The sequence below is a fragment of the Nicotiana sylvestris genome, chromosome 1, assembly GCF_000393655.2.
Source record: "Nicotiana sylvestris chromosome 1, ASM39365v2, whole genome shotgun sequence".
In the NCBI taxonomy this organism is placed as follows: domain Eukaryota; kingdom Viridiplantae; phylum Streptophyta; class Magnoliopsida; order Solanales; family Solanaceae; genus Nicotiana; species Nicotiana sylvestris.
Window position 1 is genome coordinate 136,462,649 of NC_091057.1, and position 72,089 is coordinate 136,534,737.

Below are 72,089 nucleotides of genomic sequence, written 5' to 3' on the forward strand. Positions count from 1 at the left end.
GCAGTAGGGGTCTGTGCTCCCCCTTCTGCCTGTGATGTAGCTGGATCTGCTAGAAATAAACCAGCCTGAGTCATGGAATCTATGAACCGCAACATTCGGCCCATGATCTCCTGGAAACCCGATGTTGTCATAAAGTCCGTCGGCGTAGGCTCAGCTGCGGGCACCTCGCCCTGCTCCTCGATGATAGGATCCTCCGCAGGGTCTGCTGGTGTTACTAATGGGATAACTCTAGGACACCCTCGTCCCTTACCTCGGGCCGGTGCCCTCCCCCGGCCTTTGTCTCGGCCTCTTGCAATGGGGGAGTAGCCCCTCCCAGGTATGGAACATCAGCAGTACATGTCCTCACCATCTGTGAGAGAATAGAAGAGGGAAATCTAGTATACCAACCATTGTACGATAGAAATGAATAAAGAGTAGTTTTCTAACACCCTATAGCTTCTTGAAGATAGATACAGACATATCCGTACCCATCCACAAGACTCTATTAGGTTTGCCCATGACTTGTGAGACTTACGTGAACCTAGAGCTCTGATACCATGTTGTCACGACCCATTTTTCATAATAGGTCATGATGGCGCCTAACACCGATGTCAGGCAAGACAACACAAAAGTATTAGTGAATTCTTATTTTACTTAACCAAAATAGTTACAACATTTTTTTCTTAATATGAAATTAAAAGCTGGTGATAATATGCAATATTTAATAATAAGCATACAATCCAAAAGAAACGTCTACTAATGTGTGTGCCAAGACCTGGTGTCATAAGTTGTGGGCAACTAGTAGAATATACAAAATAATACATCTATCCTACTGTCTGAAATAGAATAGACAGTCAAAAGTAAGGAAGACTCCATCCAGCTGCTGATCGGCACAGGAAGGAAAGCAGCTCACCGTGGAAGTCTCGAACTATAATCAGGGACGCACACCGATCTGATAACCATATGAACCTGCCTCAGATCCTGTACAATTAAGTACAAAAGTGTAGTATGAGTACATAAACAATATAAACCCAGTAATTATCTTGTCTAATCTCGAAGAAGTAGAGACGAGAAGTCGACTTGACACTTACTAGTGTCAAATAATATGAGAGATGAATTATACTGAGCATGGATAAAACAAATAATTAGCAGTGTATAGCAAGAACTAACAAGTCCTCTCCTAGATAATGTCACAGCTGGCAACTCCCATTCCAAGACAAATAATAAACTCAAGTCATAGAATAATACTAAGTAAAGCATGCGCAAGTAGTGTCGAGGTCGTACGGCCCGATCCAACATAAAAGTAAATTTGTGCACTACCGAGTGTCGAACGGCACGAACCATAGATACATCTATTACCCCGCTCGCGAATCAACCATGTGACGCTTTCAATGTAATTAAACACAACAAAAAGTAGACAAGAACACATAACTGGGGAGAAATTTCTCACTGAGTTATCAACTTCTCTTTAAAAAGGCCAAGAAAGATCATGTTCCTATTAACTAGTATCATTTATCATAATCATCATGATTTAAGCAATCCAAATTAAACATAGCATTGCAATAATACTATATAAAGCATGCTTCTGGGCCCTAAACTACCCGGACTTAGCATAATAGTAGCTACGCGCGGACACTCGTCACCTAGTGCGTACGTAGCCCCTATATTTAATGGAAAATTATTAAATTACAACACCTATGGGGACAATTCTCTCTTACAAGATTACATAGGAGACTCACCTCGCTCCAAAGTGCACTTCCAATGCCAAGAACAAGCCCGAACTCTCAATTTGGAGCCGAACGATCCCAAACTAGATAAACGAGGTAGGAACTACTCAATACAAGCTCACAATATCACATCCTAACTATTAAAGCAATTTCCCAACCTTAAACATAAGTTTCCTAAAATCCGACCCTGGGCCCACATGCCCAGATTCTGAAATTTTTCAAAGAAAGTTGTTCTTTGTAACCTAGGAATCAATAATATGTAATTTCTACTTCGCTTCATACCCTATTTTGTGGAAAAATCTAAGTTTTATCAAAACCCTAGGTTTTCCTCTAACCCCATGATTTTTCCTAAATCCTAGTGTTTAATCTACCTAAGACAGAAGTATTAAACTAAGAATAGGTGGGACAAACTTACCTCAAGATGCTAGGTGGAAGTCATCTCTCAAAAGCTGCCAAATCGCCAATGGAGGAGTGAAAAGTGGCAAAAATGACTTAGAGCTCGTATTAAATGAAGTTCACTGCTTCAGCGATTTCCGCATCTGTGGTCAGGGGACCGCATCTGCGGTCCTGCCTCTACGAGAAATTGGGCGCATCTACGGAACCGGCCAAGCGGGCTGCAATCGCTTCTACGGTCTTGAAGCCACTTTTGTGGAGCCGCTTCTGCGGCTTGGGAGCCACTTCTGCGGTTCTAGGCCTGGCCTACCTTGTCCGCATGTGTGATAGGCGGACCGCTTCTACGGTCTCGCTCCTACGGTCGACCAACCGCAGGTGCGGTTATGACAGAAGCAGATGCTTCAGTACTTCTCAACATTTCCAACTTCACTCGAGCCTCGTCCGATTGATGCTCGGGGCTCCCGGGCCCCGCCGGAACATACCGACAAGTCTGAAATCATGAAACGGACCTACTCGAACCTTCGGAATGCCCGAAACAACGCTAAATCTAAGAATCACCTCCTAAAACCAATTGTATCAAACTTATGAACTTCAAGTTCTTAATTTTCCTCTAACGAGCCGAAATGCCCTTAAACTACTCGGATTGACACCAAATTTTGCGGGCAAGTCTTAAATATTATGTTGGACCTGTACTAGGCTCCAGAACCAACATACGAGCATGATACCCATGTTATCAGTCATTATTTAGTTTCTTTAAATCTTTAGAATTTCAGTGTAAAATTTCTGATAAAAATTCATTACTCGGCCTAAGGACTTCGGAATTCAATTACGGGCATACGCCCAGGTCCCATATTTTTCTACGGACCCTCCGAGACCTTTAAAATACGAATCCGGGTCCGTTTTCTCAAAATATTGACCCAAGTCAAAATTAGCCTTTTAAGAAAATCTTAGGGAATCAAATGAGCATATTTCAACCCAAATTCTTCCAATTCCCGAACCAACTATCCCCGCGGGTCATAAATTAGTTAAAGAAAGCACGGAAAGTTTTATTTAGAGGAACGTTATTCTAAAAAGCAAAACGACCAGTCGGGTTATTACAGAGGGAGTAGTCAAGATGGCCGAATTTTTCAGCCTTATTCCTAGAAAATTCCGCCCGCACGAAATTACTATTTTTGGGTATTATTTGGGTAACACAGTAGAAGACCATAGAACGTTCGGAGATCGTAATCGTGCGGGTGATGGAGATTTCAACGAATTGCTATAGAATTGGAGGCTCACAAGATAGAGGAATTTTGTTCACGCTTCAAGAGGTAACCCGTAAAATCCCGTTTATGCTAGTTGTCTAGATTACATGTGATTTGGATACTAGGATTACTTCCGCTGCATATAATAATCCTTCAATTGGTATCAGAGCCCACTCAAATCTAGTTAGATAACTAAGTTTTTCATGAAATAAGATTATCGTGTTTATGTGCATTTTTGAATTACATGTATATGTAGTTTTCTGAAAAACTGCACTACTGTTTTGTGAATTTACTATGCAAAAAATTTGGATTATTCTTATAATCATGAGATATCTATCTTTATTGATATTTGATTGGGATGATCTGGATAATTTTTAGTAAATTCTAGAAAAACGTAAAACCTGATTTTGACTGAATTGCCGGTAATTTCGGAGGTTAGCAAACTTGACAGATTCCGATTGAACTGAAATTTGGTGGGTCTATTAGAAACGACGTGGTGAGAAAGACTCACTGAGCAGTGAATCATGGTGTTTTTGGCGTTTTGAGGCCGTTTGGACTGTGTTTTTGATTTTTTCTATTTTTTGGAAATTATTTTTTAATAATTTTAATTCGTTTTTAATTCAATTGTGGTGGGTATGACTCCCCATGGTCTCCATGATTAAATACTAGTGATATAATAGGTTTACACATTGGTTATTAGTAAATAGACGTGTTGTTGTATTAAATTCAATAATAGAGGTGTATGATTTTATTAACTAGGTCTTACAAAGTATAATTGATATTGTGTGATGATATAATTATTTTGTAAGAAAGTGAAATCTCTGTTTAATATCCTGGATGATTAATGATTGGAGCGTTTGGCATATTTGTGCATAAAAAATTTCTCAAATTTTAGTTTATGTTTTCATGCCCTACTTGATTACTAGTCTTGGATTTTCGATGAAAAATTTTGTTCTCTAGTTGGAAGTTGTAATTAAGTGAAATATGACGGTATTTTGTATGAGTTTTATATTATTGGCATGGCTTTTAAGTTGTGGTCCATAATCTACCATAAAATAATTTCATGAGCTACATGTATCTTTACTCGTAAATTGAGAATTTTGTGAGTAATAAATAGTCACCATTAAAGTGGTTTGTTTATTTGAACTCATGAAAAATTCTTAATAAATTTGTACATGTGAATTGATGTCTATTCATGGATTGAACATTATGATTAATAAGTAGGATCCACAAAATGGTCTATTTGTTTGAGTCATTGAAATATGCTTAATGTACCATATGAAAATTATTCTTGATAAATCTACATTAGTGGTGGAGGTTCTTAACTAGAAAAGAATTTTATCTTTGGATACTAGTGAAACTAAATCCATCCATGAAAAGAGATATTGGGGTTTTCACCGAACAAGAGAAAATATAATATCTTAGGTTCTTGTGTATTTAATAAAAGGATAATTTATTGCAAAAGGTGATATTATGCATCCTAGAAATAGGAAGAACATAATATATGTCTTGAGCTCATAGTATAATTATAAGGAGAATGGAAATCAATGTCATATTTATTTTAATTCATGAAACTGCTTAAAACGGTTATTCTTCGAGTTTGGTTACAGGCTGGTGGTCATGATTTTGACGAACTCCGATTGACCTGAAACTTGGTAGGTTCATTAAAAACGATCTAGTGAGGAAAACTCACTGCCATGCAGTGAATCATGCTCTTTCTTTTGAGTATTTTGAGGTCGTTTAGATGGGTTTTCAAGCAGTTTATTAAATTGAATTTGGTATAAATATAAAAACTTATTCTTTATATATCGGCTATATTTGTGTTGAATATGAAACATGATGATTTAACTTGATATGATATATAGCAAAGAATGCAAATCACATGGATTTAATCCTAAATACGCCAAAAATAACTTATTTGAATTTGGTCAAATTTTTGGCGATCGTAAATTTTACGATCTCCGAATGACCTGAAATTCGGTAGGATCTTTGGAAACGATCAGCTAAGAAAAACTCACTGTTATACAGTGAATCACATCGTATTTTGATGATTCGGGATCGTTTAGATAAGTTTTTTGGAGGTTTGACGGATTAAAATATGATTTACATACGAAAAATATTTATTTCTATCATTTTATTTATGTCTAATCTGGAACATGATAACATATGTTAATTTGACATGAATTGATATATGATAAGAATGTAGGTCATATTTTAAATTCTTAAAAAATGCTTAAAATGGTAATTTTCCAAATTTGGTCGCAATTTTGGAGATTGTGATTTTAACGATCTCCGATTGATCTGAAATTTGGTAGGTTTATTAGAAATAGCCCAGTGAACAATACTCACTGATATGCAGTAAAAATGTTAATTTTAGCATTTTAAGACTGTTTAAATGGGGTATTGAGCATTTTTTTTAATTATGGAACTTAATCCTCAGATAAAAGTTCGTGGTTGTGATAGAGTGGTGATAGGAATTAACTCTTATGGTCTTCATTTTTTATTTATAGTGAAATAATAAATTTACGCATTGACATTAGGTCTTCCTCCATATCGGATAAATTTATTATGAATTCACTGGATATAGTTACTAGTTATTGATAACTTGTATTAACTCTCTATCTGAGTTCAAAGGGTTGAATCAGTTTTGTAACTAAAACACAATCATGATTAAGTGGTGATAGAAATATATTTTTATGGTCTTCCACTATTAATTTCAAGTGAGTAATGAATATACGCGTTGACTTTAGGTCTTTCTCCATATCGGATAAATTTATTGTAAGCTCACCAGGTGAAATGCTAGTAATTGATATCATGTACTTACTCTCCATCTGAGTATACATGTTGGATCAATGGAACTAGAACTATTAATTATGGTGTTCACTTGATTTAAATTAACAGTATACTCTCCATCTGAGTTGGGTTTGTTTTAATTATTGGAGTGAATAATCTTGCATTACATATGTATGTTGCATGAGTAGTACTTTTCCCATCGAAATTGCTATTCAAGATGCATGATATATATGTGTAGTGTGTTTAAAATTTTTGTACTAAAAGGTTATATATAATTGACTGAAAATAATAGTACACTCTCCATTTGAGTTGGTTCTATTTATTTTTGGATTGTATAATTCTTGCATTATATAATATACTTTGCATGAATGATTCTTTCCCATCGAAATTTATTATTCGAGATGCATGTATGTATATAAATATTGAATGCAGTCTGAATTTTAATATTCAGTGTTTTGACTTATTATGATCTATTTAATGTTTTTATCTCAACTTTACGATGACTTTATGCAATTTGTCATATTATTTGTTTAAAAAAAAATTTAGTGATAAGACATTAATTTAAAGGATGTAATATATGTACTTTTTGTTAGAAGGAATTTAATTCCGATTTCTGGGCAAAATAAGAGATGGATATTTGTTTTATTTTTCGAAAAACTCTTGAGTTATTGAGCTTGATAAACATTTTATCTCTTGTGGTACATGAATGCATGACCTTGTTATTGTATATTAATGTCTCTCCTGAACAGAACAATATTAGTCTACCTCATAAGAGAATATGTTCTTCAAAATTGAGTAAAACTTATCTATGCACTTTTATCTAAGTCATATTAATCTGGATAGGATTTCAAGTTGGTCAAGAATGGACCTTAAGGTTCATTGAAAGTAGATGCACTATCAACTTGTAGATCATGTTTGGAAGGACATTTGACTAAAAGTTGTTTCCTTTCAAAAGGAAATAAAGCTAGTGATAAGTTAGAATGAGTCCCTTCTGATTTGTATAGTTAAATGAACATAAATGATTACTCAAAATATTAATATATTTATTTGATGCACCGTAAGTCTTAATGAATTAAGTAATTCAAGATTTTAAGACTTGAAACGGAGAAGCATCAAGGAAATATATTAAGTTACTGCAATTTGATTGTAGTGGCGAGCACCTCTCTAAAGAGTTTTTTTGTTACTTATTAGAATAAGGGATTACATCTCAATTGACTACACCGTAAACTCCATAATAGAGTGGTGTAGTAGAAAGAAGAAATACGTCTCTTTTGGACATGGATAGATTAATGACATATTATTCAAATTTGCCTTATTTGTTTTTGGAATATTTCCTGGAAATTGCAAATTACATTCTGAATTTAGTTCCTTCTAAGTTAGTACCTAGGAAATCTACAGAACTGTGGACTAAATGTAAGCTCTATCTGTGGCATGTTCAGATATAGGATTGTCCCGCATATGTATTGAAAGGGAAAGCAGATATGTAAGTTGGAACTAAGAATGGATAGATGCATGTTTATTGAATATCCAAGAAAACGAATGGAGTTTTATTTTATTGTCCTAAAGAAAATAAGGCAATTGTTAAAACAAATGCATTTTCTAGATAAGGACTATTTAATAAAACATATTCCAAAAAGTAAACTATTTTTACAGGAACTGGGCAAAGAAATAACTAGATGTTCAAGAACATCAAAACCCACACGTCAGAATTGACGTTCCATTGCATTTAAGTAGTGGAAGAACGTTAATAGACATGATATGATTTTATCGAGTGGGAGTGATGTTTGAACAGTGAACACTATAGTAAGAAGTCACTAATATTTCAATGTCGTAAGGTAATGAAGGTAATATTAGTAGTACTCCGTCGTATTAGGAGAATATTAAAGAAAATCATAGTTCGGTGTAAACTCTTGGGATAGTTTCGGTAACAGGATCCCTGAAGAGTAATACCAAACTAGACAGTTACGACAAAGCACTACTGGACAAATATTGCATCAGATATAACTTGGCAAGATTCTTTAACAAAATCTTATTTGGTGAAGACTTTTAATAGTCATGTAAAAGAATGCCTGAGAAAGTTATAGATGCATGGTTTTGAGTCTAAGTGGGAGATTGTTGGGGCATATACTATTAACCATACATTTGGATATAGTATATTCTAATAATAGTCATGGTTAAAAGTCTAAGTGGGAGATTGTTGGGATATATACTATTAACCATGGTGTTTGGTTTAGATATAGTATTTATTATGGAATAATTATTTATTCAATTTTAATAAAGTTTTAAATAGATCATATATTAGTATGTATCCTTTACTTATATAGTAGATGATTTAGTGTACAGAGTTTAGCTTATATAGGGAAGATTAAATGTGATGACCCAAAAGGTCATCACTTGTTTTAAAATGCATTTTGCATTCTGAGGCCTTAAAAACCTCTTTCGACATCACCTCGATTTGCATGCGTAGTCCGGGCACGTAGCCGGAAAACCATTATGTGAAAATCTGTGAAAAATGATGAATTTTGACTTTAAAATAAATTTCAGTTGACTTCAGTCAATACTTTGGGTAAACAGACCCGGATCCATGATTTGACGGTCCCGGAGGGTCCGTGGAAAAATATGGGACTTGGGCGTATTCCCGGAATCGAATTCCGAGGTCCCAAGCCCGAGAAATGAATTTTTAAAGAAAATTATTTTCTAGAATTATTTATGAGTTTTGGAAATGCAATGCATTTAAAATTTGATGGTATCGGGCCTCTATTATGGTTCTGGAGCCCGGTACAGGTCTTATATGTGGTTTAAGTCGAGTCTGTGAAATTTGGTAAGAAACGGACTTGAAATGACGTGAATCGGACCGTATTTGAGAAAAGTTAGAAAATTTGAAGTTCTTAAGTGATTTCATGATTTTGATGCTAAATTCATAGTTGTTGATGTTATTTTGGCAATTTGATCATACGAGTAAGTCCGTAGGGTGTTTTTGAGGTAGTGTACCTATTTGGTTTGGAGCCTCGAGGACTCGGGTGAGTTTCGGATAGGCGTCAGAGTATTTTTGGACCTAGAAATCTGGTATTTCTGTTGTTGCTAGTGTTTGAGTTTTTAATTCTATGCGATCGCATGGTAACCCTCGCGAATGCAATGCACAAACAGGAAGGGTGCAGGTTTGCATTATGCGATCGCATAGAACCAGGTGCGAATGCGGAGCCTTAGGAGTTCACTATACGCGAACGCACCCGGGCTGACGTGAACGCATAGAATAGGAGATAGGTCGGGGCCTAGGTAGTTTTAACCCCATGTGAACGAGGACCCTAGCTCGCGAACGCGTAGGTCAGGAGAGTCAAACATATGTGATTGCATAGGCTTGTTCGCGATCGCATAGCATCCTTTTGCCCAGTCATTTAAACAGTAACAGAACATACGGGATTAAACCCAAAATTCATAACTTCTTCTTCCAAACTCCAAATTGGGCGATTTTTGAAAGAGAACTTCACCACAAATTCATTGGTATGTAATCTTAGACTCATTTTCTTAAATTTTCATTAACACCCATTAGATTTCTAGGCCCAAATCATGTTTTTAAGGGTAGAAAATTAGGAATTTGGGTAGAGTTAGGGATTTTTGCATAATTGGGATTTAGACCTCGTTTTGGGGTCGGATTTGGGATCTAATTACATATTCCGGCTCGTGGGGGAACGGGTGATCGGGTTTTGGTCCAAAACTCGTGTTTTGACCAAACGGGCTTGGGGTCAATTTTTGACTTTTTGGGGAAAATGATAGAAAACCTATAATTGAGCATTGGATATGAATTCTTTAGCATTTATTGATGTTGTTAAATCAATTTGGACTAGATACAAGTTGTTTGGAGGAGAATTCTAAAGGAAAGGCAGTGTTTGAGGCTTGAGTTGGCCGTGGAAGTTCGAGGTAAGTGTTTGGTCTAACCTTAGCTTGATGGATTAGGAGTTGTGTCCTATTGCTACATGTTATTTGTTGAGTACGACGTATAGGCATGGTGATGAGTATCTATACGTTGGTGTCAAGCATGACCGTGAGTCGTAAATTGAAATTATTATGTTCTTGATAAATCCTACGAATGCCTAAGTTGTTAATTCTCTTTGTTGATCAAGGGTTATGATTATTCTCGTGGGAATTACTTATAACTGAGTATTGGTGCTAATTGAGGTAGTTAGATGTTGGAACAAGTTTGGTTATAGCTGATTTTCCCTTGCCGAGACGTAATTACTTATATTGTCGATTCCCTTGCCGAGATAGTGTTGTTTCTTTATTGAACCCTTACCGGGACTTTCGTTGCGATTGGTGTAGAACTATATATGTGGATCGGGTTACGCACCACAACAATATTATATTTGGATCGGGTTGCGCGCCGCAACAATATTATATTTGGATTGGGTTGCGCGCCGCAACAATATTATATTTGGATCGGATTGTATGCCACAACAGTGATAAATGATATGGATCGGGTTGCATGCCGCAACAGTGTTATTATATTTTTGGATTGGGTTACGCACCGCAACAATAGATAATACAAAGTGCTTATAGATTGGTGACAAGTTCCTTATTGCTTTGTTGTGAAATCTAAATTGTCCTTATGCCTTTCTCTTAATTTACTGTTGGTATTGATATTTCCCCCAGCGTGTACCTCCTCCCATCTTTACTTGTCTATTCCTGTTTTATTTTCTGCAACATATTATATAACTGGACAGGTTTACTTGGTAGTCTGGTCTGAGCCTCGTCACTACTTTGCTGGAGTTAGGCCAGGCACTTACCAGCACATGGAGTCGGTTGTGCTGATACTACACTCTGCACTATGTGCAGATCTCGGAACGGTAACTTTTGGATCGTAGAATTTGGTGGCTGCCTTCAGTCCAGTTAGAGATCCCGAGGTAGACCTACAGGCGTCCGCAGGCCCGGCGTTCTCTTCTATCTTTATATGTATTCTGTTTTTATTTACTTCAGAGACATATTGTACCTTTCTTTCCAGACATTTGTATGTAGTATTCGTAGGTGGTCCGTGATATTGTAACATCGGATTTCGGGTAGAGATGTATGTTGGTATCGTCGTACTGGTTTTGGCTAAGTTATCAGATTAAGTCTTCCGCATGTATTTATTTATCGTTAATATTTCATTGTTAATCGCATGTTAATTTAAATTGTTAAAAAGACTAAATAAAAGAGTTAGTGATTCTATATTACGCGGCTTGCCTAGCTTTCATGAGTAGGTGCCATCACGACTCCCGAGGGTGGAAAATTCGGATCGTGACATTAAATCATCGGTTCTTATAAGTATAAAGTTTGAGTTCAAAATCTAATGATGGAATTGGACAAACCATCATGGATGATTGTAGCATAAGATTAAATATAATTCATCTTGATTATGGGAATGGTTTATGTGACGACCCAGCTGGTCGTCTTAAGAATTAAAACCCCGATCCCCTATTAACTACTTTCTCCGTGTTTATTTTTTCTATTTTGATTTGTCGGGATATTCGGTTTTGAGTTTCCTAGAGTTTTGGGACACTTAGTCCCTAAATGAGAGCTTAAGTTTGGGAAATTTGATAATAGTCGGAACAGTGTGAAGACAGCCTTAGAATGGAATTTTGATGGTTCTGTTATCTCAGTTTGGTGATTTCTGGTTTAGGAGCATAATCGGATTGTGTTTTGGAGGTCCGTAGCTAATTTAGGCTTGAAATGCTGAAAGTCGAATTTTTTGAAGTTTCCGGTTTGATAGTAAGATTTTGATCCGAGGGTCGGAATAGAATTTCGGAAGTTGGAATAGCTCTGTAGTATTGAATGTGACGTGTTTGCAAAATTTCAGGTCATTCAGACGAGGTTTGATAGACTTTTTGATCGAAAGCGTAATTTTAAGTTTTTGAAGTTCTTAGGCTTGAATCCGATGTTAAATTGGTGTTTTGATATCGTTTTGAGCGTTCCGAAGGTTGGAACAAGTTTGAATGATGTTTTAGGATTGGTTGGCATGTTTGGTTTGGGTCTCGGGGGCCTTGGGTAATTTTCGGGTGCTTGGCGGAAGTTGAATTTGGACTTAGGAAGATTTTTGCATTGCTGAACCTGTCATAACCGCACTTGCGTGTGTGGGACCGCTGGTGCGGCGCCGCAGAATGTCATGACCCAGATTTCCCACCCTCGGGAGTCGTGATGGTGCCTACGCGTAGAAGCTAGGCAAGCCACTAAACATAGAAAATTTCTAACTCTTTCATTTTTAACCCTTTTTAACAATCTAAATTAACAGGTATCCAACATTTAGATATTAACGATAAATGAAATCAAGCGGAAGACTTAATCTAATATAATAACCAAGACCAGTACGATAATCACAACACACATCTCAACCCGGAATCTGGTGTCACAATATCATGGACGGACTAAGATTAGTACAACAAATGTCTGAAAGAAATACAATCTGTCTCGAAATCTAATGAAAACAGAGTACATAATAAATCAGAAGAGAATGTCGGGCCTGCGGACGCCTGCAGGACTACCTCGGGATCTCTGGCTGGACTGAAGGCAGGCTCCCCAAGTGCTACTATGCAAAAGCTGCTCCAGAATCTGCACATAGTGCAGAGTGTAACATCAGCACAACCGACCCCATGTGCTGGTAAATGTCTGGCCAAACCCCGGCGAGGTAGTGACGAGGCTAGGACCAGACTCCAGATAAACCTGTGCAGTTATATAATATATAGTGGAAAATAAACATGAATAAACAATTAACATGGGAGGAGTACATGCTACGGGGGAAATATCGAATCCAGCAGAAACTTAAGAGAAATATGAGAGAACAATTCAAGATTTACAACAAAACCATAACAACACTGTTTGCGGCGAGCAACCCGATCCCTATTATTTAACACTGTTGCGGTGTGCAACCCAATCCATTTATATTACTGTTGCGGCGTGCAACCCGATACAATATAATATTGTTGCGGCGTGCAACCCGATCCAACATAACATTGTTACGGCATGCACCCTGTTCCATATATAGTATTGTTGCGGCGTGCAACCCGATCCAACATAACATTATTGCGGCGTGCAACCCGTTCCATATATAGTATTGTTGCGGCGTGCAACCCGATCCAACATAACATTTATATACCTTTAGCAACAACCATACCAAGAGTTCCTACAAGGGATCAACAATAAGCTATACTATCCCGGTAAGGGATTCGATAGTAAAAGTAAATACGTCCCAGCAAGGGAGAAATAGCTATAACTAATCTTAACCCAACTTCTACTCATCTCAGCTAACACCAATACTCAATCATAAGTAATTTCCATGAAAACAAACTTAATCTTTGCTCAATATCGAGAATCATCAATTAAAGCATCTGTAGTACTATTTAAGAACACAAAATAAATTGCAATTTAAGACTCACGGTCATGTTCGACACCAACGTATAGATACTCGACACCATGCCTATACGTCGTACTCAACAAGAAGCAAATAGAAAATAGGACACAACTCCTAATCCCTCAAGCTAAGGTTAGACCTAACACTTACCTCGAACTTCCACAGCCAACTCAAGCCTTAAACACCGCCTTTCCTTTTGAATTTGACTCCAAATCAATTGTATCTATAAAGCTATGGTGAAGTTCCTCTTCAAAAATCGCCCAAGAGGTGTGGAGAAGATGAGTTTATGAAAAATGGTGGAATTCCCATAATACATTCTGTTTTTGGAACTTAAAATAACTGGGCGAATTTGCTCTATGCATTCATGACAGGATCATCACGTTCGCGGTGAGATAGAACTGAGAGACCTTCGCGTTCACAGAAATAGGCTCGCGTTCGTGGAGAACTAACTCCTCGAGCCTTCGCCTTCGCGTCCAGATGGTCACATTCGCGTATGTATAATATCCCCCCTGCCCAGACTCATAAGCCATCGCGTTCGCGTATGGTGGGTTCGCGAAGGGTATCCCTCCTTAGCCTGGCGTTCGCGTCACCAGCTTCACGTTCGCGAAGAAGAAATTTGGCACCTGAGAGATTTGCCTTACGTGTTCGCGAGTGTGCCCACGCGAACACAAAGAGAAAAATCCCTGGGCACTGAACAGCAAAAACCTGCAATTTTTATAAGTTCAAAAACCTTCCGAAACACACCCGAGCCCTCGGGGCTCCAAACCAAACATATATACTAACTCAAAAACATCATATGAACTTATCTGTGCGATCAAATCGCCAAATTAACCCTTTAAACAACGAATTAAACCTTAAAATCAATGAAATATTTCAAAACTTCTTAAAACATCAAATTTTGCATTTAAGGTCTGAATCACGTCAAACGGATTTTGTTTCTTACCAAACTTCACAGAATTATCTTAAATCACATATAAGACGTGTACCGAGCGTCGGAACCAAAATACGGGCCCGATACCAACATGTTCTATTCAAAATTCATTTCCAAATTCTTTACACAATTTCAGAAAATAATTTTCTTTAAAAATTCATTTCTCAGGCTTGGGACCTTGGAATTTGATTCCGGGCATACGCCTAAGTCCCATATTTTCCTACGGATCCTTCTGGATCGTCAAATCACGGGTCCGGGTCCGTTTACTGAAAATATTGACCGAAGTCAAATTAATTCATTTTATAGTTAAAATTTATCATTTTTTATAGATTTTCACATATAAGGTTTCCGGCTATGCGCCCAGATTGTGAACGCAAATCGAGGTGGTGCTAAAAGTGGTTTTTAAGGTCTCGGAATGCAGAATTCAATTTAAAAACAAGTGATAACCTTTTGGATCATCACATTCTCCACCTCTAAAACAACCGTTCATCCTCGAACGGATAGAAGAAGGAAGTACCTAAATCGGGGAAAAGATGGGGATAATGGATCCGCATATCGGACTCGGACTCCTAGGTCGATGCCTCAGCAGGCTGACCTCTCCACTGAACACGAACAGAAGGAAAACTCTTCGATCTCAACTGATGAACCTGTCAGTCTAGAATAGCTACTGACTCCTCCTCATAAGACAAGTCCTTGTCCAACTGGACAATGCTGAAATCTAACACGTGGGATGGATCGTCGTGATATTTTCGAAGCATGGACTCATGAAACTGTCATGCCCCAAAAACCGAGGGGCGCGACCGACGCTCGACCGGGTAGCCCCCAGCCAAGCAGACCTGGGTGCCTTTCCTATTCCACATGATACCTTGCGTTTCCATTACCCATTAACCAAGTGAAATAGCCATTTATAAATTTAAACACATTCTTACGAGGTTTACATAACATACATAGTTACTTAGCATGGTTTACAAGTTATACTGCCCAAAATACATAAGTACATATCCCACATTTCCTGTCTACGGAGCCTCTAGAGATACAGAAGAGTGTTACAATACTTGCCGGTAACAAGGCTCCGGCTATACCTTACGCAAATACCAAAATAAAATTTTTGGGAGGATAAGCGGCATGAGCCACGCAGGTCCCCAAGAGGAAAGGGGCTCACCAATTCAATTGACGGGAGGTGAAGGAGTGCTACTATCGGTGGGCTGGAGTACCTGTTATGGAACCACCTACAATCAAAACACGAATGTAGCGCCCCCGGCAAAAGGGACGTCAGTACATTTGAATTGTACTGGTATGTATGAACAAACTTTACCCCAAGTAAAATCAAGAAATACACAGATAACAAACAGTAATAGAATCAACAATCAAATGCACATGAAAGGAACAACCAAAGCCAAACAACTCCACAATCTCTCCTTTTCCCCTTTCAACACTATTTCATCACATCAATGGTTTCACAACTTTCACATATTTTTATTTCAATAGTGATTTCGATCACTTTTCCACCCTTATTACCTCGGCCACCCTTATTACCTCGGCCACCCTTATCACCACAACCCACACCTTATTACTTCGCGTTGCGGCGCGCAACTCGATCCCGCCGGACAATCATATTTCACACGACAACAACAACAATTCACAAAGAATTTTCATAAACATCAATACAATTTCCATCATATGCAACAGCCCGTACACAATTTAAGTCACAACGATAATTGCCCGCGACAAGTCACATATGATATTACCACAGTTGTTTCAATTGCATCAATTACGATTTCTTTCCATCATTTGTTACACAGCTCTTACCACATAAACACATTCACACACACACACACATTTGGTTTGTTGCCATTTACTTACACAATTATATCGGGAGAATTAACCAACAACGTTCAAGGCATATAATTTGCAAATAGTCCACATAAGTAACACATACCAATTATTCGTACACCAAACAAGGTGACTTTATAAAGGTTAAAGTTAGTCTTACATACCTGGAGTCGAATCCCCTTTTTAACTCTACTTTCAATTCACCAACAGCCTAGTACCGTCAATCTAGTTCACAAGTTAACACATATAACTTAGAATTGAAGTTCACAAACTCAACCCGAACTTACTTAGGTTATCAACCCCTCTTTTGCAAATCTTTACTTCTACCTAATTCCTCTTACTAGATTCTAGGTTTTAAAGGGCATGCATGTGTATTTTAACTTCCATTTTCAAGAACCAACGCATGAGAATCCCCCTTTTTGTTTAAATTTGAAAACAAATGAAAAAGGGTTGGGAATTTTACCTGCAAGAATGGAGATGAAGACAATTACTTGAAACTTCCCGGCTTGGATGACTTTGAAAAATCAAATTGATGGAGATAAGACTTTCTCTCTCAAGAATTCTCTCTTCCCTCTCTCTAGTTTTGTTCAGAAAATAGGTTAAAATAAGGGGTTGGGGTGTTTTATTGATGAAGGGGTCGGGTTTAAAATTTATAAAAATAGGAGCCCGAGTTAGGTATGCGATTGCACTTTGCGATCGCAGAGTGGAAATGCGGTCCGCAGAATGGACAGCAAAAGTGCTCCCAAAATCTGAACACACTGCCTGGGTATGCGGCAGAAATGCGGTCTGCATACCCGTTCTGCGGTCGCATAATGCACCGCAGAACTGCCCCTCTCAAAAATCCCAAGCGAAATATGCGACGACTATGCGGTCCACATATCGGTTATACGATCGCATATCGGACCGCATATTTAACCTCAAATTCGACAAACACACTGACTCACTTTGCGGCGATTATGCGGTCCGCATACCTGATATGCGACCGCATTCTCGACCGCAGAATCACATTTTTGGAAAATAGTATTTCTTGACTTTTTATAGCATAGATCAGTATAAAAGATCCGAACTGCGGTGAGTAAGCTTGCCACGAAGAATTTTACACATTCCTAGCACATATTCGGGACTTGGCACCACGAGCTACCAGGTTTTGAGTACTAGTTTTCTCAGGGCCTTATAGAAACACTAGATGCACGGTTGATAAGCTCGGCGGCAATGCAAGTCTATAAGCCACCTCTACCTTTCGATCAAGGATCTCAAACGGGCCAATGAACCTAGGGCTAAGCTTTCCCTTCTTCCCAAATCTCATCACGCCCTTCATAGGCGACACTTGAAGAAAAACTCGCTCACCGACCATAAATGCTAAATCACGAACCTTGCGGTCGGCATAACTCTTTTGCCTGGACTGAGATGTACGAAGCCTATCCTGAATGATCCTGACCTTATCCAAGGCATCCTGAACCAGATCTGTACCCAACAACGAGCCTCTCCCGGCTCAAACTATCCAATCGGAGACCGACATCGCCTACCATATAAAGCCTCATAAGGAGCCATCTGGATACTCGACTAGTAGTTGTTGTTGTAGGCAAACTCTGCAAAAGGCAAAAACTGATCCCACGAGCCTCCAAAGTCAATGACACAAGCTCGGAGCATATCCTCCAAAATCTTAATGGTCCGCTTGGACTGCCCGTCCATCTGAGGATGAAACGTTGTGCTCAACTTAATCCGCGTGCCCAACTCTCGCCGAACTGCTCTCCAGAAGTGTGAGGTAAACTGCGTACCTCGGTCCGAAATGATAGACACAGGCACACCATGAAGGCGAACAATCTCCCGGATATAGATCTCAGTTAACCTCTTAGAAGAATAGGAGACTGCCACAAGAATGAAATGCGCTGACTTGGTCAGCCTATCAACAATGACCCATACTGCGTCGAACTTCCTCCGAGTCTGTGGGAATCCAAGAACGAAATCCATAGTGATCCACTCCCACTTCCACTCGTGAAGCTTAATCCTCTGAAATGAACCATCGGGCCTCTAATGCTCATACTTAACCTACTGACAATTCAAACACCGAGCCATATATGCAACGATATCCTTCTTCATTCTCCGCCACCAATAATGCTACCGCAAATACTGATACATTTTCGTGGCGCCCGGGTGAATAGAGTACCGAGAGCTATGGGCCTCCTCTAAAATCAACTCTCGGAGTCCATCCACATTAGGCACACAAACTCGACCCTCCAATCTCAAAACTCCACCATCACCTAAGGTAGCCTACTTGGCACCTTCGTGCTGTACCGTGTCTCTAAGGACACACAAATGGGGATCATTATACTGCCGATCACGGATACACTCCAATAAACAAGAACGAGCGATCGTGCAAGCTAACACACGACTGGGCTCAGAAACATCCAACCTCACAAACTGATTGGCCAAAGCCTGAACATCCAAAGCAAGTTGTCTCTCACCGACCGGAATATAAGCAAAGACTTCTCATACTGGCTAACTTCCTACTCAAAGAATCGGCCACCACATTGGCCTTTCCCGGATGATATAAGATGGTGATATCATAGTCTTTCAACAACTCCAACCACCTTCTCTGCCTCAAATTCAACTCCTTTTGCTCGAACAAATACTGAAGACTTGTGATCCGTGAACACCTCACATGTCACGCCATACAGATAATGCCTCCAAATCTTCAATGCATGAACAATGGCTGCCAACTACAAATCATGAACCGGGTAGTTCTTCTCATGAATCTTCAACTGCCGCGAAGCATAGGCAATGACCTTGCCATACTGCATCAACACTACACCAAGTCCAATACGAGATGCATCACAATAAACTGTATAAGGCCCTGAACCTGTGGGCAAAACCAACACAGGTGTCATAGTCAAAGCTGTCAGCTTCTAAAAGCTCGACTCACACTCGTCCGACCATCTAATTTGGGCACCCTTCTGGGTCAACCTGGTCATCGGGGCTGCGATAGATGAGAACCCCTCCACGAACCGACGATAGTAGTCTGCCAATCCCAAGAAACTCCGAATCTCTGTAGCTGATGCTGGTCTAGGCCAAATCTTGACTACCTCAATCTTCTTCGGATCAACCTGAATACCCTCTGCTGATACAACATAACCCAGGAATACAACTGAACTCAACCAGAACTCACACTTCGAGAACTTAGCATATAATTGACTATCCCTCAAGGTCTGAAGAACCACTCTAAGATGTTGCTCATGCTCCTCCCGGCTGCGGGAATATATCAAATATCATCAATGAAGACTATCACGAATGAATACAAATAATGTCTGAACACTCGGTTCATCAAATCTATAAAAGTTGCTGGGGCATTTGTCAACCCGAATGACATCACCAAGAACTCATAGTGCCCGTACCGAGTGCGAAAAGCTGTCTTAGGGATATCGGATGCCCTAATCCTCAACTGATGGTAGCCAGATCTCAAGTCAATCTTCGAAAATACCTTAGCACTCTGAAGCTGATCAAACAAATCATCAATCCTCGGCAGTGGATACTTATTCTTGATCGTAACCTTGTTCAACTGTCGGTAATCAATACACATTCTCATGGATCCATCCTTCTTCTTAACAAACAACACTGGCGCACCCCAAGGCGAAACATTCGGCCTAATGAAACCCTTCTTAAGCAAGTCTTGCAACTGCTCCTTCAACTCTTTCAACTCAGGCCGGGCTATATGATACGGCGGGATAGAAATGGGCTGAGTGCCCGGAGCCAAATCAATGCAAAAGTCAATATCCCTGTCGGGTGGCATACCCGGCAGGTCTGAAGGGAAAACCTCAGGAAACTCACGAACAATGAGCACAGAATCAATAGAAGGAACCTCAGTACTATAATCATGAACATATGCCAAATAGGCCAAACACCCTTTCTCGACCATACGTCGAGCCTTCACATAAGAGATACCACTACGGGTAGAATAACCAGGAGTCCCTCTACACTCTAAACGAGGTAAACTCGGTAAGGCTAAAGTCACAGCCTTGGCATGACAGTCCAAGATAGTGTGGTAAGGTGATAACCAGCCCATCCCTAATATGACATCAAGTCCAAAAGAAGCAAATCTACACGAGTCTCAAGACCTCCAATAACAACTATACAAGAATGATGGACTCGATCTACCATAATAGAGTCACCCACTAGTGTAGACACATATACAGGGGAACTCAAGGAATCACTAGGCATTACCAGATACGGTGCAAAATAAGATGACACATAGGAGTACATAGACCCTGGATCAAATAAAATGGAAGCATATCTGCCACAAACCAGAACAGTACCTGTGATAACTGCATCGAAAGCCTCAGCCTCAGGCCTGGCTAGAAGAGCATAACATCGGGGCTGGGCTCCACCAACCTGGACTACCTCTTTGGGATAGCCTGCAGTTGGCTGGCCTCCACCTTTAGCGGTCGGAGCTCCGTCTCTAGCACCTCTACCTCCACTTCTAGCACCTCTACCCCTACCTCTAGTTGGCTGGGCGGTCTGTGGAACACCTAGTTCCTGAACCATAGCACGGGAACCCTGCTGCTGTGACTGAGTACCCACCAATCTCGGACAAACCCTCATGATATGACCATACTTACCACACTCAAAACATCCACATGAGTGTTGCGTCTAAGGAAACTGAGACTGACCCTGGCGACCTGAATGACCACCCCGAAAACTCTGGAGTGGCGGTGCACTAATAGGAGCTAGTGGTGTACTGTAGGGCTGCTGATCAGAATATTGCATATGAGAACCACGGCCACCTGAAGCACCATGAGAAACCTGATGTGCTAATTGAAAGGGCCTAAAAGGATGGCCTCTACCATACGAATCCCTGTCTCCAGACGAGGCACCACTAAATCTGCCTGAATGACGGGGCCTCTTATACTACCCATGACCACATCCCTACGACAGATTCATCTCCACTCTCCTGGCCATATTGGCCGCATCCTGGAAAGTAATCTCACTCCTAGTCTCCCTATCCATCTGAAAATGAATCGGCTGAATAAGTCCATTAATGAACCTCCTCACCCTCTCTCTCTCTCAATGGTAAGTATGATAAGAGCATGACGATCCAAGTCGATGAATCTGGTCTCATACTGGGTAACAGTCATGGAACCTTATTGGAGACACTTAAATTGCCTCCGATAGGCCTCTCTCTAAGTGATGGGGAGAAACTTCTCCAGAAATAGCTGAGTAAACTACTCCCAAGTCAAAGCTGGCGATCCAACTAGTCTAGCCAAACAGAAATCCCTCCACCAAATCTTGGCGAATCCAGACAAGCAAAAAGTGGCAAAATCAACCCAATTGGTCTCAACTATCCCGATGTTCCTGAGAACCTCATAACAGCTGTCTAGATAATCCTAGTGATCCTCAGTAGATGCACCGCTGAAAGTAGTAGTAAAGAGCTTGGTGAACCTATCCAACCTCCACAAGGCATTGGCAGACATAGCTGCTCTATCACCAGTCTGAACTACCACACCCGGTTGAACTGCTGGAGTTTGAAACTGTGGAGCTACCTGCTCCGGGGTGCGAGCAGTAGGAGTTTGGGCTCCTCTTCCAGCATAAGAGACGGCTGGTGCTATAGGAAGTAAGCATTCCTGGGTGACACTCTCCATAAAGCCCACTAGACGGACTAGAGCATCTTGAAGTACTGGGGTAGCATAAACCCCTCTGAGACCTGAGTTGGGCCCACCGGAACTTCTGGGACCGGAATCTTATCATCAAAGTAAACCTGAGGCTCCGCTGCGGGTGTTGCTGTCCTGGGCTGAGTTCTGCCCCTACCTCGGCCTCTAGCACGGCCTCGGCCTTGCCCTCTACCCCTCGTGGGAGCTGCTGCTGGGGGATCGGGTTGTTAGTCAGTGGATGAGGAAGTGTGTGTTCTCACCATCTGCGAAAGAACATAGTAGAATTTCAATTAGCATTGAGAAACCAATCTGCACGACAGGAAAGAATAAATGTAGAATGTTTCCTAACTTTGTAGCCTATGGGGGATAAATACAGACGTCTCCGTACCGATCCCTCAGACTCTACTAAGCTTGTCCATGAATTGTGAGACCTATGTAACCTAGAGCTCTGATACCAACTTATCACGACCCGGATTTCCCACCCTCGGGAGTCGTGATGGTGCCTACTCGTAGAAGCTAGGCAAGCCACTAAACATAGAAAAATTTCTAACTCTTTCATTTTTAACCCTTTTTAACAATCTGAATTAACAGGTATCCAAAATTTAGATATTAATGATAAATGAAATCAATCGAAAGACTCAATCTAATATAATAACCAAGACCAGTATGATAATGACAACACACATCTCTACCCGGAATCCGGTGTCACAATATTACGGACGGACTAAGATTACTACAACAAATGTCTAAAAGAAATACAATTTGTCTCGAAATCTAATGAAAATAGAGTACATAATAAAGTAGAAGAGAACGTCGGGCCTGCGGACGCCTGCAGGAATACCTCGGGATCTCTGGATGGACTGAAGGCAGTCTCCCCAAGGGCTACTGTCCAAAAGCTGCTTCGAAATCCGCAGATAGTGTAGAGTGTAGCATCAGCACAACCGACCCTATATGTTGGTAAGTGCCTGGCCTAACCCCAGCAAGGTAGTGATGAGGCTAGGACCAGACTCCAGATAAACCTGTGCAGTTATATAATTACAGCAGAAAATAAACAGGAATAAACAATTAACATGGAAGGGGTACATGGAAGGGGGAAATATCGAATCCAGTAGAAACTTAAGAGAAATATGAGAGAACAATTCAAGATTTACAACAAAACCATAATAACACTGTTGCGGCGCGCAACCCGATCCCTATCATTTAACACTGTTGCAGCGTGCAACCCGATCAATTTATATCACTGTTGTGGCGTGAAACCCGATCTAATATAACAGTGTTGCGGCGTGCAACCCGATCCAACATAACATTGTTGCGGCGTGCAACCTGTTCCATATATAGTATTGTTGCGGCGTGCAACCCGATCCAACATAACACTGTTGCGGCGTGCAACCCGATCCATTTATAACATTGTTGTGGCGTGTAACCCGATCCAATATAACATTGTTGCGGTATGCAACCCGATCCAACATAACATTGTTGTTGCATGCAACCCGTTCCATATATAGTATTGTTGCAGCGTGTAACCCGATCCAATATAACATTGTTGCAGCGTGCAACCCATTCCATATATAGTATTATTGCAGCGTGCAACCCAATCCAACATAACATTGTTGCGGCGTGCAACCTGTTCCATATATAGTATTATGGCGGCGTGCAACCCGATCCAACATAACATTGTTGCGGCGTGCAACCCGATCCAACATAACATTTATATACCTTTAGCAATAACCATACCAAGAGTCCCGGTAAGGGATCAACAATAAGCTACACTATCCCGGCAAGGGATTCGATAGTAAAAGTAAATACATCCCGGCAAGGGAGAAACATCTATAACCAATCTTAACCTAACTTCTACTCATCGCAGCTAACACCAATACTCAATCATAAGTAATTTCCATGAAAACAAACTTAATCCTTGCTCAATATCGAGAATCATCAATTAAAGCGTCCGTAGTACTATTTAAAAACACAAAATAAATTGCAATTTAAGACTTACGGTCATGCTCGACACCAACGTATACATACTCGTCACCATGCCTATATGTCGTACTCAACAAGAAGCAAATAGAAAATAGGACACAACTCCTAATCCCTCAAGCTAAGGTTAGACCGAACACTTACCTCGAACTTCCACGGCCAACTCAAGCCTCAAACACCACCTTTCCTTTTGAATTTGACTCCAAATCAATTGTATCTATGAAGCTATGGTGAAGTTCCTCTTCAAAAATTACCCAAGAGGTGTGGAAAAGATGAAGTTTATGAAAAATGGTGGAATTCACGTAATATATTCTGTTTTTTGGAACTTAAAATAACTGGGCGAATTTGCTCTATGCATTCACGACAGGCTCATCGCGGGCCTGAGAGACCTCGCGTTCGCGGAAATAGGCTCGCGTTCGCGGAGAACTAACTCCTCGAGCCTTCGCCTTCTCGTCCAGGTGGTCGCGTTCGCGTAGGTATAATATCCCCCTGCCCAGGCTCATAAGCCATCGCGTTCGCGTATGGTGGGTCGCGTTCGCGAAGGGTGTCCCCCCTTAGCCTCGCGTTCGCGTCACCAGCTTCGCGTTCACGAAGAAAACATTTGGCACCTGGGAGATTTGCCTTACGCGTTCGCGAGTGTGCCCACGCGAACGCAAAGAGAAATATCCCTGGGCACTGAACAGCAAAAACCTGTAACTTTTATGAGCTCAAAAACCTTCTGAAACACAGCCGAGCCCTCAGGGCTCCAAACCAAACATACGTACTAACTCAAAAACATCATATGAACTTATGTGTGCTATCAAATCGCCAAATTAACCCCTTAAACAATGAATTAAACCTCAAAATCAATGAAATATTTCAAAACTTCTAAAAACAACATTTAAGGTCCGAATCACATCAAACGGATTCCTTTTTTACCAAACTTCACAAAATTATCTTAAATCGCATATAAGTCCTGTACCGGGCGTCGGAACCAAAATACGGGCCCGATACCAACATGTTCTAATAAAAATTCATTTCTAAATCCTTTAAACAATTTCAGAAAATAATTTTCTTTAAAAATTTATTTCTCGGGCTTGGGACCTCAGAATTCGATTCTGGGCATACGTCCAACTCCCATATTTTCCTACGGACCCTCCGAGACCGTCAAATCATAGGTCCAGGTCCGTTTACCCAAAATATTGACCAAAGTTAAATTAATTTATTTTATAGTCAAAATTTATCATTTTCACATATAAGCTTTCCGGCTACGCGCTCGGACTGTGCACGCAAATCGGGGTGATGCTAAAAGAGGTTTTTAAGGTCTCGGAACGCAGAATTCAATTTAAAAACAAGTGCACAAAAGCGGCTATTGGACTGTAGAAGCGGAAATTCGGTCCAGCTCCAGGGGCCGCAGATGTAGTTTAACTGTGTAGAACATATAAATACTTGCCTTCGCGAATTTGAGTTATTTTCACCTCTTTTCAAATGGGAAAAAGCCTTGGGGAGCATTTTCAAGGGAGATTTTCAGAGGAATTCATTAGGGTAAGGTCTTTGGTCCCTAAACTCGTTATTTGGGTGATTTTTTTATAATAAACATGAAAATTTAAGGAAAATCAGGTGGTAATTTGGGGGTTAGTGCTTGACTAATTAGAGACCTTTGAGTGATGATTTGAGGGACCATTTGAGGTCCGATTTTGGTACTTTTGATGTGATTGAACTCAGGGGAGTGTGAGGATTCTGGAAATATAAATTTTACCCGATTCCGAGACGTGGGCCCGAGGGGTATTTTGGTCATTTTACCTAATTTCACGCATTAGCTTAGAATTTAATTGTAGAATCAGTTACTTGAAGTGTTATTTACAATATGCAATTGAATTGAATAGATTTGGGCCATTTGGATTCTAGTACTCGTGGCAAGAGCGTGATTTCAGGTTGATTTGAGCTGGTTCGAGGTAAGTGGCTTGCCTAACCTTGTGTATGGGACCTTCCCCTTAGGATTTAGTATATTTGATAATTGAAATGCCTTGTACATGAGGTTATGAGTTCGTGCTTGAGCTAATTATTGAAAATACGGTTTTCTTTAAGTAATTTCAATTATGTTCCTTTTTCCTGTTTTATACTACTTGCAATTTAAGCTTGTTGTTAGCTTAGAAAAGCATGTTTAGTTGACTTGATTGCTTATCTGCTTAAACTGCCTTAATTGTATTATGTGAAGCATGTTACGTTAGAATTACCTATTTTACTTGGTACGAAATTGAGCTTAAATGAGTATTCTTTATGTTGATGTTGTGTGTTATTACTTTGGGACTACGGGACGGCATCCCAGGAGATCCCCTGTACGTATTTATGATTTGTGCTGAGGTGCGGGATACCGAGAGATCCCGGCACGTATATTGAGGATACCAAGAGATCCTCGGGATACCAAGAGATCCCTAGCATATATTGAGGATACCAAGAGATCCCTGGCATATATTGAGAGTACTAAGAGATCCTCGGGATTCTAAGAGAACCCTGGTTATTATCCTTGTGAAGAGTGTATTTTCTTATGATTGTTTTTATCTCTGTTCCAGTTATTGTATTCTTTATTATCCTGCATTAAATTCTTACTGTCATCTTTCAACTGTACTGCTTATCTTATTCTGTCATCCCTTATATTTTATTTAATCTCAATAGGGCCCTGACCTTCCTCGTCACTACCCGACCGAGGTTAGGCTTGGCATTTACTGAGTACCGTTGTGGTGTACTCATTCCCTTTCTATGTATATTTTTCATGTGTAGATCCAGGTACCTCCACGCAGACTTTCCACGCTTGAGACAAGGCGTTCGTAGAGACTCCGAGGTATATCTGCCGCGTTCGCAGACCGAAGAGTCCCTTTTCTACTCTCTCTCTCTCTTTTTTCTATTAGTCCTTCCGTACTTTGTATCCTTGTTAGATATTTTGGAGTTAGACGTTGTAGACTTTTAAAGGCTTGTGATCATGAGATTCCGGGTTTTTGGAGATGTGTTTAGCTTTCGAGAGTTATTATTGTGTATGTCAAGCGGCACTTTAAATTACTGTTTTATTTCACTACTTCGGTTTAAATTATTTCTTTTGCAAATTAGTTTATTTTTCCGCATTGTTAGGCTTACCTAGTCGTAGAGACTAGGTGCCGTCACGATGGTTCACGGAGCGCGAACCGGGGTCATGACAGTTTAATTCCAACTTTTGTGCTAGTACATTTTGTATGATTGAACGGACCAGGTAGAGATAAGTATTTTATACTGACTTAATAAAATAAACTCTCTAGCCATTAAATGTACTTATACTTTTAATCTTGATATAATTATTATTAGTTGTGTATATTATTATTGTTTTAATTTATTAAAAGGCGAGATTCTTTCGTGGGTCAATATGCCTGGTAAATTGAATAATAATAATAATAATATACATTGGCGAACTAATAGTTAGTTGATGGAATCCATGTCTCGGTTTAGAGATTAATGATACACCTTTATGAAAGCTTATAAATTTTTATGTGTAAACCCGGCCGGTGGATTTTGTATCTGACACATGAAATGAGTTAAGCGAAAGTCTAAAAGAAATAATCAATAAATTAAATTGTCAGTAATTTAATTTAATTGATTAGTATCTGAATCTTAACATTTGGAGTTAAATAAGATTTAATGGATGAATTTCGAAATTGAATAAGGAGTGCAATTACGGATATTTAGTGGAATAATTCGTAATTAATTATGGTGGATATTAATTTCGAAAATTATAAATTAATTCCATAATTGGAAGCCTTGTTAATTAAATTTTGTGGTCCCTGTTGTGCCTAAATAATAGGAAATAAAGGAATCATTGTTTCTGGAGGAAAGGAAAACCTAACAGGTTTTCGAAAAGGTTTTTAACCCTTAAAACTTGTGCTATAAATACATAAGGTTTTCCACCTAGGGGGAGTAGTCAAGATGGCCGAATATTTCAGCTTTTTTCCTAGAAAATTTCGCCCACACGAAATTACTATTTCCGGATATTATTTGGGCAACACAGTAGAAGACCGTGGAACGTTCGGAGATCGTGATTGTGCGGGTGATGGAGATTTTATCGAATTGCTGTGGAATTGGAGGCTCACGAGATAGATGAGCTTTGTTCACGCTTGAAGAGGTAACCCGTGAAATCCCGTTTATGCTAGTTGTCTAGATTACATGTGATTTGGATACTGGGATTGCTTCCGCTGCATATAACAAGCCATCAATAACAATAAGCAAGAGAGAACTCGCAGATCAAACGCCGCAAATTTCTCTACAAGTTTCAACCTTCAAGCAATCAAGTTCAAGTTCAAGAAATCAAGTCCAAGCTCAAGAACGAAGAACAAATCAAGATTCAAGGAGTACGGGTTCTAATGAAAGTTTGTGCTAGTTGAGTTCAAGATAATCGTTCGTTGCAACAAATATAGATTCAAGATCAAACTCAAAGGCCCTTGAATTTATTTACTATTGGAAATAAGAATCAGAGATTCATAAAAATTGTGCACTCATATTATTTGAAATAAAATACTACGATTATTACAATATTTTTCGATCTTAATTTTATTTTCTGGACGCAATTTATTATCTACGACAAGTAGTAAAAGTTTATTTTTGGTACCTTCTGACACCGCTCGTATGAGCTTTTCAGTTATAAAATGTAGGAAATCAACAACTGTCAAATACATAAATATCCAAATGTTAGAACTTCTTGACTTTCGTAAAACAATGGAGAATTAATTATCAGGAAAATAATGATATTGATCCATAATTATCCTTGAGAAGATAGACTGATAGAGAAATATGAAAAGTCTTTTAAGCTTTCAGAATGATTATTTTTTGTTTCTCTCCCTTTACCCCTTAACGTTCACGTTATTAATGGAAAAAACGTACCTTTCTTAGTGCCCATATAAAAATGAAATTATTTAGCCCTTTCCATCAAGTGGATGGCTAATTAGCATAAAGAAAACCACTTCTCCAACTGACAAAGATTTTAGCTTGTGCATATCTATTAAAATCAACTAAAATCTTAGTTTAAAAGATATGTGTTGACCCGGACAAATAATCAACTGTCATTAATGCTAATATATAGTTTTGCTTGGGTAAACAGAGAAATTAGTGCAGTGGGCACCCCGTTGGAAGAACTTTAAAAATTTCCAAATAGAATGAAGAGGAGCATAGACTAGAAAGTGGTACAAGCATTGGAATATTAAATAAATCACATGATTAACGACTACAAAAAAGTAATAAGAAAAAAATCCTAGATGTGGACTTTGAGATAATTAATAATTTAATTAGTCGGTAAAGACAGTAATAAACAATTTTACATGCCAAACACACCCGATAAATGTCAACTTCTGAAAATAACTTTTCAATCCTGATCTTAATCAGTGGAAAGAAATTTCTATTAATTGTTGATAAACTGTCAAATGGTAGACGTGATATTTTAGTACTATATACTCCTTTTACTTAGGAAATGGAAACAGAGTTTTAAATCAATTCAGATGTAAATAAAAAAAATTAATGACAAACTAATTTTTCGACTTTCAAGATCTTAATGCAACAGGTTGCTTGTAAAAGAATAATGTACTATGAAAACTCAAATATTAGCACAAAGATGTATTTAACATCACAAAATTAGAAAATTAACTGAGTGCAGACTTGTAGTTGAGCAACTAGTATTTTTTTCAATCTATAAAATTTTCTCAGTTCATTCACTTCTTCTCTCTCACTCTCAAGTCTTTCAACTTTTTATCTTCACAATTTTTTTTTCTTTCTTTTTTGCAGAATTATTTCTTTTAGATTCATAAGTCAGGACTTTGATTTTTTTGAGTTATTTTTTTATTTATTTAATAAAGATTTTCAATATTGCATCTACGTTTATGTTTTCTTGCAATTAAACCCCCAAATATGGTAGTATTGTTGATGAGCGGCTTTAATTGGTTGACTTTGACATGGTTATAGCTTTTCCGGATATTGCTTTGTTATTCTTTTAGTTTTCTCTTCTTTGTTGATTACAAGTATGATTTTTATTTGTTTATTTTTTCTTTCTTCTAACTGCTTTGAATGATTGAAGATGATGAATTGGTTGAATAGGATTACATTTTACTTGATTTTTAAAATATCGTACAAGGAACTTACATTTTGGAATTGATGTCTAAAATGCAAAACTAATTAAAAGGCCTTTGGTGATGAGAAGCTAAAAAGATCGCCACAGATGCGTCAATTTTCGTGGTAATCAGTTCACTACAAATTAAAGGCTAGAGTGCTACTGATAACTAACCGTCACAAATATTTTCTCAATCAAATTTTGTTCTACGCAGGAAAGAGATATTAGTACATATTCGGGGCGATACAAGTATAATCAATACTTCATCTGGTTCATTTTATTTGATTTTTTGGTATTTTTTTCTCTTCATAATATTTAATTTTTTCAAATATCAAGAATGACTTATCTTTTTTTTTTCAAAATTACTCTTAGAGTAAAGAGTCTATGAGTATTTGGTATATTTCCAATGAACAAATTAAGATTAATATGATCACTTTTTTTGTCAATTAATGATAAAATGTGAATTCTTTAATATGTAGGAAAACAACCAAAAAATAATCAAGTAAAGGAGTATTGTGTATATGCATTGTGTCCCTCCACTTTAAAGCTATGTAAACCAGCTATTAAATATTCTGGGCCAATAAGAACTAAGAACAGTTGGCATTTTCGGAGCTGGCAATTGGAATAGATCAAAGGATAAAAATGAAAAAGGAAAAATCCTTTTGGCCACACCATTTTTTGCCAGATTGACCCAAATGGGGTCATTGAGGTAATTTTAGGCCTTAATTAGGGTTTCAGTCATATTTTTATACCCGAAATGCCCTTTCAGTAACCTTTTGAATATTTCTCTCCTACCATTAAATATTTGTCTTCCCAATACATGGAAGATCTCAAGGGTTCAAACCCTATTTTCCATAAAACTTTTTTTTTTACGTATTTTTATCCTTTTTTTGTAGTATACGCCCATATAATTTGAAATAATTCATCTATATACATGTATTTAATTGTGCATTTCGTATATGTTTAGTATTTGAGTGTGTATTTCGTATATTTTTTAGTAGGTCTTCAAAACCCTACGATTTAAACACATGATACCCTACTTAACACTACAACAAATTTAATTATCTGTGATAAATTATTTTGTCACTTAAAGCTTATATTTCGTCACAAAAAAAAAATTGTGACGAAAATTAATTCGTCAATTGCTCGTTCTTAAAAGAGGGTCATTAAAAGTATACAAAGACAACTTCGTGTTTTGTCGCTAAATATAGTTATATTAACAACGAAGTTTTTTGTTCATCCCCTTGTTCGTCAAAAAAAATATAAAAAATTTGTAGCTGGTTGTTTGTTTTCGTCACTAAAAAGGTTATTAATGCCGACAAACGACCTTTGTCACTAATTATTTAGTTTAATTAGTAACAATATCAATTGTCTCTAAAGTTACGTATATTTCGTAGTTGAATAAATGTAATTTTGTCACTAAAGATCGCCTTTTAGATACAAATAATATTTCGTCCCTAAATATATAAATTAGTGACAACTTTACTTTTATAAAAATGGTTTACAATTTTGTAGTTAAAATTATCATCTTATCACTAAATATATTGCTTTTACCGACAAATTTTTTTTCATAAAATGTCATAATTAGTGATAATTACAATAGTCACAAAGTACAAAGTTAATCCATCGTCAATAAGATAATCCTTGGAAAACTTTATTTTTGTCACTAGTTACCTGATTTTCCTTTAATTCGAGAAATTATTATTATATAAATTGGAAGTAATAGGATATAACATGCAAGGTAACAACAAAAATTTCCATCCATGAACATAAAATTAAAAAGAGTTAATACTATATTAAGATAATATTTTGTTACAAACTTCATAAGTTAAAACACAAATAAAGTAAAATATATCCAACATGAAAGTCTAATGGAAATACAAGAATATTGATAAATTAAAAAATAAATAAAAATTTGTTGCTTCCTCAAATTGCTAATATAACCACTTGTCTAATAATTCAATCCTGAAGAAATTTCCACCTTCATATACCTGTGAAAAGAAACCAAGTAATAATAAATTAAACTTTCAAACATTAATAGTGAAGCAAATGAGATATAAGTAAAGATACTTACTCGAGTTTAAGCAATGGAGTATTTATTATCAATTCTTCTTTGGCTACAAATAACCACAAGAATTAAGAGTAAAAATATAAAATTTTAAGTATTTAACCACTCCAAAAGTAAGAAAACCAAACAAAATTTCTTCATACCTTAACAAGAAAATTACAATAAATGTAAGGAAAGGAAATTCCGCATGAGAAATAATATGACATGCCCTGGATCTGTAATGAACAAAAGAAGCATGAGAAGTAAATGCGCAGCGTTGCAGATTTAGTCTTCTAAAATTGTTAAATAAAAAACTTTTTTTTGAAGAAAATCAAACATTGTAAATAGTGTGTATGTGCTTGTGAGAAAGAGAGAAATTGAAATAATATATTACGGTGTTAATGTGGCAGACAGTGGCGGATCCAGAATTTTAAAGTGATGGGTGCTCGCCAGTAAAAAGTCCAAAAAAAGAGGAAAAAAAGTTTAGTTATGGGTGCTCACTCAATATTTATCTAACTATATTTATAATTGCCTATGCAAATTTACTAAATTCGGTTAAAAGTAATGGGTGCTCAAGCACCTATAAGTATCAATGTACATCCGCCACTGGTGGCAGATCTTACTGGAGCAAAGGCTAGATGGGGTTGAAGATCACATAGAGGGATAGGAGAAGAAATGGTCTAGAAGAAGGGGATGGGAGTTAGGATTACAGATGCGGCAGAAGTAAATTAAAAGAGGGATTTGGGGATTTGAAAAAAACAAGGAGGGAACTTTGCCGCTTACACTTTTCGCACAACTTTGAAAACAGAATATAACCTGAACAAAGTTATTGAAAAAATCTAGTATTTTATCAATAATAAAAAAAACCATAAAAATGTATTCAATCTGTTTACATTTAAAATTTATCATATTTTCACAAAATATCACAAGATTAAAATATTTGCTAATAAGCAACAAGTCATGATTAAAAGTTAATTATATACATAAATAATTAAATTAAATTTTTGTTGTTTATTACAAATGACAAACAATACTAGGTTGTTGTTTTGTTTTTTCAATTTTTTTAAATGAGCTTATGCTAGGTTGTTGGTTAAAAAATTATCGTCAACTCTAGAGTTATTTGTAGTGATAAATATGAATTATTTAAACTGATTTAATTTAACGACGTTTCAAACATTTTAACAAAAAATATTTATCAGTATTTTTTTAACAAAGCACACCAATTATTTCATCATCAGTTATGTCATTTTATCCAAACACATAAATTTTAATAATAAAATTATATTTAGTGCTTAAAATAGTTTTAAATATTTGACTCTTATAAGTTAACAATAAGCAATGTCGGAACTAACTGTGTTGAAGGGGTCAATTGAATCTCTTTCATTAGAGAATTAAATTATACAAGTAGTACAGTCAGACCTCTCTATAACAACATCCTTATAAATAAGCCGAATGAACAAGTCCATAAAAAATATATAAGAAGAATTTAAGGTGCAACTTTCAAATGGTTGTACATGAATTTCTGAAACCAAGCATTTTTGAAGAATTAATTTTAAAAAAATAAAAATAAAAACAGACTTTGAAATTGATTTCATACGTAAGAAATGAAAATTGTTATAGCAAATCAAAAGCACAAGTAGCATAACTAAATCAACAATAGAAGATTAGAGATAATAAGGGATAGAAAAACACAAACACATCCTAAAAACTAATCAATTTCAACCGGATTACGAATAAGAGTTCTTTCTCCCTTCATTTCAACATTGAAGTCAACATATAGTGATGAAACATCCACCAACGTAAATTTGACGACGAAACCTCGCTTGACATAATTATCCAAAACAAAAAGTTTCTAGCCTTCTTTGAACCTTCTTCGATCACCAACGCTCATAGATACAAACCACTCTTTGCCACGATAATGAAGAAATGCGGCTTCAACTGTTGGAGGAAGATGCTTGTAGTTATATTGAATTCAGTTGCTTTAAGGTTAATTTCATTTTTTTGCTCTTTATAGTTATATTGAACGTCTCTCTCTCTCTCTCTCTCTCTATATATATATATATATATATATATATATATATTTAATTTAGTAGACGATATATAATTTCATTCATTACGGTCATACGTATTAGCCACTAATTCTTCGTAGCAACTATAAAATTCAATTGCTTTAAAGTTAATTTCATTTTGTTTCTCTTTATAGTTATATTGAACGTCTATATACATATATATTTAATTTAGTTGCCGATATATAATTTCATTCATTACGGTCATACGTATCGGCCACTAATTATTCGTAGCAACTATATAATTCAATTGCTTTAAGGTTAATTTCAATTTTTTGCTCTTTATAATTATATTGAACGTCTATATATATTTAATTTAGTAGCCGATATATAATTTCATTCATTACGGTCATACTTATCGGCTACTAATTCTTCGTAGCAACTATAAAATTCAATTTCTTTAAGGTTAATTTCAATTTTTTGCTCTTTATAGTTATATTGAACGTCTATATATATTTAATTTAGTAGCCGATATATAATTTCATTCATTACGGTCATACGTATCGGCCACTAATTATTCGTAGCAACTATAAAATTCAATTGCTTTAAGGTTAATTTCATTTTGTTGCTCTATATATATATATATATATATATATATAATTTAGTAGATGATATATAATTTCATTCATTACGGTCATATGTATCGGCCACTAATTATTCGTAGCAACTATATAATTCAATTGCTTTAAGGTTAATTTCATTTTTTACTTTATAGTTATATTGAACGTCTATATATATATATATTTAATTTAATAGCCGATATATAATTTCATTCATTACGGTCATACTTATCGGCCACTAATTCTTCGTAGCAACTATAAAATTCAATTTCTTTTAAGGTTAATTTTGTTTTTTTTTCTCTTTATAGTTATATTGAACGTCTATATATATATAATTTAGTAACCCATATATAATGTGACGACCCGGCCAGTCGTCTCATGTGTTACCGCTCCGTTTTCCCCATTTTTGCTTCTTTATGTTTTGTTTATCCGTGTTATGAGGTATCGGGTGGGTCGGATCAAATGCAGAATAATTTTGGTAAGGTTCGAGACCCTCGGCCTCTCTCAATCATTAACCTCACAATCAGACCCTCGGTCTATCTTAGTCATCAATCTCACAATCAGACCCTCGGTCTATCTCAGTCAACAATCTCACAATCATACCCTCGGTCTATCCTAGTCATCAACCTCACAATCACTCGGACCATTAGTAAAACAGGGAACTCAACCCAAATAGTTTTCACATTTTTAAGAAGTAAAGGGATAAAACCAGATTTAAACAATAAACAGGTAAAACATTACTGAGGATATGCTTTCAAAACAAATAGAGTGAGGAAGAATTATAAAAATGCCCCTAAGGGTCTCAACAGGTCGGCACAAAGCCCCAAACATGGCATACAACCCAAAATATAATATCAATCTCTAAAATATGGAATATCGTAAGATTTCAAATCAAATATGCTACTTAACAATTGTATGGGACAGACCAAGTCACAATCCCCAACGGTGCACGACTCAACGCTCGTCATCTAGCGTGTGCGTCACCTCAAAATAGCACAACGATGTGAAATTTGGGGTTTCCAACCCTCAGGACAATATTTATAATCATTACTTACCTCGATCCGGTACAAACTCTAGCCCACGATGCCTTTGCCCTCACGAATCGACATTCGGATGCTCCAAATCTAGACACAATCAGTACATAACCACTAAAATATGCTAAGGGAACAAAGCCCACTCGAAAATATTCAATTTACATCAAAAATTCCGAAATTGCTCAAATCTGACCCCAGGGCCCACGTCTCGGAATCCGATAAAAGTCACATCAATATAATCCTCAACCTCTCACGATTCTATACATACCAAGAACATCAAAATCGGACCTCAATTGCCCCTTCAAATTCCTAATTTACACTCTCCAAATCCAAGCCCTAATTCCCCAATTTTTAGGCTTAAATTTCCATATTTTTCATGATTAAACAAGTAAGAATCAACATAGGATCAAGTATTGAGTTCAAAAATCTTACCTCCAGGTGTTATCTCTTGAATCCCTCTTCAAATCCTCTCAAAAAGTTCCAAAATCGCCCCAAAATGGTGAAAGTTAGCCCCAAAATCACAGACAATGGCTATTTAAACATTCTGCCCATGCATCAAAAACCTTCTTCGCGAACGCAGTCAACTCCTCACGTTCGCGAAGCAAAAAATAACTTTGACCCAAAATTACTCTTCGCGATCGTGATCAGCCACTCGCGAACGCGATGTCTCCTCAGCTTGATCCTTCGCAAACGTGTTAACTCTCTTGCGAACATGATGAATAAAACACCTCAAGCTCACCTGACCAATTTCCTCTACGCGAACGCGGAGCTTCACCCGTGAACGCGATGCCCAAAAAATCAACCCTTCTCGAACGCGGAGCCTTCCTCGCGAACACGAACGCTAAAATTCCAGCCTTCACCAGCTAACCCTTCACGAACGTGAGGGCCTACTCGCGAACGCGAAGGCCATTTCTCTGCAACACAAATCAACAATTTTCTGCAATTCCAAACAACATGCAATTGTCCGATTGACCACCCGAAACTCACCCGAGGCCCTCGGGACCTCAACCAAACATGCCAACATATCCCATAATCTCATTCCAACTTGTTCCAACCTTCGCTCAAAGCAACATCAAAACACCAAAATCACATCGGATTCAAGCTTAGGAATTTCAAGAACTTCCAAATTACGCTTTCGATAAAAAACCCAACCAAACCACGTCCGAATGACCTGAAATTTTGCACACTCGTCACAAATGACACAATGGAGCTATTGCAACTTCCGGAATTGCATTTCGACCTCTATATGAAAATCTCATCTATCAACCGGAAAATGCCAAAATCTCAATTTCGCCAATTCAAGCCTAAACCTTCCACGGACTTCCAAAATGCATTCTGATCATGCTCCTAAGTCTCAAATCATCTAACGGAGCTAACCAAGTCATAAAAATTACGATGTGAGATCATATACAAACAAGTCAAATCTTGGTCAAACCTTTCAAATTTAAAGCTTCAAACTGAGAACTGTTATTCCAAATTCATTCCGATTACCCTGAAAACCAAAACCAACGATTTACATAAGTCATAATACATCACATGGAGCAAGTCATGCCCGAGAACTGGCGGGCAAAGTGCAAAAGTTCAAAACGACCGGTCGGGTCGTTACAATATGTGTATAGTAGCTAACATATAATTTCATTCATTAAGGTCATATGTATATTGATAGCGACCATGTAATTACATTTACTATGGTTCCACTAGTCAATTGACACCAATCGTTATATTTTGGGATATAATTAGCAATTTAATTATGAAATATAAATAATAAGTAGATATTGATGCTAGTTAATTACATTGTTGCGCTTTTTATATAGTTACATTTAACGTTTATATATATGTGTATAGTAGCTAACATATAATTTCATTCATTAAGGTCATGCGTATATTGATAACGACCATATAATTACATTTACTATGGTTCCACTAGTCAATTGACACCAATCATTATATTTTGGGATATAATTAGCAATTTAATTATGAAATATAAATAATAAGTAGATATGGATTCATATTTTCTTGCACCACCGAATTTTCTTGGTTTGAATCCATTTTTTAGATAGGGTAAAGTGTTCACTTGACTTGGTTTGATATGAAGGAAGTATAATAAATCGTATACCGTATTTGTTTTTAAGAAAGGAAGAAAATACAATAATTTGTATGCACAGTAAATTGTATAATTTGTATAAACATAAAATATACATAAATACAATGGAAATACAAATATAATATACAAGACTCTTCATCTCCCAACATTTAATTTTTGCATACTTTGAAATTTGAAATTTAATTTTATATTTTGGAGGAAAAAATGTAAGCTAATTAGTTAGAGGGTCATTTATGTCTTTTCACTGGTGTGGCCAAAGTTGGGTCACACCAGTGTGGTCGTTTAACATCTCCCTGCAACCGAAATGAAAAAGAAACTGTTGAATACCACTACAGTCTTTGGAGAGTTTGCAGTATTTCAACGAAGACTAATTAACTACTTTACAACACTAACTTATGCATGTACGAAACAACATTGCAACCGAAATGAGTGTGATAAAAAAAAGTAGTACTCCCTCCGTTCCAATTTATGCGAACCTGTTTGACTGGGTACGGAGTTTAAGAAAAAATAATTTTTTTTGAAATTTGTGGTCCTAAGCAAAGCAAAAGGGCCTAAGAGTATTTGTGTGGTTATAAAAGCTTCTCATTAAGGGCAAAATTATAAGTTTAAACTAAATTGTTACCAAATTTAGAAAGGGATCATTCTTTTTGGAACGAAACATAAAAGAAATAGGTTCACATAAACTGGAACACAGAGAGTATTAGAGATGACACGTATCTCATGGACAATTAATTAAACCCCCGTATATTCTTAGAAACTCCCTCTTTTTCACTCCCTACCTGTACTTATCCACTATTGATTTGAACATCACTTAAAAAATACTTACTCTATTTACTTTTACTTATCATATTTTGACTTTTCACCCCCTTAAAAAATAATAAATAAAAAATATAATTTAACATAATACCCATATTAATTGATGCATATTTTTAATAGTTTTAAAAAAATAATTTGAAATGAGTAATTAATGCCGTGAGTATAACAAAAAAAAGGAAATTGTCTTCTGTTGATATGCTAAAAATGACAAGTAAAAGTGAAAATCCATTTTTAGAATACTGGACAAGTAAAAGTAAACGGAGGGAATAATAAATAAAGCGCATAATTTACCATGATACCCATATTAGTTGTTGTATAGTCTTAATAGATTTGGAATAAGTAATTAATGCTAAAGGCAAAATAGAAAAAATAAATTATTTTTATCGGAGAGTGAACAAGTAAAATTGAAATTTTATTTTTAAAATAATAAAAAAGTAAAATGAATGGAGAGAGTATTAGACAAACAAGATAATATCTCGACTTCCTATTAGTGCATGAAGTCAAATTAGCCAAGTTATATAAATTCAAAAAAAACTAACTATAACTCATACCCCCCTCTCTCTCTCTCACACACACATATATCTGCTGCTCCTCCCTCTTCCTTGTTCAGTTGCCTAAATTAACTTTCAGGTGATCAACATGGAAAATCTTGTTTTCATCATCGGAGTTATAGGTATAACATTATCATGCATCTCAAATCACTCAATGAACATTGATATTATTGTTTTGTTGAATTAACATTTGGGATCGATGAAATGTTTAATTTCTCTGTTGAAATATATTTTTCCAATTTTTGCAGGCAACATCATTTCCATTCTGATGTTTCTTTCGCCAGTGTAAGTAATTAAAAAAAACAGAAATATAAATTTCAATATTAATTAGTCAAAGTTGTTAATATTCTTTCTAGGTTTATGGTTCCTGTTTTGATGATCTTCGGAAAATTTAATGTGCAGAGGAACATTCAGAAGAATTGTAAGGAACCAATCAACTGAGGATTTTGATAGCCTTCCATATATATGTACACTGCTTAATTCAGCTTTGTGGACTTACTATGGACTTATAAAGCCAGGGAGCTATCTTGTGTCCACTGTCAATGGCTTCGGAGTTATCGTTGAGATTATCTACGTCGCCTTGTTCCTTCTATTTGCTAATCCAAAAATGAGAGTGAGTCTAATTAAGAGACTTTATTTTTTCGATGCACAAGTTTATTTTTCTTAACCGGTTACATATATAGATAAGACACTAATTATACACGGTTATGTATATTATATATGAATTACACGTACATATATTATATACTCGCCAATTTTTAATTTATGTGCTTGGATGGATACCCAGACCCCACGATATGGAATAATACTAGTTATGTTGTTGTAGTTGGATGGACGGATGTGTAGGTTAATTCTTATTTTTGGGTACAACATCAAGGAAAATAAATTATTGCATCGTGCATTTGAAATTTTTTTGAATGAATTTAAGTTATACGCACTAACAATATAAATATTATATTACCTGTCATTTAATTTTAATCCATGATAACTGTTTAGTATTTCAATTTTTTTAATCAAAATATTTTAATGTAATTACCTAATAAATGATTTGATTGTATAAATAAATATCAGTACATAGAACATTCTTACACTATTTGAGGATTTCATGAATATGAAATTACTATATTGAAATCGACTCTACACATAATTACTATGGCCAAACCAAAAAAAAAAAGAATTTTTTTTGTGGCAGCAGAAAAATATTTGAAGTCTTTGTCAATGTGCTGTAATCATTACTGCGCTGTCAATATACCACACGTTTCTATTTCCAACTTGCATCTTTTGTCTGTTTGATTGCGACCATAAAGTAGACGTAGAACTTGACATGCATAATATTTTTTGTCGTAAATTAGTGTCCACTTACATATGATGATAGTATACTTATCGTGATCGAGTGGTAAAAATATGTACTCAATCTAGTTATTAACATCTCTCTCTACCACAGGTTAAATAACAGTAATAGCATAAGAAATTTTTATATATTGTAGTGTAAATGTATATTACTCAAATCCTATCCTTATTTATATATTGTAGCATAAGAATTATTTATCGGTTTTGATTTTCGAATGTGGGACTCTTTGAAATAGTCATACAAAAACTAATGCTATCTCATTTTTTTTATTATTATTTTACAGAAAAAGACTGCCATCCTAGCTGGGGTTCTGAACGTGGGCATTTTAGCAACAACCCTATTATATGCTCAGTTTCTTTTACATGGAGAGACGAGAATTAATGTTATTGGTTTCCTTTCCACATGTCTGAACATCGTCATGTATAGCTCCCCTCTTGGTGTTATGGTAAGGGCCCTTCCCCCAAAATAATTCTTCTAATTTCATGATAATTCAATACCACCATCTACTATGGTAGATCAGGGAATCCTTTATCCGAATTTAATTAGAGGTTTCGAATGCAAGACCATATGAATAAAAAAAAATTATGGAGTGCTTCCTCGTTAGCGAGTCCCCTACCAGAAGCTGACCCAGGATTTTGTGCAAGCGGGTTCAATCTTAAAAGTATATAACTTTAGTCGTAAAATAGTAGTTGACAAGTAGGTTCAAATAAATATTTATACAAAATTTACACAGTTTTAATCCTAATTTATACATATACATACAATATTATTTTTTTATGAAGCATGTTCAGTTGAATCCGCTAGTCAGTACTTGGGTCCGCCACTGTCTCCTACCCTGTACGAATATTGATTAGTTGAAAATTTTGGACCCTGGATTTATAAAGAAAAGAAAAGCTAAGTCATTTCATGTGGGCTACCTTTTAATTGAAGTCACTCGTACAATCTTTTTGGATGATTGATTTTGCAGAAAACAGTTGTGACAACCAAGAGTGTAGAGTACATGCCATTTCTTCTCTCGCTTTTCCTTTTCTTAAATGGTGGCGTTTGGACTTTCTACGCCGTGCTTGTGGCTGACTGGTTTCTTGGAGTAAGTTTTCTGTTATCTTAATTCCTCATCAATTATCTTTATTAGTTGAAAATCTGATGATATATTCTGCAAAATCCTCATTACATTTCCGCACGACAACAATTAATGTTAGCCTGTCAATAATTAAGTATTAGGAAAAAAGAACCAGAGAAATTTTTAAAATGAAGGTTCACACACTGTGGGATCGTGCGAGAAGTTTGATCAGTAATCAATAATATCTAATTAGATAGTTAGATGTAACAATGTCTTAATCCATTTGACATTAGACCACTTCTAATTAAGAATAAAGACTTTCTTACCTACAAGTTGGATTGAATATAATATTGAATATTTGTAAATTAAAAGTGGTAGTCTGGTTGACGGATGTATAATATATGTATAATTCACATATAATATATGTATAATCAATATATATCGGCTAAAAGAAGTAAACAGTGAATCTGACCCGCTATTTATATAATGACCCCTCTCATTTACACATGTGTACACGATAAGGTCTACACAACTTTTTTGAGGATATAATGCTATTTACTTACACACGGTTGTATTATTATTATTATGATTATCGCAAATTGGTACCATAAAATAGATAATTAATCAATCATCAACGCCTTAAGCCAAAATATTAATTACTTCAACTTTCTCCTTTAAATTTGCATCTTTAAATATACAATATAACCAATTTTCTTTCAACTCTTTGTTTTGTAACATATTGTAATACAGAGTCACTGTGTCATTAATGATACATGTCACAATTTTCTAAAAGACATCCAGAAAATGGCACTGAAAATGTCTTAAAAGATCAAAATCGGATTTGAAAAAAAAAAGTGTATATCAGGTTCATTCTTTTCTTCTTTTTCACAGTCATAATTTATTTTAGCTACTCTTGTATATTAAAAAACACTACTCTTTGTATATGGTTCTTTTTCTTCTCTAACGGAGTCCATTACTCAAATGGTCACTCAACTATCCCAAATTATCTCCTAAAGTCACTTTACTTTCGTTTGTAACAACAAAGTCACTGAACTATGCCTATTGTACTCAGAAGGTCACTCAACTAGATTTTTCAAATTTTGGATTGTCAAATACCTATTTTACCCTCTAAATTATAAACATTTATCTTCTTTTTATTTTTTTAAACTTTTTAATATTATGATTTTCTCTTTTTAATTTATATTATGGACTTATCTATAGAATAAATAAATATTATTTATAAATTAAAAAAATAAAAAATATTTAAGCATGTATAATGCTGGAATAACAAAATAACGAGCTTAGTAAAAAAAAGTTAATTAGAATAATTTGTTAATGATAATAATTTTAGTATTAACAACAAAACTTCAAAAATTTATTTACACAATTCAGAATGAAAGAAAATAAAGGTTGTAAAATATATATTCCATGCACGTAATACCAAAATAATTATTTAAATAAAGATATTTTTATAATATACATTATATATTCTTGAAAATTATGCTCAATTATATTATTATGTTTCTATTAACTTTCCGACGATATAAAGTTATGTCACCGGAAAGTAGAGGGACTATCTGTATAGGGTAAAATATACTATGTTAAATCGTGCATAGAATATATATAATATAATTGTGCATAATTTTCAAGAATATATATGTATATTATAAAAATAGTTTTATTTAAATAATTATTTTTATATTACATGCATGGAATATATATTTTACAACCTTTATTTTCTTTCATTCTGAATTGTGTAAATAAATTTTTAAATTTTTGTTGTTAATACTAAAATTATTATTACGAACAAATTATTCTAATTAATTTTACTATGCTCATTATTTTGTTATTCCAACATTATAGATTATAGATGCTTAAATACTTTTTATTTTTTAATATATAAATAATATTTATTTATTCTATAGTCCATAATATAAATTAAAAAGAAAAAATCATAATATTAAAAAGTTAAAAAACCAAAAGAAGATTAATATTTATAATTTAGAGGGTAAAGTGGGTATTTGACAATCCAAAATTTGAAAAATCTAGTTGAGTGATCTTCTGAGTGCAATAGGCATAGTTCAGTGACTTTATTGTTACAAACAAAAGAAAAATGACTTTAAAAGATAATTTGACAAAGTTGAGTGACCATATAAGTAATTGACTCTTCTCTAACGATATTTTGTGAGTCTTCCTTTTTTTTTTTTTCTTATTTAAAGAAATCATTGAAATATTACCACAAAATATGTTCAAGACGCTACTTTTTCCCATGAAGTTTCTCGATAGAAGTGTATATGAATAACCCTTTTTTTTTTCTTTTTGGTAATCATTGTGAATTACCATTGACAAACCAAAACGATTACAAATAAAGAGGCGTAATTCCACATAGCAGAACTTTATAGGCCTCCAACAAACAAAGAAAAACAAAACCAGAATACTAGTTACACATTAGCTTATGTACTAACCCTCTACATTTCCTCGCTATACGAGATGTTCGAAATGATTCTAGTCTAACCACTATATCCTTTTTAATGTGTAACACTATATCTGATCTATGTACAGTTAACCTAAGTTTTATTATACTAAATAATAACTATACATGATGCAATTTAACGAAAGGTACCGAATGGGATGGGATGGTTGCTGGGAGCGGTGCAGCTGGTTATATACGCCATTTATCGGAACCCTAGTTCATCAAAACCCATCGTCGAAGATTTAGAACAAGGATCGCAGACGGAATCCCTGCTGCCACCTTCTTCCACCTCAACTCTACTGTGAATTGAGATCGATGTTGTCATTATTATTGGAATCATTAATTTCTTCCAATGAAGCAAATCGATCAAGGACGACCTACACTCGTGCTCTTATGCATATGTAATTCGTCTTTTGCTTATTTGTTTTGGTCCTTCAATGTGTTTATTCTTTACAATTTGAAAATATAAGTTTGATATTTCATATTAGTGTGCTGCGAGTTTTACACTACTAGAATTCCCGAAAAAAACGATCAAACTTTAGCGACCAAAGTTGGTCGCTAAATTGGCGAAAATAATAAAATAATTATTTGATATACATTAGCGACCAAGGTTGATCGCTAAAATCGTCAAAATATTGATCGGACTGTTCAGACTTGCTTGGTCAAAGGTATACTGAGATTAGCGACCAACGTTGGTCGCTACAGTGGGACTCACTTATAAAATTATAATAATTATAATATTATTTTAAAAAAATTATAAAAGATAAATAAATATAATTTAAAATTAGCGACCAAAGTTGGTCGCTAATTAAGGGGTAAGCAGATAGCGACCAACTTTGGTCGCTAAAATGGGACCCAGTTATAAAATTTTAATAATTATATTTTTATTTAAATTTTTTTATAAAATATAAAAAAATATAATTCAAATTTAGCAACCAAAGTTGGTCGCTTACAAAAATAGAGAACAACTTTGGTCGCTAATCTAGGACCCAGTTCTAACGTTTAACAATTATATTATTATTTTAAATATTATATAAAATATAAATAAATCTGATATAAATTTAGCGACCAACTTTGGTTGCTAATTTAAATTTATGTATATTTAGCGACCAAAGTAGGTCTCTTTTCAGGTCAACAATGGTCAAAATTAAAAATCACTTTTGTATTTACTATCTAAATAATATAAATGTAACCCGTTAACACTTTTGTAATACAAAGGATGAATAGACTAAAATATACTCTAACATGTTATATATGCAGTTAAGCAGTACTACGAAGCGTGCGTATGTGTGTGTGTATAGTATATATATATATATAAGAACATGAAACGCTCGGAACATAGGGACGGGTTCTTTTAGGTATTGATATACTTGTAAATTGATTCATCAACTTATAACCCACTCATATGCATGTATATATATTAACAATAAATTAAAACGTCTCGACTTATATCAATTAATATATGTATATATATAAACTATATTCGATATAATATTAGCTAATGCACTAATACTTAGTGCATAGTATAGTATAGTATATATATACTAAGTGTATTACATATACTAAGTGTATAGTATAGTGTGTTATATATCAAGGTATATTCGATATATATATATATATAAGAACGTGAAGCGCTCGGAACACAGGGACAGATTCTTTTAGGTATTAATACACTTGTAAATTGATTCATCTACTTATAACCTACTCATATGCATATATATATAAAAGCTATATTCGATATAATATTAGCTAATGCACTAATACTTAGTGCATAGTATAGTATAGTATATATATATATACACTAAGTGTATTATATATATACTAAGTGTATAGTATAGTGTATTATATAATACATTATACTATATATATAGTATAGTGTATTATATTTCAAGGTATATTCGATATATATAGTATAATATAGTATATAGTATATAGTATATATATATATATATATATATATATATAAACATGAAGCGCTCGGAACACAGGGACGAGTTCTTTTAGGTATTGATACACTTGTAAATTGATTTATCGACTTATAACCTATTCATATGGATGTATATATATTAACAATAAATTAAAACGTCTCGACTTATATCAATTAATATATGTATATATATATAAGCTATATTCGATATAATATTAGCTAATGCACTAATACTTAGTGCATAATATAGTATAATATATATATATACTAAGTGTATAGTATAGTGTATTATATAATACACTATACTATATATATAGTATAGTGTATTATATATCAAGGTATATTCGATATATATAGTATATAGTATATAAGCTATATGCGTCTATATATATATATATATATATAAGAACATGAAGCGCTCAGAACACATGGGCGGGTTTTTTTAGGTATTGATACACTTGTAAATTGATTCATCGACTTATAACCTACTCATATATATATATATATATATATATATATATATATATATATTCGATATAATATTAGCTAATGCACTAATACTTAGTGCAGTATAGTATAGTATAGTATAGTATAGTATAGTATAGTATAGTATATACTAAGTGTATTATATATATTAAGTGTCACACCTCCTTTTTCCGACCCCGCGAAGGGCGTAGGGAATTTTTTCCAATTAAAGGACAGTCGAAACGGGATTTATTTCTTTATTTCAGAGTCGCCACTTGGGAGATTTAGGGTGTCCCAAGTCACCTATTTTAATCCCGAACCGAGGAAAAATGACTCTGTATTACAGTCCGCGAACCAGAAATCCGGATAAGGAATTCTGTTAACCCGGGAGAAGGTGTTAGGCATTCCCGAGTTCCGTGGTTCTAGCACGGTCGCTCAACTGTTATATTTGGCTTGATTATCTGATTTTATACAAATATGGACTCATGTGCAAGTTTTATCTTTTTACCGCTTTCATTATTATATTTTTTAAAGAATGTGAACATCGTTAAAAAAAACATGTCTTTGGATTGGGTCACATAAAATGCATCCACGATCCGGAACGTATTTTTATTCAATGTTTTGGGATTTGGATTTGGGTCGCATAAATGCATACCCGTGTTTAAGAATGTATTATTATTATATCGCGCCTAAAGCAATTAGCGATTTATTACTTTGGGGTAGGGCCGTGAAATTTGCTAAAACGACTCCTCCTTAATTCTAAGCAATTAAATGTACATTTATTGAGGGCCCCGCAATCTATACATTTTATTAAGCGAGGCTCATCTCATTTATTTTCCTAAATGGATAAATCTTAAAGCGACTACATTTTGCTATTTAAAATTAGTCTCTAAAATGAATAAAGAAAATCCTAATTAATTACGTTTTTTTTATTATTATTATTTAAGAAAACATGACACGCTAATTGCTTGATTCATACAAATATTGATGAAAAAGGGATTTTATTCTTAATTTCGAAAATTATAAATTAAATAAAAATTCAACAACTAATATTCAAAATAAACAAATATAGCTAGATTAAAACTTAGCATTGTTATTTTTTTAAAAAATATTATTGAGATTAATTATTCACAATCATTTGAAACTAAATTTAACCATAATTACTAAAGCTTATTAGAAAGTTTATTAGACTTAAACGTTCTTCTAATCTTGCTTAAGCTCAAGTCATGCCTTAATGCCTAATTTACGATGTTTAATTTAAATTCGTGTCTTAGCTAAATTTAGCTACTTGTTCATGATCAACCTATAATCTTGAAGCCTTCATAACTAGTGAATTAACCTATTTTGCCGAACCGATTTATTACAGACTAACTTATGATATTATTTTCTTATTCCAATTATTATTTAGTAATTCATGAAATAGCTTAAATACAATCAACAAAAGGAACAAAGAAAAAAAACGAAATTAAAACTTCAAATTTTCATTCTTCATATGTATTCACGCTTCATATTTCGGATTACAATAACCAGCTTTTCAGTTGTGTACCTGATATTGGAAGCAAAAGAAAATGAATATGAGAATCAGCAGCAGCAGTAAAATCAGTACAACACAGCAACAATAGCCCAGCAACAGTAACAACCCAGTAACGGACCGGTGGAGTAGTAATCCAAAAAAACAAAAGCTTCCAGCTTTGATGAAACAACAATTAATTCTGATTTCAAACAACAAAAGAAAGCAGAATATTTTTTTAGTTTTTTTTATTTGAAAGCTTAAATATTTTTCGGAATTTTCTATCTCTTAAATGTTCAGCCCTTTTCTCTCTCTTATTTTCAGATTTGTTTCTCTCTCTCGTATCTGTGTATTTTTTCTCTATCTCCCTCTTTTTATTCTCCTTTCAAGACTTCTTATAACCCATCTCATAAAATCTTCCCATTAATTAAAATCAATACTTTTTCTCTACCCAACCCATTATCTTTCCACTCATCCCCATTACATTAAATAAACATATCACACCACCCCATTATATTTTGTCCCCCATGCTTTATTTAAAATAATGCAAGATTCCCCTTTAATTTAAATCTTGTCCCCCCTTTATATTAAATAATCATATCACAACCCACCCCATTTCATTTTGTCCCCCATGCTTCAAATAAACAATTTCAAAATGTACAATTCCTAAACTACCCCTTCCGACCTTACTGAAATTACCAAACTACCCCTGAACGTATTACAAATTTACCAAACTACCCATCAGCTATAACACATCAATTAATCAAACTTAACCAAAATATAGACAATATGATCAATTTCTAACAATGTTCAAACAACAATATGAACACGGATGAACATCATAACAACAATATCACATGAACATGATTTTAACAACATTTCAACAACAAATCACATGAACACAAATTGAACAACCAAGAACAACTAAAATTTGATTGAACAATATTTTAGCAACAAACAATCCTATTTTCGGATTCAACAACAACAACAAACAAAGTATGAAGATTTCTAAATTCAATCATATTGAACTTAAAATCAACTCTAACAACATTACAACAAACAATTCTTATATTAAACTTTAAACAAGATTATGAGAACAATTCAAGCAATAATCATAAATGGTAAACAAGAAATCAAACTATACAAAATTCGGATTCAAGATCATCCAAACAAAGTATGAACATGAATGAATCTATTTTAAGACAACAAACATGACGGATTAAACGATTAAAACAATATATTCCTTTAATACAACTAAATTCTTTAAACAAATAACAAGATCGACGAAGAAACAATTATGAACTTAAACTTGAACTTAACAATATTAACAATTTCTAACAATACATAAACACATGAAACAAATTGAAGAAATAGTTGATTAAATTTCAATTTGAATCTAACAAACATCAAACTAACAAATACTTACTTAAACAATAATACAAACATGAAATAAACATGAAAACAACTAATTAAACTTCTATTTTGAAATCTGAAAATTAATTTAACGAAACATATGAACAAACTAAAATTATTTCAACTACGGACAAACAAAACAAACATTGAATCATTTATCGATTTTGAATCCGAAAAACAACGAACAACAAAAAAATATGGACGAAATTTGAAAACATAAACCAACTAACCGATTCGAAACAACGACGAATAAACGAAGAAGATGGAGAGGAAGGAGCAGCAGTCCGCAGCTGGGGACGACTGGACGTCGAGCAGCTGCTCGACGAGGAGGAAAGCTATGGCGGACAGCAGTAGCTCGGGGGATTGCCGGACTGGTTTGGGTGGCGTTCGCGTGGGTTCGACGGGCAGTAGCAGCTGTTCGTCGAGGAGAAGGAAGGTGGTCGACGCAGCAAGCAGAAAACTCGAGCTTGAAGCAGCGTTAATGGCAACCATGGCAGCAGCAGTCCGCAACACGTTTGGACTGGAAGATGAAGCAGCTCGATGAAGCTTTGGTCGCTTAGGTTCTTGAGGTCGTTCATGGGAGGTCAGCTTGGATGTGTTTGGTGAGTGTGTGTGTGAGTGTGATGTGATGAAGGGAATGGGAGAGGGGCAGCCATGGTTGGAAGGGATGTGAGCTTGAGGAAGAAGAAGAAGATAGGAGAGGGGGGGGGCGGATTGGTTAGGTTTTTTAGGGTTTTCTTCTCTCTTTTTTTTGTTTTGTGTTGTTTGTAAGATAATAAGATGTTGGGTTATGGACTGGGTCGACCCAGTTCGAAATGGACTGGGTCGTAGGGAAGATTGGGCCATTTTTTGGGCCTATGGCTTGAAATCGAAGAAGAGGCCCAATTCCGACTTTCTTTATATTTTCGCTCTCTTTTCTTCTTTTATTTCTCTAAAACTAAATTATAAAAATACTTAAACTATTATTAAGAACTAAATTAAGTTATAAAAGTGCAAATTAACTCCAAATAACAATTAACGCACAATTAAGTAATAATTAAGCATAAAATTGTATATTTGGACATTAAATGCTAAAAATGCAAAAGATGCCTATTTTTGTAATTTTCATTTTTTGTAAACAAATTTAATTAGTAACAATTATAGAATTAAATCCTACATGCAAAATGTGACATATTTTTGTATTTTTTATTAATTTAGCAAATAAACACGCACAGACAAATACAAATAATTATTCAAAATATCACAAAATATCACAAAATTGCACACCAAAGAAAAATCATTTTATTTTTGAATTTTTTGGGAGTAATTCTCATATAGGGCAAAAATCACGTGCTTACATTAAGTGTATAGTATAGTGTATTATATTTCAAGGTATATTTGATATATATAGTATAATATAGTATATAGTATATAAGCTATATATATATATATATAAGAACATGAAGCACTTGGAACACAGGGACGGGTTCTTTTAGGTATTGATACACTTGTAAATTGATTCATCGACTTATAATCTACTCATATGCATGTATATATATTAACAATAAATTAAAACGTCTCGACTTATATCAATATATATATATATATATAGCTTATATATATATAGAGAGAGAGAGAGAGAGCTTAAATCAAATTAAAATCCTAAATTTATACTACATATGTACATAATTTTAAATTGAATTAAAAGGAATTTAATTTTTTTTAGAAATAGCGACCAACTTTGGTCGCTATTTTGGTCAAACGGTCAAGAAATAGCGACCAACTTTGGTCACTATTTTGGTCAAAAAGTCAAAACTTATTTAGCTAAGTTGGTCGCTATTTTTAATTTCAGTGTCAAAACCCGATTTCCCCTCCCATTCTTTCAAAACAATTCCCCAAAATCTCTGTTTTCTCTCTCACACTCAAACCCCCTCCCCTTTGACTCCCAACAGCAGCGGCACCACCCACGCCACCGACGGCAGCAGCTCCACCGCCGGCGACATCCATTCCTAAGGTAGGTGTCTTTCTCCTTTCTTATTTTTTTTCGAAATACACTGATTTAGTTTAATTTCTCCATGTTAGGGTTCAAAGTTATATATTATTTGTTCAACCATGTTAGGGTTCAAAGTTGATTTCTCCATGTTAGGGTTCAAAGTTAGCTCAATCATGTTAAGGTTCAAAGTTATATATTATTTGCAATTTTTAGGGTTCTTATTAATACATTAAGTCCAAAATATTTAGTTTTACCTACTAATTTGGGGAAGAAATTGTTTGAAGAGAAGAAACCCTAATAGTTGCACCTTCAGGATTATGTATTGGAACTTTAGTTTATAAATTGAAATTTTAGGATATGACTTGAACTTCTGTGGATATGAGTTGAACCTTTAGGATATGAATTGAAATTTTTGGTTTATGTATTGGAATTTTAGTTTATAAATTGAAATTTTAGGATATGAATTGAACTTTTGTGGATATGAGTTGAACCTTTAGGATATGAATTGAACCTTTAGGATATTAGTTTATGTATTGGAATTTTTGTTTATAAATTGAAATTTTAGGATACGACTTGAACTTTTGTGGATATGAGTCGAACCTTTAGGATATGAATTGAACCTTTAGGATATTAGTTTATGTATTGGAATTTAAGTTTATAAATTGAAATTTTAGGATATGACTTGAATTTTTGTGGATATGAGTTGAATCTTTAGGATATGAATTGAACCTTTAGGATATGAATTGGACTTTTAGTTTATGTATTGGAATTTTAGTTTATAAATTGAACCTTTAGGATATGAATTGAACCTTTAAGATAGGAATTGGACTTTTAGTTTATGTATTGGAATTTTAGTTTATAAATTAAAATTTTAGAATATGACTTGAACTTTTGTGGATATGAGTTGAACCTTTAGGATATGAGTTGGACTTTTAGTTTATGTATTGGAATTTTAGTTTATAAATTAAAATTTTAGGATATGACTTGAACTTTTATGGATATGAGTTGAACCTTTAGGATATTAGTTTATGTATTGGAATTTTAGTTTATAAATTGAAATTTAGGATATGACTTGAACTTTTGTGAATATGAGTTGAACCTTTAGGATATGAATTGAACCTTTAAGATATGAATTGGACTTTTAGTTTATGTATTGGAATTTTAGTTTATAAATTGAAATTTTAGGATATGACTTGAACTTTTGTGGATATGAGTTGAACCTTTAGGATATTAGTTTATGTATTGGAATTTTAGTTTATAAATTGAAATTTTAGGATATGACTTGAACTTTTGTGGATATGAGTTGAACCTTTAGGATATGAATTGAACCTTTAGAATTATTAGTTTATGTATTGGAATTTTAGTTTATAAATTGAAATTTTAGGATATGACTTGAACTTTTGTGGATATGAGTTGAACCTTTAGGATATGAATTGAACCTTTAGTATATGAATTGAACCTTTAGGATATGAATTAAAATTTTTGGTTTATGTATTGGAATTTTAGTTTATAAATTGAATGACTTGAACTTTTGTGGATATGAATTGAACCTTTAGGATATGAATTGAAATTTTGGTGTATGAATTGAACTTTTAGGATATGAATTGAACCTTTAGGATATGAATTGGACTTTTAGTTTATGTATTGGAATTTTAGTTTATAAATTGAACCTAAAGCTGTTAAACGGGTGGGCCGGGTCGGGCCGAGTCCTTTTTTTGACCCGTCCGGGATTCGGGCCGGGCCGGTTCCGGGTTGGTACAGTAATGGGTTTAGCGGGCTGGGTTAATCCGGGTAAAAATTGAACCATAAGGGTTACGGGTTGAGGGGGCCGGGCCGGGCTGGGTTTAGTGTATTTTTAATTTTTTTTGGAATTTTGTATAACTATTGTAAGTTATATTAATACTTTGTATTAATTAAAAGAATACAAGTAAGATGGAAAAAAATTGCACTTATTGCAAGTGCTACTTTATTTCTTAATTTCAAGTTTCAACTTACAAACTTACAAAATGAAATGTTTACATTTTTTTCAACAAGTAAACTAGTAAAGTAGTAATTTCAAATGTTTTGCATCGCCCTAGCAAGTTCATCATAATCAATATGAACCGATTGACCTTCTTCTGGCGTGTTAAATTCGGATGGGTTTCCATGTGTTAATATATCTCCAAGTACCTCGTCTTCTGGGCTATCAACATCTTCCTTTCCTTGATTTCTTCGTTCCGATCTAATCCAATCTCTGAAACATACTAAAACTTCCAAAGCATTGCTTCCCAATGAGTGGCGGGTGTCTCCAAGTTGTTGTCTTGCTTGGCTAAATGCACTCTCCGATGCAACAGTAGAAATTGGCACATTCAGCACGTCCCGAGCCATAGCGAAAAGAACAGGAAATTGCTTTCCATTTTCATGCCACCATCCCAACGGTGAAAATTCCTTTGTGCGAGGCTCCTTTTGCTTCTGCAAGTAGAATTGAAGTTCATCAATATTCCTGCTACTAGTTTGAGTGTTAGAAAATGTAGAAAAAATATTAAAACTATCAAGGCCTTCTTCATCATCCACAGTAGCAGAAGTGCTACATTGCATAGCGGGATTAACATTGCCAGAAGCACGAGCAGCATTATCACATTCATTTGCACAATAATTATATGGTTGTTATAAATATTCATTTAGCTTGTTCATAGAAACATATAAATTTGGGGTTTCAGTTTCTCCAATCTCCATATAAGTATATAAAGTACAAAAAAAAATATCCAACGGATATGTGATGAAAAATCTGATTTTCCAACGGATAGTGGGCCCCACGCTACAGGAAAGTACAAAAAACAAAAAAAAAATCTGACAGTTAACCGATTCGGGCCGGTCCGGGTTAACCAGTTCGGGCACTGTTCATGCCAAGCGGGTTACCCGGGCCCGGTTAACCGCTTGCCCAAACGAACCCCTCCGTCCCCGGCCTAACCCCCTACCCAGCCCACCCGGCCCCCTATGAACCGGGCCGGTCCGGTTCCGGTTTAAACCGGTCTGGGCCGGTCCGGTTCCGGTCCAACCCGGCCCGTTAGCCACCTTTAATTGAACCTTTAGGATATAAATTGAACCTTTAGAATATGAATTGGACTTTTAGTTTATGTATTGGAATTTAGTTTATAAATTGAAATTTTAGGATATGACTTGAACTTTTGTGGATATGAGTTGAATCTTTAGGATATGAATTTTCTGGGCAGTAGCGACCAACATTGGATATTAGTTTATGTATTGGAATTTTAGTTTATAAATTGAAACTTTCGGATATGACTTTAACTTTTGTGGATATGAGTTGAACCTTTAGGATATGAATTGAACCTTTAGGATATGAATTGGACTTTTAGTTTATGTGTTGGAATTTTAGTTTATAAATTGAAATTTTAGGATATGACTTTAACTTTTGTGGACATGAGTTGAATCTTTAGGATATGAATTGAACCTTTAGGATATGAGTTGAACTTTTAGTTTATTTTTTGGAATTTTAGTTTATAAATTGAAATTTTAGGATATGACTTGAACTTTTATGGATATGAGTTGAACCTTTAGGATATGAATTGAACCTTTAAGATATGAATTGGACTTTTAGTTTATGTATTGGAATTTTAGTTTATAAATTGAAATTTTAGGATTTGACTTGAACTTTTGTGGATATGAGTTGAACCTTTAGGATATGAATTGAACCTTTAGGATATTAGTTTATGTATTGAAATTTTAGTTTATAAATTGAAATTTAGGATATTACTTGAACTTTTGGGGATATGAGTTGAACTTTTAGGATATGAATTGAACCTTTAGGATATGAATTGGACTTTTAGTTTATAAATTAAAATTTTAGGATATGACTTGAACTTTTGTGGATATGAGTTGAACCTTTAGGATATGAATTAAACCTTTAGGATATTAGTTTATGTATTGGAATTTTAGTTTATAAATTGAAATTTTAGGATATGACTTGAACTTTTGTGGATACGAGTTGAACCTTTAGGATATGAATTGAAATTTTTGGTTTATGTATTGGAATTTTAGTTTATAAATTGAAATTTTATGATATGACTTGAACTTTTGTGGATATGTATTGAACCTTTAGGATATGAATTGAAATTTTTGTGTATGAATTGAACTTTTAGGATATGAATTGAAATTTTTGTGTATGAATTGAACTTTTAGGATATGAATTGAGCCTTTAGGATATGAATTGAAATTTAGGATTGCGGGAGGATTTTGTAGAAGGGGTTAATGACTTTATTAGACATGCAATGGAACTTCCACCAAGAATAACTTAGACACAGTACCTGGCAGAGTGTGCCTTTAATTGTTGTTCTCATTAGTGACAATGATGATGAGAAGGCAATAGCATGTGTTTCAAACAGTGATGGTGTAGGTAGGAATTTAACATTTCCTAAGTAGATAAAAGAAGAGGTTATAGATGAATTCTCTACTTCATTTTCCAAGAGGAAAGGAAGTTTAATTGAGAGTGACAAGGTTGATGGTAATGGAAAGAATTGGGCTATGAACCTTGTCACTCTCAATTAAACTTCTTTTCCTCTTGAAAAATAAAGTAGAGAATTCCTCTATAACCTCTTCTTTTATCTGCTTAGGAAATGTTAAATTCCTACCTACACCATTACTATTTGAAACACATGCCATTGCCTTCTCATCATCATTGTCGCTAATGAGAACAACAATTGATCAAAAGACACACCCTGTCGGGTACTGTATCCAAGTTATTCTCTGAATCCAAGTTCATCCCGAGTAATAGTACCACGAGGATAATCACCAAAGCCACCAGACAACTTTATGATGCCAATGAAGCAAAATGAGCTATTCAATGAGACTCGTATTATAAAGAAGAAGAAAGAGACTGATCCAGAAAGGTGGATCGAGGGTCGAACCTCGACTATACATGTAAGTTTTTTACTTTTCATTAAGTATTTTGATTTACTTTTATATAAATTTTGAAATACTAATTCAATATAATTTTTCTTATAGGTTCGCTTCACATCTGATGTGGGGAAATTCATACGCAGTCAGCCACCTAATGAGTCGGGCGAGGCAATCCAACTTTCGGACGAGGTGCTGGAAGAACACTCCTTGAGTACTTTATATACTTTGAACTAGACAATAGAACCAGTTTTTGAATGGGCTTGCAATAAGCGTTAACTTATTTTTGTTAGCTTAATGTGTTAGTTCTATTGAACTTTATACTTTGTTGCTTTTTATTGTTGTTGTTGTTGTTGTTGTTGTTGGCCTGTTTAGAATTTTTGGTAAGCTGGCAGGTGGTGTAGCTGCCAAAATAGGCAGTTTCTGCCAAAAATATACCAAGAAAAGCGACCAACTTTGGTCGCTAGTTGGTCGCTTTTCCCTTAAAAAAAACAATTTTCTGGGCAGTAGCGACCAACCTTGGTCGCTATTTAACCCAAATTTCTCAAAAGCGACCAACTTTGGTCGCTATTGCATTTTAAAAAAAAAAAAATCTGAAAATATAGCAACCAAAGTTGGTCGCTTATAATTAAAAAAAAAATTATTTCTTGAAGTTAGCGACCAACTTTGGTCGCTTATTTTTAAAAAAAATTAATAAAAAGGCGACCAATCTTGGTCTCTATTTTCCAGATTTTAAAATATAATATTTGGATTAGAGACCAAAGTTGGTCGCTTTTTTATGATTAATAATAAATAAATAAATAACGTATTTTAAATTTAGAGACCAACTTTGGTCGCCAAAATTATATTATTAAAATAATAAAGCGACCAAAATTGATCGCTATAGTCTTTACCCGGAATATTTAGTGCTTTTACCTTAGAGAGGTCCCTAAAATAAAGGAACCAGCAATATTCTATTGATTACTTCTTATAGAAATTAACTTAGAATATTAAAAATCACTTGATACTTCCTTTTTTAATTACCGAAAAAAAAGGAATACTTTTTGCATACTATACGTTAAGATTATACAAGAATTATAAATGAGTATACTCATCCCGCATAAGGCCAATACCCCACCCCGTCTCCTCCCGTCCCGCCCCATTGCTATCCCTTACTAGCGGCCAAAGGGATCCATAGAGGATCTCCAATGAAGTTGATACAAGCTAGCCCACTAGTCCAAGGACAAGGAGATGGGCCAGCAATCTCGGCCCACCTTTAATTCTCATGTACTCCTGGAATTGTTTCTAGGGGAATGGACACAAATGCACCACCGACGCAAATTAATGATCCTAAAACTGCTACAGTAAGACCTCTTTATAACAGTATCCCTATATAACAACACTTTACTATAAAAATCAAGTTTTTTCGGAACCAATTTTCATGTTATGTTATAATATATGTTCCATCTAACAACACTTCGCTATAACATCCCAAAATATTCGGAACAAATGAGATTGTTATAGAGAGGTTTGACTGTATTTACTCGCCTTGCCCCCACAAAGTAGTGTCCTACTGGAATTACTAATTTTTATTGTCTCAAAGCTCTCATCACCTCCACAATATTTTTTATTAAATTCCACAGGAAGAGAATAGATTTTAACTTCAAAAGCAAAATCATCATCATCCAGCAGTAATTAATCTTGAATAATTTTTAGCAAAGCAAAAATAAATTCCAGAAACTAAATAATTTTGGTGACTGAACTGAAATAAGAAATACATTAGCGTCTTCTTTGATTTTTTGGGCTGAAGATTCGATTCGAACTAGATCAAGATAGACCCAATCGAGCCTAAGCTTTAGAATTCAGCTTCACCCAGGTAGTATAATCAAAGATAAACAACACCCACTCAATTTTGAGTTAAACAAAAGTTGAATCATGGTATTCTCAATATTCTTGGTATATTACACACTTAGTGTAATATGATTAGCGTTGAATTACGATATACTTTGTTTGAGTATCTTCAATGGTATACTCAATATTCTTGGCATAATAGATATTGGTATACCATGATTCAACAATCATGGTATTCCTAGTATTCTTGGTATACTTTGTTTATGCTAAGTAGTATTTTTAATATTCTTGATATACTACACAATACCATGACTAGTGTGGAATTATGGTATACTTTATTTGAGTATGTTAATTAGTATACCAAATATCCTTGGTATACTATATACTAGTATACCATTATTAGTGTTACATTATGGTATTTTCAATATTTTTTGGTATGCTGTACATTAGCATACCATGATTAGTGTTAAATTATGGTATACTTTGTTAGAATACATTAAATGGTATACCCAATATTCTTGATACACTATATATTGGTATATCATAGCTACAGTTGAATTATGCCACTCTTAATATTCTTAGTACTAACTTTACGATACATCGTGCGTGTATCTGTATTAATGAGTATATAATTTTTTTTAAAATTACGCAAATATTATCAAACTATGTATTTGTCTAATAAAAGTTAAAGAAATTTTTAAAAATTTGATTAGTTAGCTCAATAAATGAAAAAATCATGTTCGACATAAGTTTTTAGATGCATTATTATGGTTTATGAGGACGTATGTGGTCTTATGAAAATTATTGCTGTTTTGGTGGCCTAATATAGAAAACAAAACACAAAAGAGAATAAAAAGGTTGGTCTTATAACTTCCCAAAAATTAATATTGTAAAGTCTAAAAAATGACTATAGTTGAATTAATATCTTATAATAAAAAATTTAATATAAAAAATGAAGTGAGGCAGCGTCATTTTTTGGACTAAATACAAGAAAAAAAAATGACAACTTATTATTTACAATACATATTTTTCTTATTATTTCATCCTTAAATTTCTTATAAAAATACATACGATTTATTAGTATAATTCCGATATATTTCAGTATATTATTTATGCCTCACTTATTTGATTGGGTTTGTGCTTTAACGTGTAAAAGCTCAACAAAATTTTTAAAGTACACTATAGCTATTATTAATATAATTATATTATTTTCAAATATAGTTTTGTCATTTGTAAACTTAGTTATACATAATATTTTTACTTGTCCTAATTACGATGTATAGGAGACTTCAATAGTTATGAACTTGAAATTACAAAGTCTAAAAAATAATTATGGTTGAGTTAATATTTACGATAAATAGTTTAATATAAAAAAATATATAGTTAAGCTATCATTAGTAGGACTAAATGTCAAAAAATAAAGATACTAAAAATGACGACTTATTTATAATATACCTTATTTTCTACTATTTCATCCTTAAATTTCTTATAAAAAAATACGTGCAATTTATCACTATTAATTTCATTATATAAATTTCTTTATCTTATTTATGCTTCAATTATCTAATTGGATTTGTGCTTTAACATGCATAAATTTAATAAAAATTTTAAAATATCTTATAATTTATTATTAGTATAATATAATTATAATTATTTTAAAAATTACATTCCTATATTTTGTAAACTTATTTATAAATTTTTTTATTAGGTTTATAGGTTTTGATTTACGATGTATAGGAAACTTCAATAGTTTTGATTTAAAATTAAATCTATTCTTTTTTTTTTTTGGTAAATTTTAATGCATGTATATTGTACCCTTTAATTATTTTAAGTTATTTATTGTAAAGTGGATAGTGATAAACTTTGAAGCATTCACACTACAAGAGTAACATCTTACATTTAAGAAAAAAAAGAATAAGGAGTTCTAATTGCACAAGACTTTATTTGCTTTCTACTTATTCTTTTTCAATTAATTTTCTTTTATTTTACTAAAATAGTAAAATTTTAAAGAATTAACCGACAATAATTCTATACAAAGACAACACTCCTAAACCTTATAGGAGTTCAAAGTACAAGCTAGTTTCTACTTTGATTTTGCTAGTATTTTGTTTTTTACAAATATGGTATTATGTAGTTTAAATAAGGAAAAAGATAATATACAAAATTTTGGTGACTTCGAATTCCTAAATATTAGGAAAATAGTTAAATGATAATTTTGTCTAGTGTGTACTCTATTTTTAAAGGGTAAAAAAGGCGAACGACATTTCGCTAAGGGCCTTCGTGCTTTTAATATAATATAGATACTACACATTGGTATACCATAATTAGCATGGTGCAACGATCCGACCGGTTATTTTGAGCATTTATACTTTGCTCGGTATTTTGAGGGCATGAGTTGCTCCGCATGATATATTCTAACTTGTGTGAATCGTCGATTTTGATTTTCAGGTTATTCGGAAGTGATTTGGAAGAATGAATTTTATGTTTGAAGCTTCAAGTTGGAAGAATTGACCAAGTTTTACTTTTGTGTATTTGATTTCGAAACACAGTTTTGATAGTTCCGTTAGGTTCGGATGGTGATTTTGGACTCGGGCGTATGCCCAAATTTGCATTTGGATATTTCTAGAAGGATTCGATACTAATTGACGAAAGTTAGAAATTTGAAGGTTTGGAAAGTTCATAAGTTTGACCGGGAATTGACTTGATAATATCAGATTCGGATTGTGGTTCCGAGAATTGGAATAGCTTCGTTATGTCATTTGGTATTTGTGTGCAAAATTTTAGTTTATTCCGGGTTGATTTGATATGTTTCGGCGCGGGTTTTGAAAGTTCAAAGTTCATTTAAGTTCAAATTGAGGTACGATTTATCGTTTTGATGTTGTTATGCATGATTTGAGGCCTCGAATAGGTTCGTTTTATGTTATAGGACTCGTTGGAATGTTCGGACGTGGTCCCGAGGGGCTCGGGTAAGTTTTAGAGTGGAAGCAGAACATTTTTCCTTCATGTTTGATTGCTGGTTTTCTACTGTTACATGTTGCTTCTGGTGTTCTTCGCGATCGCGAAAGGTGTTTCGGTTTGCTGTGGAATTTTCTCTCCGCGTTCACGTGAGAGTGAACGCGTTCGCATAGGGAGGGGGCTGGTCTTCATTGCGTTCACAATTGTTTCTACGTGTTCGCGTAGCGTTATGGGCTGAGCTGGTCAGGGGCAGGTTTCCTCTTCGCGTCCGCGATGTTGTTCTTGTGATAGCGTAGTTTTGTGAGCTTTATGTATCGCATTCGCGAGGCTATTGCTGCGATCGCGTAGAGTATTTTCTGGGGTAGTGATTTTTCCTTCTTCGCGATCCCGAGGGTATTTCCGCGATCACGATTCATTAATTCGCCCAATGATATAAAGTACTCTTTTTTAGAAATTTTGGCTATTTTTTTTACATATTTAGAGCTATGAAGCTCGAATTGAAGTGATTTTTGAGACGAATTTCACCACATAGATTGGGGTAAGTATTCTCTACTCGGTTTTGATTTTATTTCATGAATCTATCTTCGTTTTTGGCATTTGATTGATGATTTCAAGAGAGAAATTGGAGGTTTTGTCTAAAGTTTCCTAAAGTGAATTTTCGAGTTTTGAACATCAATTTGGAGTCGGATTTGAGTAATACTTGTATGGTTGGACTCGTAATTAAATGAGTTATCGGATTTTGTGGGTTTCATCAGGTTCTGATGTGCGGGCCCAGGTTTGTTTTTTGGTTGACTTTGGGCTTTTGATTAAATTCGACCTTTATTGATTGGTTTTGTTTCCTTTGGCATTATTTGATGTATTCAAGTTTCTTTTGACTAGTTTTGAGCCGTTCGGAGGTCGATACGCGTTGGATGGTTTTTTTGGAGCATCGTTTGGCTGCTCGATATTGGTTTTGGCTTGTTCGAGGTAAGTAACACTTCTAAACTTGGTGCTGAGGGTATAAAATCATGAATTACCTGTTATGTGATTGATGTTGAGGTGACGTGCATTCTAGGTGACAGGAGTGTGGGCATGCATCGTGTGAATTATGATTTAATCGATTCTATGGAACTGTGTAGCTATCTTATCTGAACATTTTTACTGCACTCTATGTGTTAGAGCACTTGAGCCGTAATTTATGCTAGAAATCATGTTTAGGTTATATGCTGGTACTATTGGAATCCACAGTGGTCGTTTTTTTGCTGTTGAGTTATTTGCTTAATCGCAGTTATATACTCAATCACATTCATCATTATATATTATATCTCAGTATCTGTTATCCTATATTGTCACATCTCATATCATTGATTTGGGCAGCTTAGCATGAGTGTTGTGAGCCCGGGAGACTGGAGAGATTGATGACTAAGTGAGGCTGAGGGTTTGTTGTGAGTGATATTTATGGGATCGGGATGCACGCCGTAGCATGCTTTATTGATTCATGACAGGATTGGCTTATTATAGCACTTGGTCTGGATCGGCCCCTTCGGAGTCTGCACATCCACAGTAGACGCAATACTAGTATTATTTACATTGTGCTGGATCTGCCCTGAATTTATTTATGTTTGGGTTGGATCTGCCCTATAATTACTGAGTGACTGAGTGTGTTGGTATTGAGCATGATGAGTGAGGATACGAGACAGTGAGATTGAGTACTCTGAGAGTGTGGGTACATGTGTTCATCACTGAGATGAATTGCACTTGGCATGCGTACTTGAGATACAAGCATAGAGATGCATTTCCTCATGCTACCCGATTTTGGTGACATCCATGGTTTCAGTTGTATATCGACATGTAGGTATAGAGATGTACCTTCCTCATGCTATCTGAAAATGAAACATCTTAATTATTGTTTAAAGATTTTTGGGAAAAATCGCAATTTTCAAACTTACTCATATGTTTATGGTATATTCGATGAAAGATTTCGGATTTACTGTTATACTTGAAAAGCATGCTTATTTTTTTCCTTAACTGAGAACGAATTGAGCATCTTATCTCTAAGTTATATTCTGGTACCATTTTATTATATTGTATGAATTGTGGCTGGTTATTGGAGTTGGACTCGGACCCTTGTTTCAGCTCGTCACTACTTTCAACCTAAGGTTAGGTTTGTTACTTATTGAGTACATGAGGTCGGTTGTACTCATACTATACTTCTGCATCTTGCGTGTATATGTTGGATGCTAATGTTGCTGTGTACGGCGAGAGCTGAATTTGAAGATGTACCTGAGTTCCAGTTATGGCTATCACTTATCTTTGGTAGCATAAGATTTGAATTCTGTTCAATTACATTTCAAACAGATGTTGCAATTATTACAGTTCAATTTTTGTAAAAATTTAAATCTTAGAAGCTCATGATTTGTACTACCAGTCCTTAGGAAATTCTTGCATAAAAGCATTTGTATTATCATTTCTTCTCTTAATAAATCTCATTGAATTGGATAGTTGTTAATTAGCTTATCTAGCGGGTTGAGTTAGGTACCATCACGACTAGTTGAATTTTGGGTCGTGACATATAGTATACCAAATTTTAGGATTCACCAATTTAACTAGAAAGAACAAAAAAAAAGGTAAAAAAGAGATAAATTTTTGATTTAAACAAAGCCTTAATATCTTTAAAAATTGTAAAAAAAGTCATCTACAAATATAATATAAAAAAATCAAAAAGAGTGACACCGTAACTATCAATAACTAAAATCAATTAATGATTGTGTAGAAAGTAATCCAATTCTAATTTTAGGACTAGGTTATTTATCTAGAAAGAACAAAAATAAAAATATAAGTGGAATAAAGTGATAAAATTTTCAAAGGAGAAATTTTGCTAAAAAAAATAATAGAAAAAACTAAAATAAAAATAATAATTATAAGGGAAAAAGGTGACAGATATTTTGAACGAACATATTTTACTTTTAAAAGTAAAATCTTAAATTTATTAGAAAACTACAAAAAAGAAATTATCTACAAATTATTTATTCTGAAACCTATTCTATTATAAATTAGGAAGTTGCCCACACATAATATAACTTCATATATTATATTAAAAGAATGATAGTGAAGCATGAGGTTAAGCCAAGTGTCAATAGATAAAATGTTACTTCGCACTTTAATGGTAAAATTTAACTGGATTTTATGACAAAATCTAATCTATACCTATATTATAGATTTGTATAGACAATTTGGAATGCTAGGACTGTGTTTGAAATTGAAAGATAAAATACACAACTTTTAATATTCTTATTAGATTACATAATTTCGAGATTTAGTATATATTTAAATTGATATACCAAAATATTGGTCTCGTAGGTCATATCGATTCACAAACACACACACACACACACACACACACACACACACACACACACACACATATATATATATATATATATATATATATATATATATATATATATATATATATATATATATATATATATATATATATATATAATGAAATAAAAACAAGTAACATAGTATAAAAATATAAAAATCAAAAATTTATTTTGAAATATAAAATAGAATAAAATAACCTCTTTTTTGGACGAAGTAAAAATCAAAATTAGTACTTAACTATAAAATTATTTCATTTATAGATAATAGATAAAATACTAATTTAAGAAATAAAATAAAGTAAGTAAATAATACTCAATATATTTGATAAATTTAGACAATTGATAGATTAATAAATAATAAAGAAAAAACTAATTTATATTTTTGACGAATACAATTGAAGATGTATATACGTTTCAAGAAAAAGTTTTAGAAGTAATAATAAAATAATATATATATATATATATGAGAGATAATTAACAAAAATATTAAGTAAAGTAAGAAGTTAATAAAATGTCATAGTATATCAAATAAAATAATAATAAATATAGTAGATTATATAATAAAGAACAAAAAAGTTTTTCGATGCCTATCGTATTGACAAATAAGATTATTTGGTATATCGTATTGACAAATAAGATGATAATTAAAATTTATTAAAGCAATACGATCTAATATGTTCAAACAAGCCTGGTCATAATTTAATTTAATTAATATTTTTTAATATTGATCGCGTATCGCGCGGGTACGACTACCAGTTTTACTTTTAAAAATAAAAACTTAAATTTCTTAGAAAACTACAAAAAATAAATTATCTACAAATATTAAATAAAAAATTAATAGAATAAAAAAGAGTAACATGGTAACTCTCGGTAATCATAATTGATTACCGATTGTGTAGAAAGTATCCCAACAAATTTTAAGACACGGTTATTTACTTTTTAAGAAAAAAAAAAAGTAAAAGAAAGTGATAACAGTTTTTGGCGGAAAAATCTTACTGAAAAATAACAGAAAAATTAAGATAAAAAATAATAATGAAAAGGAAAAAAGTGAAAAAATATTTTGGACGGAGAGAGTTTAGTGGATAGAATAAAACTAAAAAATACACCAAAAAATAAAAGATCAACATAAAAAATATAGTAGAAAAGAGTGAGGGGGTTATTATTAGAAAGAATAAAAATAGAATAAAAATTAAAAGAGAAAATAACTACAAAAAATTAAGAAAAAATGAATACGAGTGCATAATTTTATTAGAAAGAAAAAAAATAAAGTGAAAAAACAAACAAAAAAATACAAAAAAAAATGAAAAGAAAAAAAAAGAAGAAGGAAAAGGTGTCATGACCCAAGTTCTCCCTCCGTGAACTGTCGTGACGGCACCTAGTCTCTACGACTAGGTAAGCCTAACAAATTGCGGAACAAGAAAAATGAAATACAAAACTTGCAGGCTGCGGGTAAAACATAATAGAAGAGTTTAAAATGTCGCTCGACATATACAATACATACTCTCAAAACTGAATCAAACTCCCAAAACCCGGAATCTCATGAAATCACAAGCTATAGAAAACTACATAGTGTTCTAACTCCAGAATGTCTAACCAAAAGTAAATACAGGAAGTCTAAAGCTAACGGGAAGAATAGAGAGGGACTTCTAGGTCTGCGGACGGGACAAATATACCTCGAATTCTCTGATATTGCCTACCTCACTGATAGAACAGCTGACCAGCAGAACCTGGATCTGCACACAAAAAATATGTGCAGGAAAGGGCATGAGTACAGCACAGCGGTACCCACTAAGTGCCAAGTCTAACCTCGATCGAGTAGTGACAAGGAAGGTCAGGGTCCTACTGGTTATATACATATATAAAACAAGGTGAAATAGTATGAAATGTGACAGTATAATTAACGTACTAACAGTCGATAAAGAATAAAATCACAGAAGGAATATAACTCAGTACACAGAGATAACAACCGGGGATCTCCCAGGATATCATCCCGCAGTCCCAAACGTAAATGTGTAGAGGATCTCCCGAGATATCGTCCCGTAGCCCAAATCATAAATATGCAAGGGAATCTCCCAGAATACTAATCCGTAGTCCCAAAGTAAATATCCAGTACAGGAAAAATCTCCTGGGATGTCGTCCTGTAGTCTCAAATATAAATGTGCAGGGGGATCTCCCGGAATACCGATCCGTAGTCCCACAGTAAACATGTAGGGGATCTCCCGAGATATCGTCCCGTAGTCCCAAAGTAAACATGTGCAAAATTTCTGGTTATTCGGACGTGGTTTGGTTGGGTTTTTGATCAAAAGCGTAATTTAGAAGATTTTGAAATTCTTAGGCTTGAATCCGATGCAAATTTGGTGTTTCGATGTTGTTTTGAGCGTTCCGAAGGTTGGAACAAGTTTGAATGAGGTTATGGGATATGTTATCATGTTTGGTTGAGGTCCTGGGGGCCTCGGGTCAGTTTCGGGTGGTCAATTGGACCATTTCATGTTGTTTGGAATTGTAGAAAAACTGCTGAAGTGTTGCAGAGAATTTGACCTTCGCGTTCGCGAGTAAGTCCTCGCGTTCGCGAAGGCTTACTTGAGAGGACAGATGATTTTAGCCTTCGCATTCACGAGGAAGGCTCCGCATTCGCGAAGGGCTGGTTGTTTGTGCATCACGTTCGCGAAAAGGGAGCGCGTTCGCATAGAGGAAATTGGTCAACTGAATTTGAGGTCGAGTTGTTCATCGTGTTCGCGAGAGAGGGAGTGCGGTTGCGAAGAGTAAGTCTGAGGAACCATCGTGTTCGCGATGGTCATGTCACGTTAGCGTAAGAGTATTTTTGGTCAAAGTCATTTTGTGCTTCGCGAACGCGAGGCGTTGACCGCGTTCGCGAAGAAGGAATTAAGGCCTAGGCAGAATGTTTAAATACTCGTCTTGTCCGCGATTTTGGGGTTTATTTCTTCCATTGTTGGTCGTTTTTGGAGCTTTTTGAAGAGAGATTCAAGGGGAATCACTTGGAGGTAAGATTCATGGACTAAAAACTCGATTCTAATGTGAATTCCACCTAAATAATCATGGAAATTAAGCCAAAAATTGAAGAACTAGAGCTTGGAAACTTAGACCTTTGATTGAGGATTGTAGGACCATTTGAGGTCGGATTTTAGAACTTTTGATATGTATGAACTCGTGTGGAGATAAGGAATCTTTGATGTAAAAATTATTGAGTTCCGAGATGTGGGTCCGGGGGTCAGGTTTTGGTAATTTCGGGATTTGTGTCGTATTTTAATTATTTTCGCTTGGGCTTCATTCCCTTAGCATATTTTGATGTCGTGATTCTGATTTTGGATAGATTCGACGCAAGTGGAGGCTGATTCGAGGGGCAAAAGCATCGCGAGCTAGAGATTTGACCGGATTGAGGTGAGTAATGATTGTAAATGATGTTCTGAGGATTTGAAACCTCGGACTGCGCATCGTTGTGCTATATTGAGGTGACGCACACGCTTGATGACGAGCGTGGGGTCATGCACTATTAGAGATTGTGACTTAGTCCGTCCAAATGACTATTTTACCGCGTATTTGACTGAAATCAATTTGCTATCATCATGATTTGGGTTGAATGCCATATCTCGGCCTTATGCCAACTATTTGGACCCTTCGAGGATTTTTACTGATATTTCCTCATTGTTTTGACTTTATACTTGAACTCAGTCATGTTATATTTCTCTGTTTTTGTACTCAGCCATGTTTACTTTGTTTTAATAGTTAAATGATCTTTTAAATGATATTTTGAGCTGAGAATCACGTTTTACTATTGCCCGAGTGGCTTGTGAGGATTTTGACCGAGTAAGGCCGACGGCCTATGTTGTGAGGAAACATTTGATATTGATTATGAGGCCGAGGGCCTGAGATATGTACTCCACGAGGTGGCTTGTTAATATGAGGCCGAGAGCCTAGTGATGACGCCACGAGATGGCTTGATATTGCGCTTGTGCCGTAAAGGGCCCCTCCAGGAGTCTGCACACCCCCAGTTAGCGCAGGTGCCCATTGTGATGTGAGATTGAGCCCGAGGGGCTGGTATTGTTCTGAGATGTTGCCTGAGGGGAAAATTTGTTGACACGGTGCCCGAGGGGCGAACCTTTATGTGTTTATCTATTCTTAATTGCCTGTCAAATTACCTGCTTAATTGTTGAAAAAGGCTTTTCATGAAGTTAAATTTGAGTTAAAGGATTTTTACCTATCTTTCACTGGTTTACTGTTTTAAGGGGTTTACTACTTCATTATAGCATGCCTTGTGCCTTATGTGATTTCCTGCTTTCAGTCTTTATTTATGATTATTACTCACTGAGTTGGAGTACTCACTTTACTCCCTGCACCTCGTGTGCAAATTCAGGTGTATCTGGTCCCGCTCCCGAGTGCTGATCATTTCCAGCTCAAGCGAATCCGAGGAGTCTCTAGGTAGCTATTGGCGTTCATAGCCCGGAACTCTTCCCTATCATATTTCTTCATGTTCTTAGTTTCTGTATTAAACTCTATAGTTTGATTTGGAGTATTCCAGATTGTTTAGATGCTCATGACTAGTGACACCCCAGTATCAGGTTGTGTTGGGTTGTATTCCGCAAATTATGCTATTATCTGTTAACTTTGAATTATCTTATCATGCTTTAGATTTATTTATTATGGTTTAACTGTTAATAATTGGAAATGGGAAGTGTCGGCTGGCCTTGTCTTCACGAGAGGCTCCATCACGATCAGGTCCGGGTTTAGGGTTGTGACTAGTTGGTATCAGAGCCTAGGTTACATAGGTCTCACGATTCATGAGAATGTTTAGTAGAGTCTCGTGGATCGGTACGGAGAAGTCTGTATTTATCCTTGAGAGGCTACAGAACCTTTAGGAAAAACTTCATATTCTTGAAATTCTTGTCGTGCGAATTTGTTGATCCGAGTACTAAACTTTTGTTATTCTATTCTCTCACAGATGGTGAGGACACACGCTACCGGTCAGGATGGACGACCACCAGTACCACCAGTTGTGGCCACCAGAGGCCAAGGACGCAATCGTGGTAGGGGTAGAGCAGCTAGGGCAGCACCTGCAGATCCACAAGCTGCACCAGTTCAGGTTCAAGTCCCAGTTATGGACGCTCCAGCAGCACCAACTCAGGCACCAACTGTGCCCATTGTGATTCCGGGTCTTTAAGAGCACTTAGCTCAGATCTTATTAGTTTGCACTGGCCTAGCTCAGGCGGTTACAGCCACTATAGCCGCAGCTACTTCTAAGGCTGGGGAGGCAATCAGACTCCCGCCTCTCGCACACCTGAGCAGGTCATGCAGGGACTTCAGACGTCGGGGGCACATCTAGCCCCGCCTGTTGCAGCTGTTCAGGACTATGTAGTTCTTGCCATGCCATAGGACGAGCAGCGTAGGTTGGAGAGGTTTGGTAGACTTCAGCCTCCAACCTTCAGTGGTGCAGAGGGCGAGGATACCTAGGGCTTCTTGGATAAGTGTCAGGGGATGCTTCGTACAATGGGTATTCTGGAGACCAACGAGGTCGCTTTCACTACTTATCAGTTTTTGGAGCTGCCTTCACTTGGTGGGAGGCTTTTGAGAGGCGTAGGCCTATTGGTGCAGCACCCCTTACCTGGAGCAGTTCTCCGTTCTCTTTCTGGAGAAGTATGTGCCGCAGTCCTGCAGAGAGGAGTTGCATAGTGAGTTTGAGTGGTTGCGTCAGAGAGAGATGACTGTGATGCAGTATGAGATGAGGTTCTCCGAGTTAGACCATTATGCTATTTGATTGGTTCCGATTGATAAAGAGAGGATTAGAAGGTTTGTTGATGGCCTCACTTATCAGCTTCGTATTCTCATGACCAGGGAGAGGGTGATTGGTGCTACTTTTGAGGAGGTTGTAGACATTTCTAGAGAAATTGAGTCTGTTCATCGCCAGAAACGCGAGGAGAGGGAGGCCAAAAGGCCTCGAGGATCTGGTAGTTACAGTGGTACTCCTTCGAGAGGTCAGTTTCAGCACGACAGATGTCGTCCATTCAGGCATGCTCAGCCAGCTCGCCCAGGTTATCGTGGGGCGTCATCGGGTCATGGTTCTCACAGTTCTCATCAGGGCCAGTCATCACTTAGTACCCTTCCAGCTCAGAGCTCATCCCGTGCTCCATCAGTTCAGGGCTATTCTATGTCAGGTGCATCTGCTAGTCACTCCGGTGCGAGGGGCTCCCTTCAGTCCCCTTCTCCAGCACCTGAGAGTTGTTATGAGTGTGGTGAGATGGGTCATATGTGGAGGTAGTGCCCTCGTTGTCTTGCTAGTTCGTCTCAGCAGAGGGGTCAGTCATGGGCTTCAGCGCTAGTTACTTCACCACCACCCGCCCAGCTAGCTAAGGGTGGAGGTCAGTCAGCTAGGGGTCGCCCCAGAGGGGGAGGTCAATCAGGTGGCGGTCAGGCCCGTTTCTATGCACTTCCAGGCTGACCCGATGCTATTGCTTTAGATGCTGTTATTATAGGTATTATTTCAGTCTGCCACAGAGATGCCTCTGTATTATTTGATCCCGGCTCCACCTTTTCTTATGTGTCATCATACTTTGCTCGTTATTTGGGTATGCCCCGTGAGTTTTTTGCTTTACCTGTTCACGTATCTACCCCAGTATGCGATACTATTATTGTAGACCGTGTGTACCGGTCGTGTGTGGTGACTATTGGGGGTCTGGAGACCCACGTGGATCTTTTATTATTGTGTATGGTGGATTTTGATGTCATTTTGAACATGTATTGGCTATCTCCGTATTGTGCTATTCTGGACTGTTATGCTAAGACAATCACATTGGCTATACCGGGTGTGCCAGAGATTGAGTAGCGAGGTGTGACTGATTATGTTCCCAATAGAGTGATTTCATTTTTGAAATCCTAGCGTATGGTTGGAAAGGGTTGTCTTTCGTATCTAGCCTTTGTGAGGGATGTCAGTGCTGAGACTCCCAGCATTGATTTTGTTCCAGTTGTAAGGGATTTTCCCGATGTGTTTTCTGCAGACCTGCCGGGCATGCCACTGGACAGGGATATTGATTTTGGTATTGACTTGGTGCCGAGCACTCATCCCATTTCTATTCCGCCATATCGTATGCTACCAGTGGAGTTAAAGGAATTAAAAGAGCAGCTTCAGGAATTCCTTGATAAAGGGTTCATTCGGTCTAGTGTCTCACCTTGGGGTGCGCTGGTTCTATTTTTGAAGAAGAAGGATGGCACTATGAGGATGTGCATTGATTATAGGCAATTGAACAAGGTAACGATTAAGAACAAGTATCCTTTGCCTCGTATTGATTATTTATTCGACCAACTTCAGGGAGCGAGAGTGTTCTCTGTGAGCACGTGATTTTTGTTTTACGCGACAATCACTCCAAAAGAAACAAAATAATAATGGCTTGGTCTTGCTGGACAATTTTTCGGATTTTTATGTGGCATTTTTGGTACTTATTTGTGATCTTCCCTTTTCTTTTTGTACTTTTCATCAAACAAAAAAGCAAAATATATGTGTCGCGTGTAAATATAAAGTGATATATTTTATTGTGTGATTAATTGTTTGTTTAAGGTTTTATTATGGTTGTTTAATTTTAATTAAGGGATTGAAAAGAAAAGGGATTTCGGATTGGGCCAGTCCAATAAGACAAGCCCAAACCAAAATTACCCGGTCCAGTCCAGTTCAGCCCCTAACTATCTCAAACGGCGTC

At 35.3% G+C, this 72,089-nt stretch overlaps 1 protein-coding gene and 1 long non-coding RNA gene across 2 annotated transcripts; one reads left to right on the forward strand and one right to left on the reverse strand.

The window, feature by feature from the left end:
- Window positions 1-31,769: 31,769 nt before the first annotated feature.
- Window positions 31,770-32,800, reverse strand: LOC104242958 (uncharacterized). Its single transcript, XR_715115.2, has 4 exons — window positions 32,436-32,800; window positions 32,206-32,277; window positions 32,069-32,111; window positions 31,770-31,985 (listed from the first exon to the last, which is right to left on the reverse strand). It is a non-coding gene; the product is annotated as an uncharacterized lncRNA (long non-coding RNA).
- A 6,337-nt stretch (window positions 32,801-39,137) lies between these two features.
- Window positions 39,138-44,543, forward strand: LOC104242960 (bidirectional sugar transporter SWEET16-like). Its single transcript, XM_009798069.2, has 6 exons — window positions 39,138-39,294; window positions 39,421-39,457; window positions 39,575-39,785; window positions 40,807-40,968; window positions 41,491-41,610; window positions 44,203-44,543. The coding sequence occupies exons 1-6, from the start codon at window positions 39,261-39,263 to the stop codon at window positions 44,359-44,361; spliced, it is 723 nt and encodes a 240-aa protein (XP_009796371.1). The 5' UTR covers window positions 39,138-39,260; the 3' UTR covers window positions 44,362-44,543.
- Window positions 44,544-72,089: the final 27,546 nt, after the last annotated feature.

Excerpts from the sequence above, each read along its gene's own strand:
- LOC104242960 (XM_009798069.2), top strand. The coding sequence starts at position 39,261 with ATGGAAAATCTTGTTTTCATCATCGGAGTTATAG. Across the intron at positions 39,458-39,574 it reads CTGATGTTTCTTTCGCCAGT|AGGAACATTCAGAAGAATTG; the intron begins GTAAGTAATTAA and ends TTTAATGTGCAG. Across the intron at positions 40,969-41,490 it reads GCTCCCCTCTTGGTGTTATG|AAAACAGTTGTGACAACCAA; the intron begins GTAAGGGCCCTT and ends TTGATTTTGCAG.